This window comes from Trichomycterus rosablanca, chromosome 2 (genome assembly GCF_030014385.1).
Source record: "Trichomycterus rosablanca isolate fTriRos1 chromosome 2, fTriRos1.hap1, whole genome shotgun sequence".
Taxonomy (NCBI): Eukaryota; Metazoa; Chordata; class Actinopteri; order Siluriformes; family Trichomycteridae; genus Trichomycterus; species Trichomycterus rosablanca.
In genome coordinates, this window is record NC_085989.1 from 56096070 (window position 1) to 56168158 (window position 72089).

The 72089-nt window shown below is 42.2% G+C and overlaps 2 protein-coding genes across 2 annotated transcripts; both read right to left on the reverse strand.

Moving 5' to 3' along the window:
* Nucleotides 1-2853: 2853 nt before the first annotated feature.
* LOC134302531 (alpha-tectorin-like) lies at nucleotides 2854-45611 on the reverse strand. The gene is made up of 27 exons (XM_062987669.1): nucleotides 45570-45611; nucleotides 45310-45428; nucleotides 44116-44796; nucleotides 41510-41535; nucleotides 25048-25169; nucleotides 24600-24878; nucleotides 24396-24491; nucleotides 24146-24299; nucleotides 23816-24069; nucleotides 23577-23723; nucleotides 22919-23495; nucleotides 22246-22829; nucleotides 20009-20573; nucleotides 19317-19915; nucleotides 18687-19239; nucleotides 18372-18568; nucleotides 18077-18286; nucleotides 16405-16593; nucleotides 7204-7493; nucleotides 6850-7118; nucleotides 6645-6764; nucleotides 6364-6548; nucleotides 6106-6266; nucleotides 5317-5562; nucleotides 4651-4810; nucleotides 4019-4130; nucleotides 2854-2919 (listed from the first exon to the last, which is right to left on the reverse strand). The coding sequence occupies exons 1-26, from the start codon at nucleotides 45609-45611 to the stop codon at nucleotides 4026-4028; spliced, it is 6930 nt and encodes a 2309-aa protein (XP_062843739.1). The 3' UTR covers nucleotides 2854-2919; nucleotides 4019-4025.
* A 12788-nt stretch (nucleotides 45612-58399) lies between these two features.
* LOC134302541 (interferon-induced very large GTPase 1-like) lies at nucleotides 58400-63232 on the reverse strand. The gene is made up of 2 exons (XM_062987681.1): nucleotides 60025-63232; nucleotides 58400-59928 (listed from the first exon to the last, which is right to left on the reverse strand). The coding sequence occupies exons 1-2, from the start codon at nucleotides 63230-63232 to the stop codon at nucleotides 58400-58402; spliced, it is 4737 nt and encodes a 1578-aa protein (XP_062843751.1).
* Nucleotides 63233-72089: the final 8857 nt, after the last annotated feature.

Genomic DNA, 72089 nt, shown 5'->3' on the forward strand with positions numbered 1-72089 from the left:
CCAGCGCCCTCTCCTGTTTAAAGTGAATATCGATTAATTACACAAGTAAACCGATTTGAATCGATTTTTAACTGTTTTGTGGTGCATCAATGTATTCGAAACCCCAACTCTGGTGCGCTAGCTTACTTTACCGCTGCGCCACCTGAGCGGCTTACATACAGTGTATTTTTTAGCATTAATGATGCCTTCACAATTGCCATGAGCACTAATACATCCTCAAAACATGACAGACCCTTGACAGAACTCTACAATGGTAACAATCTGGTGATATGGATAGTCCTTCCTCTTCTTTGTCCGAGAGAACATGACGTTTTTTACATTTTCTATATACAATATGAAAGTCTCACTCAGGTTGTCAAAGGTACTGACAGCTCAGTGTTAAGTGCTCTAGGCTGTTAATTTAGAGATTAAGGGGTTTGAATCCTGGCCCCATCAAGCAGTCCTTTTTAGGCTCTTAAGCAAGGCTATACAATTATGTATGTACATGTGGCAAAATGGTTTTACAATCAAACCACACACACTTTACCAATCCTAACACTGCAACAGCTATAAAATGCAAAGAATGCAGAGGTGTTGGGAAATATCAGAACTGACAACACAGAAAGCATTACCAAAATCCTCACAGTAAAATACCTTAACAACAGTGATATTGTGCCAACAGAAGTGTGAAGTGAACACGCTATTGTCCTGGCCGCCACTGAACCAACAGGTTGAACAGTGAATGAAATGAAAGTAGCTACTGACTAGAACATTTTCAAAATTCTTGCCTAATTCCATCTTAGTGTTTAATAATAAGCGGTGCGTTACATTAAGTACTAGGTACTAGGTACTGGACTAGCAATCAGAAGGTCACTGGTTCTCGCCCCTTCACTGCCAGGTTGCTGCTGTTGGGCCCTTGAGCAAGGCCCTTAACCTTCAATTGCTCAAACTCTATACTGTCACTATAATGTAAGGATAAAGGCATGCGCTGAATGCCGTAAATGTAGACAATACACATTTAATTCTGCAATTATTGCATCGGTTTCAAGTGAGCTTGGGCCTAGAATTGTCCACCAATTTTTGTTGATGTTGTTGACGTATGGCTTCTGTGTTGTATAGTATCATTTTAACATGTATTTCTATAGGCAGCAACCAACAACGTTTATTGTTATGCAGATAGACTGCCTACATTTTTAAAGATATCATGCATCATGCACATCATTACATCAAGGGTGTAATGCCTAAATTTGTTGTAATCAACTTCAAGTTGATCTAAATTGCAGGTTTGTATTCATCTTCGGTTTACATAGGGTTCAGAACAGCGGCTTGAGATCTGTAGGACCGTTTGTAAAGAGCTTTGCTATGCTTTCCCCATATCTGAACATCATGCAGAAGGTAGATTGTCTGCTCTAAGGTCAATTGGTCTATTATGAGTGATTAAATGATTGATAAATGAATGATTCGCTCACTATTTAGCCAAAAGTATGTAGACATTCTCATTTATGACTACAACACCCGGCATCCCCGTTGGAGAGCCTTTTATGAGATTTCGGAGTGTGTCTGTGGAAACAGTCATGCCGAAAGAAGAAAGTTCCTTACCTAAATTGTTGGCACAAAGTTAAAAGCACTTAATTTGTTTGTAATCAATAAGCTTACGCATGTACTCAATAGTTAGGTATGGTGTCCACAAAGGAGAAATATCATATATTGCCAACATAGCCCCTTGTGGGGCTAATTTTGCGCTGACCCTGGCAACCGACTGACCCACAATGGTCACATGGTTCCTACTCAGGGCCGGCGCTAGGGGGGGGGGGGGGGGGGGCTGAGGGGGGCATTGCCCCCCCAAATTGTGTCTTTGCCCCCCCAAGCACAATGCAAGCAACGGCTATTTTTAAAATTATCTCTGAACCAATCACAAAAATGCATTTTGTTTTACAGTGTGAAGATATTTCCTTGCTTATTCCTGATTGGCTCTTTGAGTCATATAAAAATCGGCAGACAGTTCAGTTCGGCAGTATATGTTCTGTTAGTGTGAGCGAGAGGCAGGTATACTGGTAAACACTTTTTTTTTACAGAATTAGTATTCTTTTGTTTTCTTTATATTTTAATTTCCCAATAATATAAATATTCTCACTCATTCCTATTTCCACGTTTGAATATTCTCAGTCTGTGTGTAGGTACATTTGTCAGCTTTGACTTAAATTTGTATTAAAGCCTTTCAAGAAATAGAGTTGTTCTATTAGTAATGGCAATTTAATTAAGGGGGCGTATTAAAATGAAATACAATTAGATAATCTTTTTTCTCCATTTACATAATCAACATGTATTTTTTAATCATTGGGTTTTAAGTTTAAGTTCGAAAACATGCATTTTTATTTCTTTACCTCATACATCACTTTAAGCCAGTATCAATAGCTTGGGTGTCATCATTAATGCACAAATCAAGCCTTGAATATATTTCTGGCTTCAAAAACATGACTATCAACATGCCCCCTCATTAGGTTTTACTGCCCCCCCAAGCAAAGCAGTCCAGAACCCTGGCTGTTCCTACTCCAAACACTAGATTGAATTCAAACCACTGTTATAAACTAAATATTTCATAATGTACACCAGCGGTCACGTACCATCCAACTACCATCCAAACTAATCTTAAAAATAACACCAAGAAAAAAAAAAGCAACGTTATTTAGCTTGGGAAAGAGAGACGTTTATTAAATGTTCATAAAATTTAATGCAGATTTCATTCATTTTCATGAATAAACAAATTATTGCTTAAATTATTGTTTTTTAATATTTAAAATGAATGTTTTTTCATTGTATAGTTTATACTAATTGATTAAGTCTATAATAGAAATGAAAAAGAGATGAGATTTGTGTCAAATCTTCAGAGGAGCATCTAGATTATCAAATTCTCCTTTATTACCTTTAGAACCTGTTCACCTGTAACACAGAACAGGAACGTTAGTGGTCCTTTATATCAGCAACAATAATCTACAGAGTAAAAGTACACTAGTCTTGAGGTGTCCAGTGTTATTTCTAAATGATTATAAGATTATAAGGATTATGGTTTAAAAGTAAGTGAAACATTCTTAATATGGCATGAATGTTATGAATGTTAGTATCCCATCTCTGCCTCATGAAGGCTTATCTTAAAGCAGCTGTAATAAACAGGCCGTGTTTCAAAGTGGATGTGCCCTGCAGTGCCAATGTGTGCAGTTTGGAACACAGCAGGAAATCACTCAGGTGTCACATCATGTCCATCTGCCTCTCTCTTCTCTTTGAGACTGTGATGATTGGCTCTGTCTGGTGTGGTTTCTTCTTTGGGCAATTAAGTCGGAAATCTTCATCTTCTTTCTGGAGAGCTCAGAAGGTTTTGCTGTATTTTAATGGCTCTGGCCTACAAACCAACACCCTTACTGGCAGATCAGACACAGGAATCCATCTTGGATGCAAGAACCATCACTAGGTGAAGTGGCTGTTCCTTTCTCTTTCCTTTGTATTGTCAATGCAGAGTTTTCTTTCTTTCTCCCTTATTAGAGAACTTGGTTTGTCACTTGCTGGAGGGTCAAGCAGCTGGTATATAGATGGAAACCTGGATCTTATTTTGGCCCTATCCATATCCTATCCTCTCTCCTTATTGGGCTGCATATGTTTAATGTGATTTTCTAAAAACTTGCAGACCAGGGCTTCACCTGGGTTCTCTTTGGCGTTCCCCTGTAAGGGTGTATACTCACTGGTAAAAAAAAAAAATGGATTTAGAGGGACTCCTTGCAGGTGGACATGGCACTGTTATTCTCAGCCCCCTGCTGAGCTTTACGAGAGGAAAACCCTCTAAAGGTATGATGGGTACATAATATCCAACTGTCCTAACCCTGCATCAGCAGAGGATATATCTTTCCAAAGTGGTGTATAGACCAGCGCCCACCTGAGCTCTTGTCAAACCCTGTTTTGTTCACCTTTGTGGCATAAGCCTGGTTTGTTTTCAACCACCCTTTATAACTAAAGGAAGACAAGCATAAAATGTAAAACGTGTACTAACCTGTACTTCAGACAGCACGGATAAAAGGCCCCATGGAGATGGAGGCGATGTCATGGGCGTCCACTGATCTACCAGCTCTGTGGTGAGGGAGATGATGTCTGGAGTTGCATTGCTGCAGATATTAGATTTGTTAGTTCCAGGACCTCATTTGACACATCGACACAATACCTAAAACTAAGCAGAAACCCTCTATACTGGATCTCTAAATCACCATGAACAGATGAAGAATCTTGCTGTGATCATATACAATATATAAACTGTGTCATCACAATTCTTTTTAAACCAGACTAAATCAGGATTGCTGCTTGTGCTGGCTGGGATCCAAAACGGGGACTGTGACTTGTCTTAGTACTAATGTGATGACCGTCCAGCAAAAAGGCTTAAATCTAATAGCACTGCCTAGCTCAGAGTTGGGGAATAGCATTATCACTCCGACTACCACAACTAGGGCAGTTGGTAGAATCCCTATGTGAGTCCCGAAACTTAGCATAAAATTATGAACACTCTTGCATATTACTAAGCCTTATGTTGGAAACACTTGAAGATTAGCTTTGGATCAGAAGGTAATCTCCTACCGTTACCCCTACACAAAACTGTTTGATTAGATGTTGTGTGAAGTTGTGTGAACCTACCACTTTACAGTTGTCCCGCCTAAGACAAAGATGAACACGGCAGTGGAGGAAAACCTTGGCGTAGTTGCTGTAGAAGGCGAACATCCTGAAGGAGAAACGTCCAGTTTTGGAGACGCCGTTCTCAATCATTTCTACTGTGTTATCCTCTGGATTGGGACACCTGAAAATAAGTTAGACATTTAAGGTTTACAGTAACATTTAGGTTGTATGTGCAAGGTTCCTCTGGACATAAAGAGCAGGTATCAGAGTAAACTAAACTTGTTAAAGTGGAAAATCAAAGATTATTAGTAAACATCTCTGTCCAGCTCTGATATTTCTCCATCGTTTACTCATTTCTGGTGGGCAATATCATTTTTTGCTCTCAATGATTTGTACAAATTAAAAGAAAAAATGTTTGGACAGTAGCTTAAATACAAATAAAAATAGTGAAGTGTGATAACAAGCAAGAATATGAGCGCTTGGTGTCCATTCTTGACCATTATTAAACATTGTTCTGGTTGTTTTTGTATCCTTTATATATATATATATATATACTGTATACTGTATATATATATATTATATTCATATACAAATAATCCCAGTCTGTTGTGATTAACATTTAGAACTACTGTCCCAACATTTTTAAATGTGTGTTTGTATGTACATGGTTTAGGAACAGTTATTTACTTGTTAGTGATGAGATCCCAGCGGACGGTATCATTCACATCATTCGTAGGAGTGGCCCAGCATGAATCCATCACTGTGGCTATCTGCCTGCTGTCCACCCCCTGAACATAGACCTCAATGTAGATCCGCTGGTCCACCTCTATGTCCACACTACCGTTGTAGGGGTGGGAGAAAGCGGCGTCCTGGTAAGGTATCATCCTGACCTGGTACATGCCCTCTCCGGCTGGAAGAGTCTTCCGCACAATGCTTTGTAAATGGTAAACCACATACTCATTAGTCAATGATTAGTCAATATGCTGTAATAGTTGTACCATTAGCAATATTTTAACTTTTTATTAGCAATTTGTTTTCAACTGAGGGATGTTTATGAAGTGCAGTGTGGAAAATGTAGTGATGTAGGTGCTAGGTGGTGTTGGTGGTCCTTCTGTTCTAATTTATTTCAATCACTGACTTGACTTTCTTCTACCCCAGATCTCTGGACCTTCAGTGGTTTCATACTTCAAATGTGACCCCATAATGTTGAAAAATACTGTATGATGCTACTCACTGGAAACTATTAAGCTAGAAAAAAGGCAAGAACATTGCTTGACTGGAGCACCAGTTCACCAGGGCTGGTTCTACATATAGGACTTGTGTTATAAATGTACATTTATATACTGGCAGATCATCAATAATAAAAGCACCTGTAAGCAAGGGTGTGGCCGAACCCCCTGAGACCCATGATTAGAAAGGGTGTTTGGTTGATTTTCATTAGATTTCTAAATAAATGGAACTGTAGTTTATCTGTACCTCAGGATGGGATTTAACTCTGTGTCCATGGTGATTGTCTGACTGAGCTGGTAGATGCAGGCGAAGCGCAGCTCCAGTACTTTGTTTCTGATAACGGTGGTTGTTGTTGAGTTCATTTCCCCCTGGATAACGTTCTCATAGATGAAGTGGGTGCCATTGGCCTGGAGATATTGATCAGTGAAAAGGTTGACCCCACATATAGAGTAAAAACATATTCAGGTTCTTTAAATCCATGACTTGTGTAGGTTAAAATCATACCGTGAGATTCGTGCCACAGATGTGGTCGTCATTATCAAAATGGAACACCAGTCTGCCATCTTGGATCGTTCCCATGCAGCTGGGGTCACTCATGTGAAGGCTGTTTGCCATAAAACCAGCTTCGAATAGCTGACAGCGGGACAGAGACACGGTGCCGGTACTGCTCTCACAAATCTCTGAAGAGTCTGGAGAGAAAAAAAAGAGTAAATGGTTAAGGGGGGGAAATGGCAAATAATTGGAGTATGTTTTGTCTTAATCGATCAACGTGTCCCAAAATGTACCATAGGTCTCTGGGTTTGTTTTAGGACTGTTCTCATTACAGAAGCAGCCAAAGGCGCCATTTCTCTCCCCACACCATTCATTCTCAGTGCAGTGCAGCTCCTCACAGGGGTCCACCGTCGCTAAATTGAGTAGCCAAATGTTAAAATATACAAATATACTGTTAGACATAATTTGGAGCCATAAGAATAAATAGAGAGTACTCACGGCATGATAGCTCAGTGCGCCAGTCTGGTATCTGGAGTTCCATCATGGTGCAAGCGATCTCATAAGCCTCCACTGATGGACAGAGCATGTCTCTGCCCGAGTAAGCACACAGGTCATACACACATGAAGTGTAGTAGGTTTTAGGGTTGATGTACTGATGGCACTGCTGGAAGGGTCCACTGGTGTTGGTGATGATGCTACAGAGATCAGAATACTCTTGTCTGAAGGGGCAGTCTTCAGAATCCCTGGTCTGGTCATTGGCACCACATCTAGACAGAACACAGCATAAATATATAGATACACAGACAGACAGACAGATATCCCAGATATTTGTGATTTCTTTATTACAATCACCCTGGGCTGCTGGTGTCTGATCTCCAGCTGTTGCCAAAGTCGTTATCGTTGGGTGCAAATGTTCCATTGGGCATGGTCTTGTCATCTGCAGGATCCCGATTATTGTTGCCACACATTCCACAGACTGATCCACGGTAGCTGGGGCCCAGTTTTACCACAAGTGTCATACTGCCATCGAAGTAGACCATGAGCTCACTTGATGCATTCACGACCACAAAGTTCTGCTCTTGGTAGATCTCTGCAATTTGGCCAAGCTGAACAGGAAGTGAGTCCGTGTGATTCCCATCAACCTGCAAAAGAACCCCGCCAAAAAACTGTAGTAAAAGAATAGGAATCAAATATAAACTTCCTGAATCTTAGATTAGAGCAGTGGATCTCAAACTTTTTCAGTCTGCTCCTTCTTAGTGGGATGATTAGCGGGGGTTTGTGTAGTTTTAGTGTTTAATGATTATGAATTTCCTTAATGATCATGAACTGAGTAGATGAGTTTAACAGTGAATATCCTCGAACAAGTGCAATACGTAAAATAATCTATACTAATCTCTTTTATACCCACAGCTTTTATAATTGTATTAACTGTGCCTAATAGATCCCTTAGATAACCTTATCGGAAATAGATTATCAATCATGAAATGCTAGACTGTACAATGAAGTTTGTGTGCACTTAAAGTGTGTGACATGTTTCTTTTGCCGTGTTAAATTATGTGCTAATGAGTGATCTGAGAGTGTGTATTTTAATACGTGTGTCCTGAAATGAATTGTATGCTCACTGTGGTGTTAGCGTGTAGAGTCTAGTGTCGTATGGTTTACATTTTCATTTACATTTTCAGCATTTAGCAGACGCTTTTATCCAAAGCGACTTACACAATGAGCGGAACACGATGAGCAATTGAGGGTTAAGGGCCTTGCTCAGGGACCCAACAGTGGCAACTTGGTGGTGGCGGGGCTTGAACCGGCAACTTTCTGCTTACTAGTCCAGTACCTTAACCACTGAGCTATCACTGGCCCTATGGTTGTCCTCTTACTCCATTTTTATCTCTGGGTTAAGCCAGTATGCTGTTTTTATCGGCTTAATAAAGTTTTCTAATGTGTGAATAATTCCATATATTCACCTGGTTATTATCGTGATTTACCAGACCTTCCTGGGTTAACAAAGGTGGTGGCAGCGCTACGCTACGGTATTAGAAGGTTTGCCTAGAGACATTACACTGGTGGCAGCGGTGGGATTCTTTTTTTGGTAACCTTTGGGTCCAAAATGAGTGAGTCGGAAAGATCTGAGTCTGTGGCCCAAAATTCAGCTATACAAGCTGTACCACGCCCCGCATTTATGCCGGAAGCTTTCGATGGCCTTACTGGTAGTTGGCCCGACTGGCTTGGACAGTTTGAACTGGCAGCAGAGTTAAATGGTTGGGAGGACAACCTAAAGTTAAAGTTTATGATTCTGTTACTGAAGGGGAAAGCTAGGGAAGTGTTTTTGGGATTGCCCAGTGATGCTAAAGAGAATTATGTTCAACTAAAAACTTGCTTAGAGAAGTACTTGACCCCGGCTGCTAACGCAGAAGTGGATAGATTAAATTTTCATAGTTGTAAGCGTTCTCAGACTGAGTCAGCTTGTGAGTTTGGTAATAGAGTCAGGAGGATGGCCCGGCGGGCATTTCCAGGGGTTGATGGGAAAATTGTTGACATGTTGGCTAAGGATCATTTTGTTACTCATGCTGGAAAGGGAGATATACGGGTACAGCTTAGGTCAGCTAAACCTGAAAGTCTTGAAGATGCTATTACCCTGGCTACAGAGTTAGAGGTTTTAAGGGGTCTAGAGAAAGAGGATGTGTTGGCCGAAGCCAGGGTACGAGGTGTACAGGTGGCAGGTGAATCACAAGTACCAACTGGTGTGTTAAATAATGTCCTAAGTGCCATAGATGAGTTAGCTAAAGAGGTGCAAGAGTTGATAGAGGAGAGGGGTGCTCCATCTAATTTTGGCCCAGGTAATCGGCCCTCTAGGTTAAGGGCTCCGGATCTTCAGAATAGAAGGTGTTGGCAGTGTGGAGAAACGGGTCATTTAAGGAGAAACTGCCCTCATCAGACGGGAAACTAGAGCGAGTGGGTGCACCGGGCTGCTCACTCACCCTTCAGAACCCCGTTAGTCAGCCTTCATGTGATAATACGGATTTTGGGTTAGGATTTTATATAGATGGTTATGTTGGGGACAATAAGGTTAAGTGTCTTATTGACACTGGAGCACAAGTTTCCTTGATAAGCAGCTGTCTTTTTGAAGTATTAGGACTCCAGTGCAAGGATTTATTGCCATATTTAGGAAAAGTACGTACTGCCAATGGTGCCCTGTTAGATATCTTAGGGACATGGGAGGGATCGTGTTCTTTTGATCATTTACATCTGAATCATGGGTTTTTAGTTTGTAGAGACCTCAGCCAGTCTATTCTTTTGGGCACCGACTTTCTTTCTAGATTTGGGGCAGTAGTGGATTTGCAGGCCCATACTTGTGTTTTGTTGGGTAAGAAGTTACCGTTAATTGGAAGTTTGGGTAGAGGGGAAGTAGGAAAATTAGTAGTAAAAGATGATGCCCTGATACCTCCTCGTTCGGAAATGATGTTGACCGGTGTGGTGTTGGGACTTGGGTTTGATATTACATATGGTCTTATCGAACCAAGTGAAGTCCTATTGGAGCGACAGGATGTGATGATGGCTCGTTCCATAAGCCGGGCAGAGAAGGGAGAAGTCCTTGTTCGGGTGATGAATGTCTCTTTGGAGCCCATAGAGTTGAAAGCGAAAATGTCCCTTGGTTCGTTCTCTCCTGAGGTGGAGCTTTGCTGTCAGCGTGTTGAGGAGAATCCACAAATGGCGGCTTCCCGCCACCTGCTGGAGCAGTTATTGGAGAGTTTGCATATTTTTGATAGGGGTTTGGATGGGGACCAGCTGGAGGCGGTAAGGAAACTGGTACATGCTAACATGTCAGTTTTTAGTCTAGGACCTCATGATCTGGGACGTACCCAATTGAGTTTGCATCGTATAAATACTGGCAATGCCCCTCCTGTGAAGCAAGCTCCCAGGAGGGTTCCCATACACTTGCAAAAGGAGATGCAGCAAGAAGTTCCGAGTATGCTGAACCATGGGGTTATTCGTCCTTCGCATAGTCCGTGGGCGGCCCCCGTGGTACTTGTGAGGAAGAAAGATGGGACCCTTCGGTTTTGTGTTGATTACCGGAAGTTGAATGAGGTCACTGTAAAAAATGCTTTCCCTTTACCTAGGATAGATGATGCTCTGGACTCTCTTGTGGCAGCTGAGTGGTTTTCCACTTTGGATTTAGCCAGTGGTTACTGGCAAGTGGAGATTGATGCCGAGGATAGAGAGAAAACAGCTTTTGCCACCAGAACAGGTCTATTTGAGTTTAATGTTCTCCCCTTTGGACTTTGTAATGCGCCAAGTACCTTCCAGAGATTGATGGAATTAGTCCTGGCAGACTTACAGTGGACTACATGTCTTATTTATCTGGATGATATAATTGTTTTTGGGAGGACTTTTGAAGAACATCTGAGTCGGTTACAGGTTGTGTTGGGGAAGTTACAGGATGCTAATCTGAAGGTAAAACCAAGTAAGTGCCAACTTTTTGCAAAAGAGGTGCAGTACTTGGGGCATATTATTTCCCCTAATGGTGTTATGACTGATCCTGAAAAAGTCTCTGCTGTTAGGGAGTGGAAGGTCCCCCAAAATCAGTCGGAGGTGCGTAGCTTCCTAGGATTGGCTTCTTATTATAGGAGGTTTGTACAGGATTTTGCCACTATTGCAAGACCACTCCATAAGCTGACAGAGAAGGGGGCTAATATGGTGTGGAGTGAGCAGTGCCAAAATGCTTTTGATGAATTAAAAGCACGGCTAACTACAGCCCCCATGTTGGCTTTTCCAGATCCCGATAAACCATTTTTGCTGGATACGGATGCTAGTGATGTGGGCATCGGAGGAGTTTTGTCTCAAATGGTGGATGGGAAGGAGCGAGTGGTTATTTATGCAAGTAGGGCTCTGAGTAAGGCTGAGAAAAACTACGCTACGACTAAGAAGGAGTTATTGGCAGTAGTTAGATTTATGAAGCAGTTCCGGCATTACCTTTTGGGGAGGCGGTTTACATTAAGGACAGATCACAATTCGTTGAGATGGCTTCATAGTTTTGACCAGCCTGAAGGCCAGATTGCACGGTGGCTTGAGCAGCTGGCCTCCTTTAAGTACGATATAGTGCATCGTCCAGGGAAGAGCCATGGGAATGCAGATGCCCTGTCAAGAGCACCTCTCGAGCCAAGACCTGTGGTGGGGCAAGTATTTGAAGACCAAGAAAGTGACTATTTAGGGTGGGATTGGAGGTTGGAACAAGCTAAAGATGGCCATCTTCAAAAAGTCAAGGATTGGGTGGAGGTGGGTAGTCAGAGGCCTCCAGAGGAGGTGAAGCAGGATCCCCAGCTAAGAGGGTATTGGAACATGTGGAGTTCCCTGTTTGTGAGAGATGGGGTATTATGGAGCCAACAGGGGGGTGTTGGTACTGTTGATACCTGTGAGCGAGTGGTTGTCCCTAGAGAGATGGTACCGGAGCTACTACACATCTTGCATAACTCAAAGACAGGTGGTCATTTGGGAAAAGCCAAGTTAAGGGATAAAGTTAGAACACGTTTTTATTGGCCAGGTTGGAGTAAAGACGTGGCAGATTGGTGTGGAAAATGTCAATCGTGTGCGGTTTATAAGACTACTGGAGCAGAACCGTGTGCACCTTTACGACCTATGAGGGCTAGTTATCCTTTTGAAAAGCTGGGTATAGATATAGTGAGACCTCTGCCTGTCACTGTAGATGGCAATAAATACATCTTAGTTATTGCTGATTACTTTAGTAAGTGGTGTGAAGCATTCCCTATGAAGGCACAAGATGCTGAGACTGTGGCAAGGGTGGTGGTAGAGCAGTTCATTCTTAGGTGGGGCACCCCTCGAAGTATTCATACAGACCAAGGGAAAAATTTTGATTCTGCGTTATTTCGAGGAATTTGTGAGTTATTAGATATTCATAAAACTAGGACGACCCCATACCATCCCCAATCCGACTGATTAGTGGAACGTTTAAATCGGACGATCACAACTATGTTGTCCATGTTTGTAGAGGCTAATCAGAGGAACTGGGATGAGCTTTTGCCCTATATGATGATGGCCTATAGGAGCAGTGTTCAGACTAGTACTAAATTTTCTCCTTATTATGCAGTTTTTGGAAAGGAGATTGTGATGCCATCAGACCTCTTGTTTAACATGGAGGTTACAAAACCAATTCAGTTGGTGGTTATGTAGATGAATTAGAGGGGAGATTGCGATCAGTCCATGCTGCTATTCAGAAACATCAAGAGTCTGCGTCTCGGGGTCAGAAGCAGTTTTATGATTTGAAGGTGCGGGGTCCAAAGTATGAAGTGGGCGACCGAGTGTGGGTGCGAGATAAAGCTAGGAAGAAGGGGAGGTGTCCCAAATTCCAGCGACATTATAGTGGTCCGTATGTTATTAAAGAAGTTATTTCAGATGAACTTCTTAAGTGATCAGGACAGGGGAAGCCTTGGTTTGTTGTACATTATAACCGCCTCAAGCCTTGTACACAGTGGTCTTTTCCAGGCACAAGGAGAGGAAGAGAAGGAGCAGCAGAATCTTTGGGAAGCGGTGGAACTGGATCGGCCTCCAGGCACTGTTCTGACCAGAGAGGTTCTGATGTCCCTGTTACATGTTGGGTGGCGCAAAGGCAAAGAACTCAGAGAGGGATGCCGGTGAGTGCGGTACCTGAGGGTCCCGGTTCAGATCATCCAGCAAGTGGGCAAGGCTTCCCTTCCTCATCAGTGGCGGGACGAGCTAGTAGTCAAGAGTTGGATGGGGCTGGACTACGTGGATGCGAGCCAGGACGCGAGCCAGGACGCGAGCCAGGACGCGAGCCAGGACGCGAGGGTCCAAATGGGCCCCAACCAGTTGCAACAGAGCCGGCTGCCTTGGAAGGACCACCCTTATCCCGTGCTCGGGGACTTTTACGGACCACAAGAGCCCCTTTGTGGCAAAGGGACTATGTGATGAGGTAATGGTAGACCCGGGGACGGGTCTCATGATGAAGGGGGGGATAATGTAATGAACTGATTAAATTAAGAGACTGAGTAGAACGGTGGGGCGGAACCTGTGCTGATTGAAGGTGAGCAACACGGACACTATAAAAGGTCGGACTCTTTGGGGATGGAGGGACTTTGTTTGGAGCAGTATGTCGGCCGACTGAAAGACCGATTAACGTGCCGGAGCTGGATGAAGGGGGATTCGCAGAGTCGATGACGGGTCAGCGAGAACTGTTAAAAGAAAAGACTGTGAGACGCTGGTGAAGAACTCTTGCGAGTTGGTGGCACGGTGAGGTTTCCGGACCACGTGAGACGCTGTGTTGAGGCTGGTCGCGGTTATGGTGCCAAGGCTTCCAAACTTTTAAGAATCCAGATATCGGGTCAGTCTGCTCCTTTTTAGTGGGATGATTAGCGGGGGTTTGTGTAGTTTTAGTGTTTAATGATTATGAATTTCCTTAATGATCATGAACTGAGTAGATGAGTTTAACAGTGAATATCCTCGAACAAGTGCAATACGTAAAATAATCTATACTAATCTCTTTTATACCCACAGCTTTTATAATTGTATTCACTGTGCCTAATAGATCCCTTAGATAACCTTATCGGAAATAGATTATCAATCATGAAATGCTAGACTGTACAATGAAGTTTGTGTGCACTTAAAGTGTGTGACATGTTTCCTTTGCCGTGTTAAATTATGTGCTAATGAGTGATCTGAGAGTGTGTATTTTAATACGTGTGTCCTGAAATGAATTGTATGCTCACTGTGGTGTTAGCGTGTAGAGTCTAGTGTCGTATGGTTGTCCTCTTACTCCATTTTTATCTCTGGGTTAAGCCAGTATGCTGTTGAATAATTCCATATATTCGCCTGGTTATTATTGTGATTTACCAGACCTTCCTGGGTTAACAAAGGTGGTGGCAGCGCTACGCTACGGTATTAGAAGGTTTGCCTAGAGACATTACAAGCCTGTTTTGCATGGCACATCTTTTCAAAACGGGGTTGCAGGCTTGATACTGCCACTCTCAAATCATGCTCAATGTTGAGCTTAGATCTGTACTTTGTTTTCAGTGTGGCAACAGCAGACAAGCCAATTTCACAGAAATAGGATGTGGCAAAGGGAAGCAGAATGCCCATTTAGAAGGGCAGAAGCCCTATTAGTGGATGTTCCCTCTCCACACCAAGCCAAAATTCACTCAGTGTCTGAGCTGTAAACCTCAGTCTTAGGGTGGAGTCAGATGTAATCTCGATGAACTGTTCCTCTTCAGCAGAGCTGAAATCAGCAGGAGCTGCTGCATTAAATGGATCTCTCACCCAGTCATACTGAGTACTGTTGTTTGGGAAGTATTTTTGAAAGAATCTTCTCAGGGAAAAGATGTGCTCCTTATGACATGGAATCACTGTGGTAGCTTCAGAATCACAAGTTTCAGCAAATTCATCCAGATTCTGCCCCACATTTCGAGCTTTCGAGTGAATGTGCTGATCTTGTCTGCCAAATGAGGAAGGTGCTTGTCTCTACCTTGAAGCTGAAGATTTAATTCATTCAGCTTTCCAAATATATCACTGAGATAGGCCAGTTTCATCAGAAATTGTTCATTACTAAACTTGCTTGCAACTTCGTGCATACGTTCTTCTTCCAAAAACACCTGAATTTCTGCTCTAAGCTCAAAGACTCGTGACAACAATTTACCTCGAGAGAGCCACCTAGCCTCACTGTGAAACAACACAGCTGAATGTTCAGCTCCCATCTCCTCACAAAGTGCGGAGAACAGCCGTGCTTTCAGGGGCCTTGTTTTGATAAAATTCACCACGCTAATAACATCTGTCAAAACGTTGTTTAATTCGGGGCTAATGTGCCTGGATGCCAACGCTTCTCTGTGGATAACACAGTGCGTCCATTGCTTGATTAATGCCTGTAATCCCTTCCTGTTCCCTGCCATGGTCTGTGCACCATCCGTGCAAATGCCCATACAGTTCTCCCATTTCAGCCCATGTTCTGTCAGGTAACAGTCAAGAAGCTTAAAGAGCTCATCAGCTGTCGCTCTAGTTGGGACGCACTTGCAAAACATCAAATCCTCACACAGTGTCTCTGATGTGACAAATCGAACATAAGCAATAAACAAGCAGTCTTTATTGCTGTCAGTAGCCTCATCCACTTGTAAGGCGAAACGTTTGTCTTTTAGTTTTTCAGTGAGCTGTTCTTCAAGATCATTTGAAATGTCGCATATACGTCTAGCAATTGTGTCATTGGACAGAGGGACAGTCTTTAATTTAGCAGCGCTTGCATTATCAAGCATAGTTGACACCATATCTACAGCTGCGGGGAGTATGAGCTCCTCTGCTATTGTGTGTGGTTTTTTGCACTGGGCAATTCTATATGCGACTTTGTATGAAGCCATTAGTGCTTTGTTGTTTACTGATGCAGCTTTTACAAAGCGAAGTTCCTGCTGACGATATTCACTAAGTTTTTTCTGAAATAACTCAAGTGGCTTATTGATGTGACCGGGGTGTAATGTCTCTAAGTGTCTTCTTAATTTGCTGGGTCTCATACTATCAGCTGCCAGAGTTTTTAGACATAAAATACAAACTGGTCTCTCCTCCTCTCCCACTACATTCACTGGGAACCCAAGAGCAATATAAGCTTCATCATATTTTCTTGACTTAGTTTTTTGTTGATTTCTGTCACTAGTTCTGTATGTCTCAGAAGCATCATCTGTTTTTCTTTTCGTCCCTGTGAAATACCTCTCCATTTTGTAAATCTAATTCTGTAAATTCTGACTCTCGGTCGGAATGTCCACCGTGAAAAATATTCCGACGTTAATACATTGGTTCTGCGCTTCATTTACCTGACACGCCCCCCTGTCATGCATCTGTGTGTGTGTGTGTGTGTGTGTTTGGGGGTGGCGCCACACACTTTGAGAAACGCTGTGCTAACCTGAAAGTACGGTTTGTTTATTGTCCACCGTAAAAAAAGCTTCTGACGTTAAAACATTGGTTCCTCGCTTAATTTCTCCGCCAGTCAGATGCGCATCCTCTGTTATGCCCCACACTTTGAGAAACGCTGGATTAGAGTATCAGTACCTTCACGTTGTGGTTTAGTCCAAGGGTGATGTGTTTCTGCTCTCCTAGATAGTTCAGCCACACATCCACTGCAGATACGAAGGACACGACGGTGCTTCCACGGTGCATGTTGGTCGCCACCACACGGAATTGTAGGCCATTGGCAGCCACATACCCACAGGTCTGAGAAATCTCATATGAACACGTGCCCTGGAGAATCAGATTTGAAACATTTGAAACATTTCAAGGCAGGTAAATTAGTAAATAATTTAGCTAGTATGCATCTGTCACATCTGAGGTTGCTGGTTTCTCTCCTCGCCAGCAGAGGGCACCCTAGCCTGAGTAGAAGCTGGCTGGTGTCTCACCAGATCCCAATCAGCGGCCATCTTGGACTCTTTAAAAACCCTGGTCTTTTTTGGGACTGGTGAAGTATCATTGTGTACACCACATTTACAACCCCAATTCCAATGAAGTTGGGACGTTGTGTAAAACATCAATAAAAACAGAATACGATGATTTCCAAATCCTTTTCAACCCATATTCAATTGAATACACTACAAAGACAAGATATTTAATGTTCAAATGGATAATCTTTTTTTTTTTTTTTTTTTTTTTTTTGCAAATATTCATTCATTTTGAATTTGATGCCTGCAACACATTCCAAAGAAGTTGGGACGGGGGCAACAAAAGACTGGGAAAGTTGAGGAATGCTCAAAAAACACCTGTTTGGAACATTCCACAGGTGAACAGGTTCATTGGAAACAGGTAAATGTCATGATTGGGTATAAAGGAAGCGTCCCCGAAAGGCTTGGTCGTTCACAAGCAAGGTTCACCACTTTGTGAACAACTGCGTGAGCAAATAGTCCAACAGTTTAAGAACAACGTTTCTCAACGTGCAGTTGCAAGGAATTTGGGGATTTCATCATCTACAGTCCATAATATCATCAAAAGATTCAGAGAATCTGGAGAATTCTGTGCAAGTAAGCGGCAAGGCCGAAAACCAATATTGCTTGCCCGTGACCTTCGATCCCTCAGGCGGCACTGCATTAAAAACCAACATCATTCTGTAACGGATATTACCACATGGGCTCAGGAACCCTTCAGAAAACCATCGTCAGTGAACACAGTTCGTCGCTCCATCTACAAGTGCAAGTTAAAACTCTACCATGCAAAGCGAAAGCCATATAACAACAACACCCAGAAACGCCACCGGCTTCTCTGGGCCCGAGCTCATCTGAGATGGACTAACGCAAAGTGGAAAAGTGTCCTGTGGTCTGACGAGTCCACATTTCAAATTGTTTTTGGAAATCATGGACGTCGTGTCCTCCGGGCCAAAGAGGAAAAGGACTGTCCGGAATTCCATCTACAAAGCTTCAACAATTAGTGTCCTCAGTTCCCAAACGCTTATTGAGTGTTGTTAAAAGGAAAGGTGATGTAACACAGTGGTAAACATGCCCCTGTCCCAACTGTTTTGGAACGTGTTGCAGGCATCAAATTCAAAATGAGTGAATATTTGCAAAACACAATAAAGTTTATCTGTTTGAACATTAAATATCTTGTCTTTGTAGTGTATTCAATTGAATGTGGGTTGAAAAGGATTTGCAAATCATCGTATTCTGTTTTTATTCATGTTTTACACAACGTCCCAACTTCATTGGAATTGGGGTTGTACATTAAACTCTTCGTTTCTTACCTGAGAGTGTGCTACAGCTCCATCAAAGGTGTAGTAATGGGGATCACCCGTGACCATGCAGGAGGACATTTGGCTGTAGCAACCAAGTCTGCCATTCCGGATCGCACATTCCTGGGTGGGGCTGCAAGAGGTGGAGATGCAGCGCAGGTCATTGGAGGCAAAGCATTCACAATGCTGGGAGCATTCCTGAGTCCAGAACTTCTCACCGATCTGCAAGGCCAAATCATAATGGATTACTGAAAGTACACCATTGGACTTGGTTTGAAAAAATGTCCTAAATGCATTGAAAACTCACATAAAAATAGAATCCATCATACAAGCAACCACACTGCTCCACCGGCTCACAGAGGCCTCCACTTCTCACAAAGCCTTCATTACAGAAGCAACCCTCTGTACAGGTCCTATCACATATGGCATCTACACTGCTGGCACAGGTATGCCCACAGTCTGTACCACACAGTTCGTAGTGGCTGTTGTCGGGACAGTATAAAGCTAAGATTCGAACACACAAGTAAGGTAGAATATATTAGTTTGTCATGTACGCTTCACAGGGGGTACATGTTTCTTTATATGGTTGTAACTGTACTCAGTTTCATTCCAGGTTACTTACGACAGGTGGTGTTCACTCTCCAGGGCAAAATCACAACGTTGGCAGATTGGCAGGTACTAACGTAGGTTTCAATGGAACGACACAGTACGTCATTACTGAAGTCAGAGATGCAGACATCGAAGACACAATTATCAAAGTGGGCCTGAGGATCCACGTAGGCATGACAGAAGCTCAATGGACCCCCAGAGTCTCTAAGGATCCCACACAAAGCCTCTGCCCTAGCTTGGTCTGAACAAGATGTAGGATCTTCTCCTCCGTGGTGGCATGTTGTGTCGTTCTCAACATTCCAACTGGCTCCAAACTCTGTAGCTGAGGAAGCCAGCTCTCCAGAAGGAGTTAGGAAATCATCTTTTCGATCATTATTGAAGTTACCACACAGGCCACATGTTGCTCCACTGTAATTTCCTAGTACAGTGATGGTCGCCATGTAGGAACCATCATAACTCACAGTGAATCCAAAGTCAGTTGTAACATATGTGTACGGTCCACTGGAGTAAACAGACACCCTGCCAAAATCTAGCAGGACAGGGAGGTTCCTGGTGACACCGTCAATCTAGTGAAGGACAAAAAAATTTAGCAGACTTGTATATGTTATATTGTACGTTATGGGTCATATCATGTTTTACTTACGTTAGCTGTCCCGTACGCGTTCTGTGAGAGGAGAACCAGATGGCCTGAAACATTGACTGAAACCTCAACAGTGATTGACACTGGGAGGCCAAACCATGGTTCATTTCGTCCGATGACTTCAAAATACGGTAGCCCCTGATTATCATTACACACACTCGCCAGTGTGTATCTGCATGTGCCTTGGAAGTTGAACCTTAGTCCATCAAAAGAGGTGTAGTGGGGGTCCCCTGAAGCATAGCATGTGGCATAGGGTCGAGGATGGCAGCCATATTCTCCTTTAACGATGCTGCATGTTTCATACTTATTGCAAGACGATGGGCTACAGGTGACGTAACCTGTGGTACCACTACACTCACAGAAGGACTGGCACTGTTCTCCCGACCAGAAGCGCTCCCCACCCTGCCTGTAGCGACCCTCGTGAAGGCAGCCACAGCCCACTGGAGGAACACACTGGTCTCCACTAAGCAGTAGACCATCATCACACTGGCATCCTTCCTGGCAATGTTGGGTGCACAGAAAAGGGAAAGATAGACTGGGGCAAGCTGCAGGGCAGGATGTACCACACGCCTCATAGTGGCTATTTGCAGGGCAGGGGAATTCTTTAATAGAGGAATAAAAGGTCATTAGTGAACTATCTAAGCCAAAATAAAGTCATGAACAAATGTGTCTGAGCTAAAGCTTGTAGTACTCACCACAGTTAGTGATGCTTCTCCATTCTCCTACACTGATACCGCTTTGCTGGCAAAGTACAGCATAACCCCTCAAGGCTTCACACAGGGCCTCTCGAGCACCCCCTGTCTGTTCCAAATAATGGGTGCACTCCTCAATCCAGTCCTGTGTCTCCAGACTGCTGTGACACTGAGCAAAGGGTCCATCGGGTGAAGCCAAGATGCTGCAGTGCTGGTCGAACTGACTGCTATTCTGATAATACCCCTGCTCCCAGTTATTATCGGACTGCACACAGTGGGCAGAAAGTGACCCATCTCGCCAGCTATTCCCAAACTGTTGTGTATCATTCAGAAATTCTCCAACTGGGCTGTAGAACTCATCTTCAGGGTTTCCATTCAGATTCCCACAAAGACCACCAAGAATCCCAGTATAGGTGGTGGGTGCAGTGATTCGGATTAGGTGTGGCCAGTCAGCTCTCACGGTCACCCCAAATGACGTTTCGATAATGACGCCCTTCACACTGCTGTGGTAGATAAGGATTTGGCCTGAGCCAACACTGAATGGTAGTGCAATCTCCTGACCATCAACCTAAAGGTCACAATGAATATTATCAAGATATGGGTTACTTCTCAGTATGCCTAAATAAACATATACAGTGGGGCCAAAAAGTATTTAGTCAGCCACTGATTGTGCAGGTTCTCCTACTTAGAAAGATGAGAGAGGTCTGTAATTTTCATCATAGGTACACTTCAACTATGAGAGACAAAATGAGAAAAAAAATCCAGGAAATCACATTGTAGGATTTTTAAAGAATTTATTTGTAAATTATGGCGGAAAATAAGTATTTGGTCAATAACAAAAGTTCAACTCAATACTTTGTAACATAACCTTTGTTGGCAATGACAGAGGTGAAACGTTTCCTGTAAGTCTTCACCAGGTTTGCACACACTGTAGCTGGTATTTTGGCCCATTCCTCCATGCAGATCTCCTCTAGAGCAGTGATGTTTTGGGGCTGTCGCTGGGCAACACGGACTTTCAACTCCCTCCACAAATTTTCTATGGGGTTGAGGTCTGGAGACTGACTAGGCCACTCCAGGACCTTGAAATTATTTTTACGGAGCCACTCCTTCATTGCCCGAGCGATGTGTTTGGGATCATTGTCATGCTGGAAGACCCAGCCACGTTCCATCTTCAATGCTCTCACTGATGGAAGGAGGTTTTGGCTTAAAATCTCATGATACATGGCCCTGTTCATTCTTCCCTTAACACGGATCAGTCGTCCTGTCCCCTTTGCAGAAAAACAGCCCCAAAGCATGATGTTTCCACCCCCATGCTTCACAGTAGGTATGGTTCAACTCAGCATTCTTCTTCCTCCAAACACGACGAGTTGAGTTTTAACCCAAAAAGTTCCATTTTGGTTTCATCTGACCACATGATATTCTCCCAATCCTCTTCTGGATCATCCATATGCTCTCTGGCAAACTTCAGACGGGCCTGGACATGTACTGGCTTAAGCAGGGGGACACGCCTGGCACTGCAGGATTTGAGTCCCTCTCGGCGTAGTGTGTTACTGATGGTCCCTTTGTTACTTTGGTCCCAGCTCTCTGCAGGTCATTCATCAGGTCCCTCCGTGTAGTTCTGGGATTTTTGCTCACCGTTCTCATGATCATTTTGACCCCTCGGGATGAAATCTTGCCCCAGATCGAGGGAGATTATCAATGGTCTTGTATGTCTTCCATTTTCTTACAATTGCTCCCACAGTTGATTTATTCACACCAACCTGCTTGCCTATTGTAGATTCACTCTTCCCAGCCTGGTGCAGGTCTACAGTTTTCTTCCTGGTGTCCTTCGACAGCTCTTTGGTCTTGGCCATGGTTGACTGTTTGAGGCTGTGGACAGGTGTCTTTTATACAGATAACAATGTCAAACAGGTGCCATTAATAAAGGTAACGAGTGGAGGACAGAAGAGCTTCTTAAAGAAGAAGTTACAGGTCTGTGAGAGCCAGAAATCTTGCTTGTTTGTTATTGACCAAATACTTATTTTCCACCATAATTTACAAATAAATTCTTTAAAAATCCTACAATGTGATTTCATGGATTTTTTTTTCTCATTTTGTCTCTCATAGTTGAAGTGTACCTATGATGAAAATTACAGACCTCTCTCATCTTTCTAAGTAGGAGAACTTGCACAATCAGTGGCTGACTAAATACTTTTTGGCCCCACTGTAGTTTAATATAATTTAAACATGGACAAGCCTACCTGTGCCTTTCCTCCTTCTTTCATCTCTACAGAGACCTGAGATCCCTGTGCCTCAAACCTCAGCACCCTAGAAAAGTCCTGAGAGACTGTGGGCACCTTCTTTACTGTCACTACAAAATGAGGTTGTGACACTGGTCCCATTACTCTTGAAAGGACGAGTTCACAGGCTCCTGGATAACTGAACATTCGTCCATCAAAGGTGTGATATGTGCCTAGTCCTTCAACCAAACAGGTGGAATAACCGATGGGTCTGCAGCCTCTTACACCATTATGGAGACCACACATTTTCTGTGGACCACACTGGTAGGGTTGGCAGCTCATTACCATGTTGCTGCAAGTGCATTGTCTGCCACAGTCCTGGTCTAAAACCACTGACTGACCATCAGCATAGTAGAGACCTTCGAATGTGCAGCCACAGCTGCTTTGTGGAACACACTCTCCAGCACTGAGAACATATCCTGGATCACAGATGCAGCTCTCCCGATTTTGCAGGGGGCAGTTGGCAGGTGCAGAAGGGTCACTGCAGGTTGCTGGGCAGCTTGTTCCCTGGGACTCAAAGTGACTGTTTGCAGGGCATGGGATTTCTGGAGGGTAATGGTAGGTAAAAAGTTAAAAGCCTTATTGCTGGAAGAACGAATGCATGGTTGTAACAAAAAAGTGAAATACTGCTTACCACAGAATCCTTCTCTCCTCCAGTATCCAAGTTGTACGCCATGCTGCTGACATTGGGCTGCATACACATTGAGTGCCTGGCACAAGGTTGGCTGGTATCCACCAGTCACACACAGATCATAGACACAGTTCTCCATGAAGATCCCGGGTGACACCACTGAGTGGCAGTTGGCAAATGGACCACTAGCATCCATCAGGATGCCACAACTGTCTGCGTTACTATAAAGGTTTCTCTGATCTACGGTACAGACACAATCCAGACCCGAGCACTGTGGAGACTGACAGGTTTCATCTGTGTCCCCATTTACCTTCCAGGAGTTTGCAAACTCCACATCTGAGCTCAAGATCTCTCCTGAAGGTGTGCGGAAGTCATCTTCTGAGCGGTAGTTGAAGTTGCCACACAGGCCACATGTGCCATTTTGGTATTCATAAGGCACACTGATGGTCACATAGGAATAGGCATCATATGTAACAACCAGGCCGAAAGCTGTACTGATAACTACAGAGAAACCAGACTGGTAGACTTGAATGGCGCCGCTGTGGAGGCTGAATGGTGTTGTTGTGAAGGTTCCGTTCACCTGAAGAGATACAGTGAGATTTATAAATCAAATGAATACAAAAGCAGATAAAACTGACTAAGGAGGTTAAGGGATACTAACCATGGCCTCATATCGATGGTCTCGTACCAGTTCCAGTACTTCGTTGTACACAAATACCCTGACCAGGCGTGTCCATGACACATGTGTGCTACCCCGATGTTCGTTCTTTCCTTCAATGCGATAGTACGGCAGTCCAACACCACAAGCCTGAACAGACGGATATTTTAAATCATATTTTTTCATAAGTGGAAAATTTTAAACAATTATTAATGTATTTATGATGAAAACACTTTGGGAACCTCAGAGAGGACGTAGGTGCAGGTTCCTTGAAAGTGAAAGACTTGACCATCGAAGGTGTAGTAGTGAGGGTCACCAGCTATGGTGCAGGTTTGGCGTGGGATATTTTTGCAGCTATACTGAAGAGCATCAGGACGGCAGGCTTGAGAGAAGCTGCACGGCGCTGAGCTGCACTGGAGACCCGACCGGGTGCAGGTGCATCTTTCCTGGCAGGTGGCATCAGTCCAGAATGAGACGTTCCGAGGCACAGTGTCGTCTGATAAGATAAAGTAGTTCAGTTAGATCTCAGTGTGATACATGCTGATGTTTGATGGCTTCTGAAGTGACATTACTGTTAAATTGGCATCCTCTTGATCCTTGATCCACATGGAAGGCCCATCTGCCCGAGACATTCACATTGCTGCTGTATGTAAAAACGGTGTAGTTATATTGAAGTGACCCAGGGATTAAGAAGTAGAAGCTGGAGTCTTCTGTGTCATAACCAGCCTAGAAATGACCAAAAATAAAATAAAACAAATTAACATTGTAGATTTTTTCCTCCCTCCAGATTAAATTACAATAATATCACAGCATTATGTTTACCTGTACAGATCGGTTTGTTGGAGCAATCTCACCATAGTTCATCAATATGAATGATCGAGCTCCGTTAGAAATCAAAACTGCTTGGAAAGACGTTTCCTAAATATATCAAGGGACAAAGTGTCAGACACTAATTAAAGACCTGTTTTTCCACATTTTTAATAAACAGTTTAAAAATCACATTATAGGTTAGAAAAAAAGTCTTACAGTTCGACTGGTTGGGTAGTAAGCTACTTTATTCCATGTTGCAACAAAGACCCAAGTAGCGTTGAAGCTCAGCCCTGGAAAGTACTGATTGATGTCTCGGGTAGCTCGAGTGAGAACGTCGCCTGATGTGTACTGCTGATATGAGACGACGCCATTTTCACGATTGTCAAGGTCTGTCCAAAATGGAGCAATGAGGTCGATTCCACCATATCCAGGAAACTGGTACGGACTGTAGCTGGACCACGGCTGAATAAAGGTCAGGTGTCCATTGTTGTTTACCTACAGATTAAAGCCAAATTTCAGTTTATATGTTTTGGAAGCTTTCTTCTAATCAGAGTAGCTCACCGTCAAGAATAGTTCATGAGGTTCTAGAAGCATTAGATAAGTCTTCGCATCTTGGCCTACCTGATTTAAATATCTACCTGGATAAAAGGTAAAATGTACTTACATACATTATGTTGTGGGATTTTCCAAAGAATGTAAACGGTCGTTGAAGAGCAATAGCAAGTGAACTTCCATCATCCATTCGTGGATTGACTGTGTCTCCAGCTCCAAATGGATAAAAGTGCCCTAAAAGGAACCGGATAACATGAGCAGGCTAGAAGTAACTGCTAAGCATATGCTTTTATTTGATGTTTTTGTTTGATTTTAAGACACTCTGCCATCTCTGTTTTTTAAAATACATTTTAAGAGACAAGATCATCATTTAGAGATCGACTAAATGTGGCCAAGTTTAAAAAAAAAAAAAACGTCTCAAAGAAAATCCTGACTGTGTGTCCAGATTATTTTTATGGTTAACATCTCAGCACCTTAAACTACATTAATCCCGCACCAATAATGAGCTTCCAAACATACCAGTTATGATAAGTATGAGAACTCTTGATCTATACCCTCAAATGGTGCAAGAAACCCCGGATAACCAGCTGGCATTATTATTGTAAATGCACATCTGGCGGACTTGCATGTTTAGTGTGGTGTGTAAGTCGGTGAGTCCTGCAAATATTATCATGATAGGTGTCCAACCTGGTACAACCCTGCACCCGCTGTTTGTGGCTGGTAAAACTGGACCAAAGCATGTTTTTGGTAAAGCATATATGAGCCTGATGGTTTTATATATTACCCCAAACATTTGGACAAACACAGTGTGTTAAAGCAGGACACTGACCCAAAACCCAAAATCAAACTGGTTTAGGACGGGCTAAACTAGGCTAAACTTGAGAATTTAAAATGGACTTCACTTGGTCCTAACATCAACTATATCAAAAATATGTGGACTAACAAAAGTGGTTAAACTTACCAGTTCTGTCAGGTGGACTGGTCGAAGATCCAGCCACAATTGAACCAGAAGTGGCTGATTGAGGTAAAAACATATAAAAGTTCTATTTAAAATCTATAATAAACTTCAGGAAAGATGTTAAATTATTAAACTTTCTTTTAAACTAAGGAATCTGTGTTTTAATTATTCAATCACATGAAACACAATGTTATAACTACTAGTAATAATAATCCTTGAAATAATGATGAATTTATTTTCCCTTTTAGAGATTATTTATTACATTTAGCATTACTTCACTATTTTAAATTTTTTCTCAAAGGATTTGTAGTCTGTCAGGTTTAGGCAGCATCACTATATAACTTGGTGAGTAAAACCTCAGTTTTATAACTCAAATTTGTTCACGATTTACATGTTCTTCAGTTATCAAGGTTGTCAGCATATCACATTAAACTGCTTCCTACCAAGGCTGAGCTGCCACTTGACTCCAATTAAAACCTTTAAAGGTTTAAGGAGCCCTGGAGTAGATCTGGACAAGCAGCATTATGATTCTAATGCACTTCTGGTTGACTTTCATGTTCAGTGTGGTGTGCAAGTCGGTGATTAGACAAAATTACGAGTCCTGCAAATATTATGATGACAAACAAACTAAACTAAAATTCTGTAAATAAATACATTTGTTTGGTCACGACAACTAGAATTAAAGGTAACACATTCAAACCCAACAATGCTGTAGCTACTGTCATTATATACCGAGGCTGTTTTATTGCCAGTAAAACTGGAGCATAGCAAAAAATTACATCAAATATTTTTGGCATAATAGACAACACCTCTAATATAGACCTGCAGAAAGAGGTTGGGGTGTTTAATGTCTTTGATCAGTAAAGATTAGTGTTAATATAGGAATAATGAACTGTGTAGGTTTTTCAAAAAACTGATCTCAAGTTTCCAGAAGCACGACAAAAAAACTCGACTCCTCAGATTACCTGTGACTTGTGCTTCCACCCGTCCACCTATAAAATAAATAAAATTTCACTTTAATGATGAGGAAAGATTCAAAAGTGTATAGTTAAATCTACATGTAAAGTATTGATATGTATTTATTTTAGAGCTCACTGTTCATGATGAGCAGTAGTGTCACACACAGAGCGAGTAAACGTGGCATCGTGAATCACTGTCACAGCTACCTAATAATGAATAACATGGTGACGTTTTTACATTTACAGTATCTGTTATTTATAAAATATATTAAACGATATACAGTATATATACAGTACAGGGTGTGTATACTACAGTGCACGTTTAACAGCAAGTACAGGACACAACAGTGTAAATGACAGTAAATGTAACAGATAATATCAAATAGTGTTTATGTGTTTAAGTATCTAACAGTATACAGTATATATCAATAACATATAACAAATATATAAGTATATAACGGTGTGTACATAACAGTAACTATATGACTGTCTATATTTTAGCGTGTTTATATTATAGTGTATGTTTGTCTGTGTATATTTTATAGTATATAAAAGTGTCTATAGCAGTGTGTATACTGCAGTGCATGTATAACAGTAAGCACAGTACATATTATAGTGTATAGTACAATACATGTAACAGTATATTAGCAGTATTAACAGTTAACATTAGACGTTGGTGTATGCATAGCATGTGTGTTTATACATGGTGTATAACATATCAATACCAAATATATGAGTATATAACAGTGTGGACATAACAGTAAGTATATAACACTGTGTATAGTTAGGGTGTTTACAGACCAGTGTGTTCATCAATGTACAGTGTATATTAGAATATACTGTATATAACAATGTTTATAGCAGAGTGTTAATTACAGTATTAATAGCCATTTTATATACCAATTACAAATTACAGTGTGTAACCACTTATAAAAGTATACAGTATCAAATATATATATATATATATATATATATATATATATATATATATATACTAAAAGAAAGAAAAGAAAAAAATGCTAAAATCAGCTAAATCATTTAAATGTATATATAAATATATAAGCAGTTTTTGTGTATTATTAAGTTGATTTCTTTATAAAGATAAATATAAAAGCTGTATTTTTACCTGTGACGCCTCACAGTTCTTGGTCTGGTTCTGTATTTTAGTTCTAGCTGTAGGTGCTGATGATCTCTCACCTGTACACTCTGATACAGGCTCCCGGCTCTCACCGTTATTTATAGATGTATATTTACATATGTGTAATTGTATGGCAAAATGTGGGTGGATCACGAGTGTGTCTAACCAATTGCGCAAGGAATGTTCAAACAATAGCTGAAACCAGTTCTGTAGCTCTTTAGAAAACGTTGAGGTCAACTAATTATCTTAAATCAAAAACCCTGCAGTAAAACTGTGGTGATTCACATACAAACAGAAACCTGATTAATTAACTCACTTAAGCTTCACACATACAGCTGCTTTATAGAGACGCTGGAAAGAACAACGGCGCTTTATACTAAATATAATATAGAAAACATCTACACTCCTGGTAATGCTCTACATAAGCTTTTGGAGTGTCTGCGGGGATTTGTTCCCAACGAGATGAAAGAGCGACTGCAAGGTCAGGCTCACAATCTACAATTCAGTTTATTCCAGAGGTGTTTATTTATGAGAGCACGTCTTACTGGACCTCCCGCTGTGCCCAAGAGAACAGTCATACTAAAACCTGATAGTTCCTTCCTTCAACACTCTGCTCACGTCTTTATGATGGTACTACAGTGACGTTAATACTATATATGATATATTTACTCTATTTTATTATTTAAACATTTTAAATCGTTTTGTTAACAAATGTGTGTGATGTGGCACTAAGGGATCACCACTACCAACAAAATGTTGGTAACTTGTGGCGTTCTCCTGAACCTTGAATCAAACATGTGTTGTGGATTAAAACTTTGTGAAGGTACAGATCATGTGAAGGTTTAAACAGCGATTTTAGAGAGACACAGAGGACCTCCATCCTCCTTGGATGGTCTGGAGAATATTAGACTTCAAAGTAGACAAAACACACAAACATAAAATTAAATTGAACTAACAGCAAAAAATATCTAGCAAAAAAAATCTTCAGTTCTTCATTATTCAGTCCAGTCTGTAATAAAGTTCTGGACATTCTTGGTGCAAACACGCCCGTTCACATCTAGCAGGAGCAGCACTGTTGGCACTTCAGTCTCGACTTGCAGGATTCAACCTCGGGTGGGTAAACAGGTTTCCGTCAGACCACCTCAGGGTAAAAAAACAGCAAATGGCGTTAAAATGTACCTCCACCACCGTCATCAAACCTGAGTGATCAGACGAGATAAGCAGAACGACAGCAATCCGACGTCCCTGATCACCACAAGTTATTATAACCTAGAACCCCCAAACTATAGTCGGGGTGGGCAGTCAGCAGGCGCAGAAGCAAACATGTCATGTCAGCAAATCCGCCAAACATGAGAGCACCAGATTACCAAATTATTTGACATTTACATTTTCAGCATTTAGCAGACACTTTTATCCAAAGCGACTTACACAGTGAGCGGAACACGATGAGCAATTGAGGATTAAGGGCCTTGCTCAGGGACCCGACAGTGGCAACTTGGTGGTGGCGGGGCTTGAACCAGCAACCTTCTATTTACTAGTCCAGTACCTTAACCACTGAGCTATCACTGGCCCTATTTGACAGATAATGACGGGTAAGTTATTTCAGTGTTTAAAAATGGGGAAACGGGGCATTATTTGTTTTTCCTTTTAAGATCAAAAGTTAAATAACAAACAAGAAGAAAATGAAAAACTTTTTTAAAGTATTTTAATTTTCCGAAATCAACATTTTTTATCACTTCAACCGGAAATAAACACACAAGTGTGTACATGTGCTGACATGCGTGTATTTCATATATAAACAGTGTAAATCTAACACGAGTGTAAAAATAATTCGTATTTCTTTTTCTCGGTCAATAAACATCCAAACATGAAAAAAAAAACTGATTCTGCAGTAAACAAGGAGCAACAACAATTAAATATATTTTAAAAAGTTATTTGGTTCATTTTTAGTTAAAGCTGTTTCTTAAAAGTGCATGAAGCAGAACGCTGATTAAAATGTATTAAATGTTGTACTAGTTACACAGTGACGTGACCAGTTCTGCCTGTATTACAGAACTGAGTCCTACACAGTAAAAAAATTATTCATGTAAATGTTGTGATGACGATGAGACGTTTGTAAACAACATTGTTTTTTTTAGAATAACTTTTTTTTTTTTAAGGAAAATTGTTCTTGTGTGAATTATAAGGGCAGGAAAAAGTACGACAGACACAAATATTTTGACTTTTTGCTGTCTTCGCAACACTTGTGCTTGATTTACACTGTTTATATGAAGTAAATAGACGCCTATCAGCACATGAACACGCTTATGTGTTTATTTCCGGTTGAACTGATAAGAAAAATGATGATTTTGGAAAAATAAAATACGAGCAGTTTATCAATTTCTGCTTGTTTGTTATTTGATTTTTATCTTTCAAACGAAAGACTAACAACGCCCCGTTTTCTTGTTTTTCTACTTTGGAATTTGAAGTGAAAAATTTATGACCAAAGGTACTGCCTTTCCAAACTATGTCCAATCTATTCAAATTGCAGCTTGATGCACCTGACCACAATATTAAAGGCCAAAGGATCTGTGAACTTCATCAGTATTTATAAGAGACACATCAAACAGCTGTAGCTATAAAAAGAAATTAAAATGTACACGTTCTTTGTATATTTACACAAACACGCATCAGAAAAAAATCTGACTTTATCTTTCCATGACCTGATTATAAGCCACTTTTATATATAAAAAACACAACTTCACTCCTGACCTAAATACTATAACAACGGTGGTTTTGTTGGCTGGTACAGGAACAAGGAAAAGTGCATGGATTATATTAGGGTCACTCCTCACACAGTGACAGGTGTAAATTACATTTTCTTCTCAGGTTTTATTGACTTAGTAGCTAATCACATGATTTGCAGGAATCTGAAATGTTTTGTCCTTTGTTTGCATGACGTTGGTGCTATTGACAGGTTTTACATTTTCAATTTCAATTTTATAATATTTAGACATTAGAAAAGTTCCAGGGTGAACATACAGGAGTGTTACACACTGTGGGTTTAACTAAAGAAAGTGATCAAAAATATTATAGAAAAAACACAAAAAAGAAAGAAAAAAGATAATTTTAACTTTCAACCCAATAAAAAAAGCTGTTAAACGTTTCTACAAATTTTATTTTCAGAAATTATTGGACACTGGGTAAACTGTAGTATTTCTCCCAAACCTTGGAAAAGTGGAAAGAAAAAGTTGCAGAAAAATGTTTTCACTGATCAACTTTATTGTATTTTGTTCATATAAACATGTTTAGAATTTGATGCCAACAATGAAACGGACACTGTGCTCTAGACCAAAGATGAAAAGAGCCATCCAGACTGTTATCAGCAACAAGTCCAGGGTCTGTCATGGTATGGGGGTGTGTCAGTACCAGGGTGTGTAATGGTATGAGGTGTGTCAGTACCAGGGTCTGTCATGGTATGGGCTGTGTCAGTACCAGGGTGTGTAACGGTATGACGTGTGTCAGTACCAGGGTGTGTAATGGTATGGGGGTGTGTCAGTACCAGGGTGTGTAATGATATGAGGTGTGTCAGTACCAGGGTGTGTCATGGTATGGGGGTGTGTCAGTACCAGGGTGTGTAATGGTATGAGGTGTGTCAGTATCAGGGTGTATCATGGTATGGGGGTGTGTCAGTAACAGGGTGTGTCATGGTATGGTGGGGTGTCAGTACCAGGGTGTGTCATGGTATGGGGGTGTGTCAGTACCAGGGTGTGTCATGGTATGGGGGTGTGTCAGTACCAGGGTGTATCATGGTATGGTGGGGTGTCAGTACCAGGGTGTGTCATGGTATGGGGGTGTGTCAGTACCAGGGTGTGTCATGGTATGGGGGTGTATCAGTACCAGGGTGTGTCATGGTATGGGGGTGTGTCAGTACCAGGGTGTGTCATGGTATGGGGGTGTGTCAGTACCAGGGTGTGTCATGGTATGGTGGGGTGTCAGTACCAGGGTGTGTCATGGTATGGGGGTGTGTCAGTACCAGGGTGTGTCATGGTATGGGGGTGTATCAGTACCAGGGTGTGTCATGGTATGAGGTGTGTCAGTACCAGGGTGTGTAATGGTATGAGGTGTGTCAGTACCAGGGTGTGTAATGGTATGGGGGTGTATCAGTACCAGGGTGTGTCATGGTATGAGGTGTGTCAGTACCAGGGTGTGTCATGGTATGAGGTGTGTCAGTACCAGGGTGTGTAATGGTATGAGGTGTGTCAGTACCAGGGTGTGTAATGGTATGGGGGTGTATCAGTACCAGGGTGTGTCATGGTATGAGGTGTGTCAGTACCAGGGTGTGTAATGGTATGAGGTGTGTCAGTACCAGCGTGTGTAATGGTATGAGGTGTGTCAGTACCAGGGTGTGTAATGGTATGAGGTGTGTCAGTACCAGGGTGTGTAATGGTATGCGGTGTGTCAGTACCAGGGTGTGTAATGATATGAGGTGTGTCAGTACCAGGGTGTGTCATGGTATGGGGGTGTGTCAGTACCAGGGTCTGTCATGGTATGGGGGTGTGTCAGTACCAGGGTCTGTCATGGTATGGGGGTGTGTCAGTACCAGGGTCTGTCATGGTATGGGGGTGTGTCAGTACCAGGGTGTGTCATGGTATGGGGGTGTATCAGTACCAGGGTGTGTAATGGTATGAGGTGTGTCAGTACCAGGGTGTGTAATGGTATGGGGGTGTATCAGTACCAGGGTGTGTCATGGTATGAGGTGTGTCAGTACCAGGGTCTGTCATGGTATGGGGGTGTGTCAGTACCAGGGTCTGTCATGGTATGGGGGTGTGTCAGTACCAGGGTGTGTCATGGTATGGGGGTGTGTCAGTACTAGGGTCTGTCATGGTATGGGGGTGTGTCAGTACCAGGGTGTGTCATGGTATGGGGGTGTGTCAGTACCAGGGTCTGTCATGGTATGGGGGTGTGTCAGTACCAGGGTGTGTCATGGTATGGGGATGTGTCAGTACCAGGGTCTGTCATGGTATAGGGGTGTGTCAGTACCAGGGTGTTTCATGGTATGGGGGTGTGTCAGTACCAGGGTCTGTCATGGTATGGGGGTGTGTCAGTACCAGGGTCTGTCATGGTATAGGGGTGTGTCAGTACCAGGGTGTTTCATGGTATGGGGGTGTGTCAGTACCAGGGTCTGTCATGGTATAGGGGTGTGTCAGTACCAGGGTCTGTCATGGTATAGGGGTGTGTCAGTACCAGGGTCTGTCATGGTATGGGGGTGTGTCAGTACCAGGGTGTGTCATGGTATGGGGGTGTGTCAGTGCACATGGTAAAGATCATTTACACTCTGTGATGCAGCATTAATACAGTAAAGTACATTGAGATCTTAGAGCAACATGTGCTGCCTTCAAGACGTCGTCTTTTCCAGGGACGTCCAGCATTTTTCAACAAGACGATGCAAAACCACCTGCTGCACACATTAGAAAGGCATGACTGCAGAAGAAGAGGGTACGAGTACTGGACTGTTCCAACGGTTTTTGGAATGTGTTGCAGGCCGGAAATGCAGGAATGTTTGTTTATTAATGAATGAAATAAAGTTCACAAAACAAAACATTAAGTATCTTGGGTTCAAAATAAATGTGGGAAAGCTGGGTGTTTTTATTTGCATTTTCCATCCTGTCCCAACATTTTTCTGATTTAGGATTTTGATTCCTTGAGGATTTTTTTCCTGATACCTTGTTTTTGTGTTTTTTTACATGTTTTACCTGCTGTATCAGACAGTTCATTTATTAAAGCTTAGCAGGGTACTGTGTGCCAACCCCAGCAACGTTTTAGTGATCAGAAGGTTCCTGTACACCCATTTACTGACTGTTTGCTGGCTTTGCTGGTTTTGTCAGATGAACATGGCTATGACTGGTCAGTTGCCTTTGAAAACCTGAGCACCAGAGCTCTCCAACAGGTTTGTGTTGGCAGCAAGGATAATGTGTGAGTCCAGATGAGTTTAAGCTGATTGATTATTAGATTCTCACTTATCATGTCATCAGACACAGTAAAGATGAAACTCGGGGGGGAAATGGGTATAGAGGTTTTATATTTCAGCTTTAGCAGATCCACAGGTGTACTTACTAATCACCCACATTATTCATCCCCAATCTTGCTGTTCCTTTTTCCACTTCCTCCTTCTTTGTATGGGTGGTCTTCCTGAGAAGGAACCCCCAACACTAAAGCTGATCCTCTTAGTGTGCTTTATTAATGCTCCAGTAACTTGCAGTGAGCTTCCTGACAACATAATTCAAAATATTTTATGCATTCTTTATTTTGCTTATAATAGTTTAAATTCTATTCTCTTATAACCTTATTAAATAGTATTTTTTTTATAAAAGTTGGTCTTTTTCAGCACTTCAATATGAAGCAGATGTTTTTTCCATGATGTTTCCTGATGATCTGGTTTATGGTTCCTGCAGCATTCTTTTTGTGGTGTTGTGTTGCCTATCCATTGTTGTCACTGATCAACTTTCGTGCTTTTTGTTCATATGCACATGTTTAGAATTCTTCTGATGCTTTACACACACATTCAGGGCAATTTTAGTAGCTCCAGTTGGACTGGTTGCATATCTTTAAACTTTGAGAAAATAAAGAGGAGAAATGTGTCTTTCAATAAGGGTAGTATTAACTGGTCAGTTAGAGGACAGATCCCCCTATAATATAACTTCCCTTCTAGATTAGTGATTAGCTGCAGGGAGACCAAGAAAATTGTTTGAACTTTTAAACATGACCTCCCATTTTAAACACAGTAAAGCACAAAATTTTTTACACACATTTGAGTAAAATAACTCGTGAAGTATTATGAACCTCTTATGAATGTTTTTCAAACAGAGAAATCTTCCCACAGTTCACAATTGGCCCCGTGCTAGAATTAGGACACATGTCGATACCATTTTAGAATGTGGAATGTTGTGTTACACTGGTGTCATCTGAATACTCCTGAATTTTACTCTTATTTTGCCTCTGTTCCAACTTTTGAAGTGTGTTAAAGGAATCAACGGTAACACTTTACAATATGGGTACATAACGAAGCATATACTAACACTTAACTACCAGTATATTAACAATGAGTTAATACATCAACTAATAATTAGTGCATCATGAATTAATGATATGTATACATTAACAAATTAATGAGTGACATATGAATAGCCATTAATAAAGACAGTTGTTAACAACAAACATACTATTAAGTAATGCTGTTCACTAATTAATTACTTACTGTATTAATTAACATTCTTTCAGTAATGCACAATAAATTGTATATGCAGACTATTTAAATTAGACACTATTTATATGTATATCATCTTTATATATACAGTGTATCACAAAAGTGAGTACACCCCTCACATTTCTGCAGATATCTAAGTATATCTTTTCATGGGACAACACTGACAAAATGACACTTTGACACAATGAAAAGTAGTCTGTGTGCAGCTTATATAACAGTGTACATTTATTCTTCCCTCAAAATAACTCAATATACAGCCATTAATGTCTAAACCACCAGCAACAAAAGTGAGTACACCCCTAAGAGACTACACCCCTAAATGTCCAAATTGAGCACTGCTTGTCATTTTCCCTCCAAAATGTCATGTGACTCGTTAGTGTTACTAGGTCTCAGGTGTGCATAGGGAGCAGGTGTGTTCAATTTAGTAGTACAGCTCTCACACTCTCTCATACTGGTCACTGAAAGTTCCAACATGGCACCTCATGGCAAAGAACTCTCTGAGGATCTTAAAAGACGAATTGTTGCACTACATGAAGATGGCCAAGGCTACAAGAAGATTGCCAACACCCTGAAACTGAGCTGCAGCACAGTGGCCAAGATCATCCAGCGTTTTAAAAGAGCAGGGTCCACTCAGAACAGACCTCGCGTTGGTCGTCCAAAGAAGCTGAGTGCACGTGCTCAGCGTCACATCCAACTGCTGTCTTTGAAAGATAGGCGCAGGAGTGCTGTCAGCATTGCTGCAGAGATTGAAAAGGTGGGGGGTCAGCCTGTCAGTGCTCAGACCATATGCCGCACACTACATCAAATTGGTCTGCATGGATGTCACCCCAGAAGGAAGCCTCTTCTGAAGTCTCTACACAAGAAAGCCCGCAAACAGTTTGCTGAAGACATGTCAACAAAGGACATGGATTACTGGAACCATATCCTATGGTCTGATGAGACCAAGATTAATTTGTTTGGTTCAGATGGTCTCAAGCATGTGTGGCGGCAATCAGGTGAGGAGTACAAAGATAAGTGTGTCATGCCTACAGTCAAGCATGGTGGTGGGAATGCCATGGTCTGGGCTGCATGAGTGCAGCAGGTGTTGGGGAGTTACATTTCATTGAGGGACACATGAACTCCAATATGTACTGTGAAATACTGAAGCAGAGCATGATCCCCTCCCTCCGGAAACTGGGTCGCAGGGCAGTGTTCCAGCATGATAATGACCCCAAACACACCTCTAAGACGACCACTGCTTTATTGAAGAGGCTGAGGGTAAAGGTGATGGACTGGCCAAGCATGTCTCCAGACCTAAACCCAATAGAACATCTTTGGGGCATCCTCAAGCGGAAGGTGGAGGAGCGCAAAGTCTCGAATATCCGCCAGCTCTGTGATGTCGTCATGGAGGAGTGGAAAAGCATTCCAGTGGCAACCTGTGAAGCTCTGGTAAACTCCATGCCCAGGAGAGTTAAGGCAGTTCTGGGAAATAATGGTGGCCACACAAAATATTGACACTTCAGGAACTTTCACTAAGGGGTGTACTCACTTTTGTTGCCGGTGGTTTAGACATTAATGGCTGTATATTGAGTTATTTTGAGGGAAGAATAAATTTACACTGTTATATAAGCTGCACACAGACTACTTTTCATTGTGTCAAAGTGTCATTTTGTCAGTGTTGTCCCATGAAAAGATATACTTAAATATCTGCAGAAATGTGAGGGGTGTACTCACTTTTGTGATACACTGTACATGTATATAGGTCAAATTATATACCTGTAGTTATCAGGTCTTGAACAACAGTTGTAGTTGGTGTTTTTGAGAAGGTAAATGGAATCAGTATTCCACAGTTTTTTTGTCCTTTATGTTTCACACACAACACTGAATAAAGTATTGACATTTAATATATAAAAATATTGACATTTCTATTATACATAACCCATCACTGACCAACTATTTTTTGGATGGTAGACCATTCTGAACACACCTGTGGCCTATCCTGGTAGTGACATGTTAATTAAGCAATAGAACAGGAGAGGTTGTGTGAGCTGCTAACTGGGCTATTAAGCTAACTGTTACAAACACATTAATGTTCCCTACATAGTGCACTAGATTGTGTATCAGATTACAGATATATGTTCCCTACATAGTGCACTAGATAGTGAATTAGACAATTGATTTATGTTCCCTACACAGTGCGCTAGATTGTATATCAGATAACGGATTTAAAACGCGATCGGGGAATAAAGGCTGTGTCGCCTGCGTGCGCGTTTGTGTGCATGAAGCTTGTCGTTAATGGCAACACGTCAGCGGAGTAACACAGTTATGGTGTGAAAAGACCGTGCTGATATTCGTGATAACAGCACGGTCTTCTCACGGAACGTTTTGTATATACAGTATATATATATATACTCATTATTAGGAAGCCTGCAGTAGCTGGTGAATGCACCCCGAGTTCCCAGCGAAGCAGGTGTTACAGAGCTCAGAAAACAAAGGCCTTAAGTAGTAGGTCCTCTAATTAGGGCTGATCACCCGCAGCTGTGGACCGGCTTATTTAAGCCAGCTCCGTGCAGCAGCGGGTGTCGCACCTTTGGTTTTCTTTCCCTCACGTGGCAGCTCGTCCACGCTCCTTTCTTAGGACTAGGTGGTACCCCTGGTGGCACAAGGCCATTCGGGTGTGTAGACCGTAAGGTCGAGGTAGTTAGTCTTTTGCTTTTACCTCTGTTAGAGTTAGCGTGGTGCGACGCCGTGCAGCCCTCGCGCTGTTATTGTTTTCACTCTTAGCATTTAGCACTAGTGGTTTTCATCAGCGCTAGGCTATAGCGCTTGCCGTGATCCCCGCTATAGTGCATTTAACTCTTATTGCAATTGGGTTCTGGAACCGCTGGGTTGCGACGCCGTTAAGTGTTTGATTATACCGCCAGCAACCCCGGTTCGAATCCGCATCTATGAGCTTGACTGAATCTTTGTCTTTCTCTTTTTTCAGATAGGTGCGCTTCCACTGCTGCAACCCTAAGCGAAATGCTCGCCGATCGCTACCTACTCTAGCCAACCGCTTTGCTGGGGCTAGCGTTCAGTGGGAGGTTTTCATCCTCCCACGTCAGCTCTCTGTAGCGTCTTTAGTGCTTTTACACACACACACACACACACACACACACACACACACACACACACACACACACACACACACACACACACACACACACACACACACACACACACACACACACACACACACACACACACACACACACACACACACACACACACACACACACACACACACACACACACACACACACACACACACACACACACACACACACACACACACACACACACACACACACACACACACACACACACACACACACACACACACACACACACACACACACACACACTCACACACACACTCTCTCACTCGTGCTATAATAGCGCGGTGGTATCGCGCCCGGCTCTCGCCCAGACGACCGGGGTTCGCATCCAGCATTCTATTTCTTTTCCTTTTCAGTTTTCGTTGCCTGCAGCGCCAGCAGCTTCTGTCGGAGTTTCCGATTGGGTTTTGTTTGTCTCATTTTTTCTCTGTTTATATTTCATTTGTCTTTAAAAAATAAAATTATTTTTTAATTTGATCTCTGCATTTGAGTCCTCCTTTCTCCCACGTGACACTCGTGTAATTTAAGTAATGTAATAATTTCGTATGAAAAAGTTTTAAAACTAGAAATGTTTAAGTAAAGTAGTCTGAGTATACACGTTTCAGGCTGCACTTTTCAGTGCGCATGTGCAAAGAAGCAAAGTAGGAGAACTTTCCAGATGCAGGACTCACTCATTAGAAGCATAACTTTTTCTGAGTAGGTAAGTCATTTAACTTAGTAACATTTGTTAGTTGTTTCCTTAGTCGCAACTGCTTTTCATTTGACAATTTTATTTGTCTAAAGCAATAACTGCCAGTAATTAAAATTCGAACATTAAACAAATGCTTTAGTCTGACAGACTCGCTATACACAATAAGAGAACGGCTGGCTGTGCTTTGTGATTATGGTTATATTTACTGGTTGCAAGGTCGGCAACATTTTAAATCAGCTTTTAAATATACTTCAAATTTTACTCTTTGCACATACTGCAACATGTCTACAAACATCAGAGACACAATAAGGCGAATAAACAATTTCACTGTACTGTAAACATGCACATGTATAAATGACAAAATCATTTCATCTGCCCTAGATTATCCAGATCCTTTACAGTATTTTTGTCTGCAGGATTCAGAGGCTGTTACAGATTTCTTGCAGACTCCTGTTGGGATAATAACTGTTATACCTGAAGACAGCCAGCAACCAGGTCCAAATACCCTGCACCTTGAGCCATCCAGCACTGGTACAGTGGGGCCAAAAAGTATTTAGTCAGCCACTGATTGTGCAAGTTATCCTACTTAGAAAGATGAGAGAGGTCTGTAATTTTCATCATAGGTACACTTCAACTATGAGAGACAAAATGAGAAAAAAAATCCAGGAAATCACATTGTAGGATTTTTAAAGAATTTATTTGTAAATTATGGTGGAAAATAAGTATTTGGTCAATAACAAAAGTTCAACTCAATACTTTGTAACTTTATAACCTTTGTTGGCAATGACAGAGGTGAAACGTTTCCTGTAAGTCTTCACCAGGTTTGCACACACTGTAGCTGGTATTTTGGCCCATTCCTCCATGCAGATCTCTAGAGCAGTGATGTTTTGGGGCAACACGGAGCCACTCCTTCGTTGCCCGAGCGGTGTGTTTGGGATCATTGTCATGCTGGAAGACCCAGCCACGTTCCATCTTCAATGCTCTCACTGATGGAAGGAGGTTTTGGCTTAAAATCTCCCGATACATGGTCCCGTTCATTCTTCCCTTAACACGGATCAGTCGCCCTGTCCCCTTTGCAGAAAAACAGCCCCAAAGCATGATGTTTCCACCCCCATGCTTCACAGTAGGTATGGTGTTCTTGGGATGCAACTCAGCATTCTTCTTCCTCCAAACACGACGAGTTGAGTTTTTACCAAAAAGTTCCATTTTGGTTTCATCTGACCACATGATATTCTCCCAATCCTCTTCTGGATCATCCATATGCTCTCTGGCAAACTTCAGACGGGCCTGGACATGTACTGGCTTAAGCAGGGGGACACGCCTGGCACTGCAGGATTTGAGTCCCTCTCGGCGTAGTGTGTTACTGATGGTAGCCTTTGTTACTTTGGTCCCAGCTCTCAGCAGGTCATTCATCAGGTCCCTCCGTGTAGTTCTGGGATTTTTGCTCACTGTTCTCATGATCATTTTGACCCCATGGGATGAGCCCCAGATCGAGGGAGATTATCAATGGTCTTGTATGTCTTCCATTTTCTTACAATTGCTCCCACGGTTGATTTATTCACACCAACCTGCTTGCCTATTGTAGATTCACTCTTCCCAGCCTGGTGCAGGTCTACAATTTTCTTTGGTCTTGGCCATGGTTGAGTTTGGAGTCTGACTGTTTAAGGCTGTGGACAGGTGTCTTTTATACAGATAACGAGGTCAAACAGGTGCCATTAATACAGGTAACGAGTGGAGGAGAGAAGAGCTTCTTAAAGAAGAAGTTACAGGAGTGAGAGCCAGAAATCTTGCTTGTTTGTGGGTGACCAAATACTTATTTTCCACCATAATTTACAAATAAATTCTTTAAAAATCCTACAATGTGATTTCCTGGATTTTTTTCTCATTTTGTCTCTCATAGTTGAAGTGTACCTATGATGAAAATTACAGACCTCTCTCATCTTTCTAAGTAGGAGAACTTGCACAATCAGTGGCTGACTAAATACTTTTTGGCCCCACTGTATCATATGTAATTTCATTATGGATGGCATTGCAAGTCACACTCAAGCTATTTGCTTGACTTGTGGACAAATACATTAAACATGATTGAACATTTGTGCTTGTTAATGTAATGAGGGAGAAAGGAGGACTCACAGGCAGAGATAAACTACAACTAAAATTTTATTTATTAATAACAAACAGAAAAATAAACAGAGAAATAAAAAGAGAAACCAAAAAACCGATCGGAACCTCCGACGGAAAATCAAAAGATAGGACGCGAACATCCCGGTCTTTCAGGTGAGAACCGGGAGCGTTACTACCGCGCCAACACGGCACGGGTTAACAAAAGCGCGTAGACACTGAAGGCGCTACGGTAAGCAGGTGCGGGAGAAAACCTCTGCTGAATACCAGCCTCAGCACAGCAGTAGGCTAGCATAGATATCAATCGGCGCGCGACAAGCTTACGGTCGCAGTAGCTGAAGCACACCGATCTGAAACAAGAGATAAAGATGCAAGTTCAGTTTAGCAAGCTCACACATGCGGATTCGAACCGAGGTTGCCGGCAGACCAACCGAGCGCTTTACGGAGTCGCCACCCAGTGGTTGTGGGATCCAATGACTAAATTCAATAAGAGTACTATAGCGGTGAGAGAACCAGCGCCGTTTCACAGGGCTGAATGCAACCGCTAATGCTAAATGCTAAGCGAGTAAACAAACGGCAGTTTGAGGACTGCACGGCGTCGCACCACGCTACTTCTAAGAAAGGTAAAAGCAAAGCTAACTACCTCAACCTTGCGGTCTACACACCCTAATGGCCTTGTGCCACCAGGGGTACCACCTAAGGCTAAAAGAGCGTGGACGAGCTGCCACTGAGAGAGCGAAAACAAACAAAAGGTGCGACACCCGCTGCTGTGCGGAGCTGGCTTAAATAAGCCAGCCCACAGCTGCGGGTAATCAACCCTAATTAGTGGACCTACTACTTAAGGTATTTGTTTTCTGAGCTCTGTAACGCCTGCTTCGCTGGGAACCCGGGGCACGTTCACCAGCTACAACAGGCAACCTAATAGAACCCCCTCCTCTAGGGACAGCTCCTGAGGTCCCAAGACCCGCAGCTCGGTTCCGTCGGAACTCGCGGATCAGTTCAGGGTCCAGGATCTGACGAGCCGGTACCCATGAACGTTCCTCAGGGCCGTAACCTTCCCAATCCACCAGGTATTGGGTGCTACGCTGAACCTTCCTGCTATCCAGCAGCCAGCGGACAGTAAAGGCAGGGGCACCCTGGATGATACGAGGGGCGGGAGGTTTGGGAGGGGGTGAAACTCCCCCGCACATAAATGGTCGGATTTGGGAGACATGGAAGGTTGGATGCACTTTCATCCGGGGAGGAAGCTCCAACCTATAAGTCACCGGGTTGATCCGCTTTACCACCTTGAACGGACCAATGTACTTGGGTGCCAACTTGTGAGGAGCACCTCGAACGGGGAGATTCCTTGTCGAAACAAGCACACGTTGGCCTGGCCGGAAGGTGAGAGCCGGCTGCCGCCTGCGGTCAGCATTGCGCTTCATGGAGCGCTGGGTGGCCACAAGTGCCTGCCTTGCTTTATGCCAGGTGGCGCGGCAGCGGCGGACATGAAGCTGTACAGACGGGACCGCTACCTGCTGCTCCTGCTCAGGAAAGAGCGGCGGAGGGTACCCGAACTGAGCTTCAAACGGTGACATACCAATTGCCGAGTGATGCATGGTATTGTGAGCAAATTCTGCCCACAATAATTTATCCGACCACGTGGTCGGATTCCCTGCCGTCAGACATCTGAGCATCTTGCTCAGATCCTGGATCAGCCTCTCCGACTGCCCGTTCGACTCAGGGTGATACCCTGAGGATAAGCTGGCCTTAGCGCCAATAAGTTGGCAAAAGGCCCGCCAGCACTGGCTCACAAACTGCGGGCCCCGATCAGACACAATGTCTGATGGGACCCCATGTGCTCTCACCACATGTTGCAGTATGATCTGCGCAGTACCCATGGCGGATGGTAGCTTGGGCAGCGGAACAAACAGGCAAGACTTGGTAAACCGGTCGACAATTACCAATACCGCCGTGAACCCTCTGGACTTTGGCAAGCCTGTCACAAAGTCCAGGGCGATATGGGACCACGGTGTTGTAGGTATCGGCAACGGATGGAGAAGGCCCCTCGGGCGCTCTCTGGGGCTCTTATTCAGAGCGCACACAGAGCAGGCACGGACAAAGTCACGTACCTGGTTCTCCATCCCCAGCCACCAAAATCTTCGGCGCAGCAACTCCAGGGACTTAGTCACGCCTGGGTGCACCGCAAACGGGGAAGCATGAGCCCACTCAAAAACCTGACGGCGTACAGTGGAGGGTACATACAGCCAGTCAGGAGGTCCCCCACCGGGGTCGGGTTCGGCCCTTTGGGCGTCCCGAATGACCTTTGAGATGCTATCTGGGTCGAGGGGATCACGGGATCAGGTCCGGTCTCCGGCCTAGTCGGTTCCCACTGTCTAGACAGGGCATCCGGTTTAGTGTTTTTGGATCCCGGTCTATACGACAGTGTGAAGTGGAACCTACCAAAAAATAAGGACCACCGGGCCTGATGAGAATTCATCCTCTTAACTTGCTGGATAAATGACAAATTTTTGTGATCTGTCCAGACAAGAAAAGGATGTTTGGCCCCCTCGAGCCAGTGTCGCCACTCCTCTAAAGCCAACTTAATGGCTAGAAGTTCCCTGTCTCCGACCGGGTAATTCCGCTCAGCCGGAGTCAGGCGGTGCGAAAAGAAGGCACACGGATGCAGCTTCTTTCCTGGCCCCACTCTCTGGGACAAGATTGCCCCTACCCCAATCTCTGAGGCGTCCACTTCGACCACGAAGGGTTCCTCAGGGTCAGGCAACTGCAAAACTGGAGCAGTTGTCAAGAGAGCTTTTAGCTTGTCAAAAGCTTGTTGGGCCTGCACCGACCACTTGAAAGAACCCTTACCAGTAAGGGCCGTTAACGGTGCAGCGACAGAGCTAAAGTTCTGAATGAAACGCCGGAAAAAATTTGCAAAGCCCAAAAACCTTTGCATCTGGCGTACAGAACTTGGAGTTGGCCACTTCTCCACAGCAACAACTTTAGCCGGGTCCATGCGAAGGGTGCCCTCTGACACTACGAACCCCAGGAACGAAACCGTGGGGGAGTGAAAGACAGACTTCTCCAGCTTGACGAACAAATGGTGATCGAGCAAAAGCTGGAGAACCCGTCGGACATGCCCTATTTGCTCGTCGATGGACCGACTAAAGATAAGGATATCGTCTATATAAACGTAGACGAATTTATCAAGAGTCTCCCACAAGACCTCGTTGATAAACCTCTGGAAGACTGCGGGGGAATTCATTAACCCGAATGGCATCACCAGATACTCATAGTGGCCAGTGGGCGTAATGAACGCGGTCTTCAATTCATCCCCCTGCCGGATCCGGATCAAATTGTACGCGCTGCGTAAATCGAGCTTCGTAAAAATAGATGCTCGCTGAAGGGCTTCGAAAGCCGTGGCCATCAGCGGCAGCGGTCCTTGATCGTTATGGTATTCAGACCGCGGTAGTCGACACGGGCGCAAAGTGCCGTCCTTCTTGTTCACAAAAAAGAACCCTGACCCGGCTGGGGAGAACGAAGGACGGATGAACCCCTGTTTAAGGGCCTCGCGCACATACTCCTCCATAGCTACCTTTTCTGGGCCGGAGAGCGAGAAAAGGCGCCCTCTAGGGGGAGTAGTGCCGGGCAACAAATTAATGGCGCAGTCGAACGGTCTGTGGGGGGGCAAGTCCTGCGCCCGGGACTTGCTAAAAACCTCCCGTAAATCATGGTACACAGGAGGAACTGTGGCCAGATCCGGGGTCTCCATTTTGGGTACTGGCGGGTCGGGATTCGCGCCAGCCTGAAGCAAGCACGAACCTCGGCACCGTGTTCCCCAGATGAAGATTGACCCGGAGGCCCAGTCGATCTGGGGGTTGTGTCTTTGCAGCCACGAATGCCCCAAGACCACCTGGAGGTGAGGAACGTGAGTCACTAACAAGGTGATCCGTTCCTCGTGGTCATCTAGACGCAACGTTAAGGGTTGTAACGCCCATAAAGCTCTGTACCGCCCCCGAATCCACACAAACCCTAAGGTTTGTGTTTCCCGAACCCCAAGACAACCGGGCCGATAGGAACAGGCCCTGAGTAGGGATGTTAGTTAGGCCCTCTCTCGTCTCCCTGGCACGAGAGCGGCCTACCTGTTTAAAGGTTGTCTGGGTCGGGAGGATGAGCCTGATGCCGGAAGGGCATCAGGTCCCGTCGACCCAAGCTGCATGGGTTCGGGATCCGGTTCGGGTGGAGAGACTCTAGGAGGAGCCTGCGCGCGAACAAACGGAGGACAGGTACTCCGTTCTCGCGCACGCTGGCGAAGGCGAGTGTCGATGGACGTCGCCAGCGTGTAAAAGGCCTTAAGCGTAGTAGGGGGGGTCCCTAGTAGCCAGCTCGTCCTTAACCCTACCTGAGAGACCACGATGAAAAATGGCGGTAAGGGCTCCCTCATCCCAACCACACTCTGCTGCTAGCGTTCGAAACTCAATAACATAATCCGCTACTGATCGACTACCTTGGGTGAGCTCGAGTAGGCGTGGGCCACCTAAGGCTAAAAGAGCGTGGACGAGCTGCCACTGAGAGAGCGAAAACAAACAAAATGTGCGACACCCGCTGCTGTGCGGAGCTGGCTTAAATAAGCCAGCCTACAGCTGCGGGTGATCAACCCTAATTAGTGGACCTACTACACAGCAAAAACTGGAGTGTTGGAATTTCAGAGTTAAACATTTCAGAGTTGATTTTCACTCTCAAAGTGTCATTTTAACACATTCGGATTTAAATTGTGTTCAGTGTTGGAGTTATTTGGCAGAGTTGATTCGATCGGTGTTAACTTAACTCCACAGAAATTTAATTAAACTCCGCCCATGCATTTAGATTTAATTAAACTCCGCCCATGCATTTAGATTTAATTAAACTCCGCCCATGTATTTAGATTTAATTAAACTCCGCCCATGTATTTAGATTTCATTAAACTCCGCCCATGCATTTAGATTTAATTAAACTCCGCCCATGTATTTTACTTCTTCGGTTGGAGACAAGGAGACGACGGTGCCATTTTCCTCCTCTGAAGTTGACATGGTAAGTGTAATTAATTCAGTCTTAATGAAAGTATACATTGACGATGATATAGTCAGTGTAAAACACAGCTGTACTGAAGGATGTGTGTGTGAGAGTGAGAGAGAAAGTTTCTGGTGTAAGAACGCTGCACTAATTAACTACAGCTGATTGCTGCCACTTAAGTTACATCAGCTGCTTTTGGTCCTCTGAGATTTTTTTTTTTTGTTTGCCGTCTAGTCAGCTAGGTTAGCAAGCTAAATAATTTGTTTTCTCCCTGCCTGCTGGGGAACTGTGTACTGTAGTTGTTTTGTGTTCTTTTTTCAATGATTATTCTGGGCAAATGGTTAACATATTGGTGGCTCATATGATTGATAATCATGGGTATGTGTGTTCCACATTCTTTTTATTTGTGCCAAATAACTGCATGACAATTGCATACATTGAAATTAGATATTTAATCTCTTTTCAGATTAAATGAGAATCTGAGAAGATGATGAGGGAGATTTTTCAGCACCGCCAGAAACTTGTTAATGATCCAGGCAGAAGTGCTGAGATCCTTTCCACCTTCCCAGGATTTCTGGATACAAAAGGATTGGTAAGTTTGGAATGATGTTTATACTGGGTTGAAATTAAGCATTTAATGTAGTAGTACAACTAGTAGTTTAAAATTAATTCTTTATTAAAGGCTGATCAAGACGGAATGCGTTCTTCAAGCCAAATATCATTAAAGAGGCCAAGAGGCTCACTTCATCACCAGAGCTGGGTCACGTGTCAGCAGAAAGGTCACCAGGAAGTGATCTTGAGTTGACGTGTTTTGTGTGTTTTAATGCATTTGCTATCATTTTCACTTTTCATAACTTTGTAATTATAGACTAGTTTATACAGTTGTAGGGCAGTTGTAGCCTAGCTGATAAAGAACTGGATTAGTAAGGTGAAGGTCGCTGGTTCAAGCCCCACCACGGCCAGGTTGCAAGCTGTTGGGCCCTTGAGTAAGTCGCTTTGGATAAAAGCGTCTGCTAAATGCCGTAAATGTACACTGGACAATCATTGTCTGTTTACTGTTCTTAATATATGTCTCTTCATTGTTACTTATCTGGACACTACTGCACTTTAACTGTATAATATGTAAATCTCTATCTTCTGGTTAGATGCTACTGCATTTCGTTGGCTCTGTACTTGTACTCTGCACAATAACAAAGTTGAATCTCTTTTTCTGCATAAATTCATGCATTCATTATTGTAGAGTTTAAGGTTTAGTTTGTTTATTCTGTTTCTAAGTTGATCTGATTTGGGGGAAATATGACCAATAGATGGACATTTTAAAACTCAACACCTCTCTGTAAAAATATTAAATTTGATGAATTTTCCATTATTTGATTGTGACTTTGTCTTCAGCCTATGACCAACAAAACGGCCTGTTGTTGCTTTTGCATCTTCACCTGCCACCACCAGGAAAAATAAATGTATCATTTGGTGTATTGGAATTAAATCTTCTAATTTTTAGAAGAATAATTTAGGGAGTTAAATGAACACTACTGAAATAGTAAAATATAACTCAGAGCAGTGTAATTTTTAGATAGAACCCAACAGTGGTTGCATAGCAGAGCCTGGATCTGAACCACCAATCTTCCGGTTGATAGCCCAAAGCTCTACCCACTAGGCTACCACTGTCCAAGTTCAGCCAAAGTTTGTACTCCTTTAGTTACTTTTACTCTGTTTTATAAGTTAAAACAGGAACTCTGACAAGGTGTTAAACATTTAACTATTTTGAAAGTGTTGATTTAAGAGTGTGGAGCTATATAAACCCTGAAAAAGTGTTAAAATCAACTCTGTGGGAGTTCATTCAACACTGGACTTTTTGCTGTGTACTTAAGGTCTTTGTTTTCTGAGCTCTGTAATGCCTGCTTCGCTGGGAACCCGGGGCACGTTCACCAGCTACAACAGGCAACCTAATAGTTAAACTGTTCCAAATTAAGTAATATTTTGATTGTCTTAAATGTGGATGTTTTATTTGTGTAATTAATAATAACTCTTCAATGTTATTTAGATGTTACATGTATATTCTGTTTAAAGTAAGAACTACTGAATTAAATTGAGTAAATAAGACTGTCTTAAGCAGACTTTAATGGTAGACATTAAGTAACCATAACTTGAAAATAAGTGTTATATTTACTTAACTTTTTCAAGGCAACCGGTTTCCTGGATTTCTTTAAGTAAGATCAACTTAGCACATTTTTCAGTGTAGAGATTTTTTTATATAATTGTATATGTTCTAAAGACAATAAAGTAAAACATAGTCTGTCATGCTGGTTTGCTCAGTTTGTTTCTTATGATCTCATATTTTATGTGGCAAGAAACATTTGGAAGTTGTGCATTTTAGTAGATGGACTTCAAAAGATTTGCAGGCATTTTACAATTTTTTAAGTTACTCATACTTAATTAATGATTTATTAATATATACATATGACTAGTAAATGTATATGTATGTCATGACTTGGTGGGGCACATCATCATGAATTCATGCTGAATGTAGACACATTTCATGATGCATATAGATACACTACCTAATGATGTGTAAATATGTAGTTAATTAATAAATGGATAGTTTATTAAAAAAATTAAATTTGAATCATGAAACAGTGCACCAAACCAAAATATCCAGTCAACAATGGATGGGCTACAGTCTCTAACTATAGCCCACAGCAAGGTGGAGCTGCAGGGTAGATATGGCTAATAAAAGGGCAGGTAAGTGTACACTACAACATCTCAGCAATGCTGTTTTGCCAGAAACATTCATGTCGTTGCAACACACATTAACATGTCACTACCAGGATAGGCCACAGGTGTGTTCAGAATGGTCTACCATCCAAAAAATAGTTGGTCAGTGATGGGTTATGTATAATAGAAATGTCAATATTTTTTTCCATGCATTTCCCAGCTTTATTCAGTGTTGTGTGTGAAACATAAAGAACAAGAAAACTGTGGAATACTGATTCCATTTACCTTCTCAAAAACACCAACTACAACTGTTGTTCAAGACCTGATAACTACAGGTATATAATTTGACCTATATACATGTATATAAAAAGATAAATAACTTTTTATATACGTATATTTTAAACGCACAATTTAAACGTTAATCTTTCGCTTTTAGTTAATATAGAGTTTTATTTTATCTATCGTAAAAAAGCACTTGTGTTTTTCTAACGTAAATCACTGGTTGTTTTCGAAGTCTGTTGCTAGGAAACTTCTGCTACCGCGTTTGTGTTAGTTTGTTTGTTTTGTACTTCAGCGCATAAACACCTCATTCATGCAGAATTAAAACCGTTTTCTGTCCGCACAAAGCACGTTTGTGTTTGGTTGGTTTTGTACTTCAGCGCTTAAACACATTTGTTTTGTGGAGAGCTAAAACCGCTTTCTGTCCGTAGGAAGCGTGTTCTGTTTGTTTGTTTGTTTGTACACCAGCGCATAAACAACTTTTTCGTCCAGAATTACAGCCGGTTTTGTCCGAACGAAGCGCGTTTGTGTTTGCTTGTGTTTGTTTATTTTTATATTCCAGCTTATCAACGCCTGTTTCGTCTGGAATTAAAGCCGTTTTTCTGTGACTACCAGCAGAAGTGCCGGTGAATCCAACTTAAACAGCAACTTCAACTCATCTTCTAAAACTAAGTACATTTCTCTGTTATAATGGCCCCAGCAGGAGCTCTGGATCCTTGTGTCGAGTGCAACATGTTCAGTTATTCTTTCTCCATTGTTAGTGATAACTTTATATGTGATAAGTGTAGATTAGTTGTTAGTCTGATGGAGAAGATCTCAGTGTTAGAAGGGCGCATTCGGGCTTTAGAACAGACCACTACTAGTGAGTGCTTAGATTCAGCTGTAGCAGTCCCGAATGCCAGCAGTTCAGGTGTAGAACCCCAGACTCCGGCATTAGCGCCCTCACAGCGGGGCGACTGGGTGACGTCTCAGCGACATAGACGTAGGGCAAAGCACCGACCATCTCAGTTGCACGTGTCCAACAGGTTTTCCTCTCACCGCTTATGAGCTGAGCATGAAGTTCTGCACATTGTTTTGGTTAGTTTTGTTCTTGTTGATCAAAACTCTCCTCTCTAAAACTTTCTCATGTAGTTTAGCCATCACACACACACACACACACACACACACACACACTTGTGTATATAAAAACTTTGACTTGGTGTCTTGTCTGGGTGCTTTCCTCGTACGAGATTAAACGAATGATTATTGTCCTGGTTAAGTTCTTTCTATTACTTTAAGGGACAGGACTTTGGGTGACTGAGTAAAAACCTATCAGTTGGGTATAACAACAGTTCTGTCTTTTTCCTTAGTCCTGATCAGGTTGTAAACTTGTGCTCATATGTGGGATGAAGATAAAACTAGTTTATACAACCCCTGGCAAAAATTATGGAATCACCACTCTTGGAAGATGTTCTGTCAATTGTTTAATTTTGTAGAAAAAAAATAAATCACAGACATGCCACAAAACTATCATTTTTCAAAATGTCAACCTTCTGGCATTAAGAAACAATAAAAAAAAGAAACAAATATAATAGTTGTGGTCAGTCACAATTGCTTTTTTTAGATCAAGTAGAGGAAAAAAATATGGAATCACTCAAATCTGAGGAAAAAATTATGGAATCACTCTGTAATTTGCAGTTTAAAAACAAAACATCTGCAGCAGATTAGATTTGCTAATTATTCTTCAGTTTAAAAAGAGTGCTTACACCTCGGAGAGCTGTTGCACAAAGCAGATTGTCATGAATCATGGTTCCAACACAAGATATGTCAGTTGAAACAAATGAGAGGATTATAAAACTCCTTCAAGAAGATAAATCATTGTGGAATGTCGCAAAAGATGTTGGTTGTTCCCAGTAAGCTGTGTTTAAAATCTGGACCAAGTACAAACAAAATGGGAAGGTTGTAAAAGGGAAGCATACTGGTAGACCAAGTAAGACATCAAAGCATCAAGATAGAAAACTTAAAGCAATATGTCTTGAAAACAGAAAATGCACAACAAAACAGTGAAACAGAGAAACAAGTGGCCGGAAAGTGGAGTCAATGTCTGTGACTGAACTGTAAGAAATCACCGAAAAGAAATGGGATTTACATACAGAAAAGCCAAACAAAAGCCACCATTAACACCTAAAAAGAAAAGAACAAGGTTAAAGTAGGCTAAAGAAAAGCAATCGTGGACTGTGGGTGACTGGATAAAAGTGATCTTCAGTGATGAATCGCGAATCTGCATTGGGCAAGGTGATGATGCTGGAACTTTTGTTTGGTGTCTGTCCAATGAAATTTATGAAGATAACTGCCTAAAGAAAACATGTTAATTTCCACGGTTGTTGATGATATGGGCCTGCATGTCGGGTAAAGGCACAGGGGAGATGGTCTTCAATAAATGCCAAAGTCCACATTGAAATTTTGGACGCTTTTCTTATTCCATCAGTTGAAAGGATGTTTGGTGATGATGACTTCATTTTTCAAGATGATAATGCATCTTGCCATAGGGCAAAGGACGTGAAAACTTTCCTTCAAGAAAACATATAATGTCAATGGCATGGCCTGCAAATAGTCCGGATCTCAATCCATTTGAAAATCTCTGGTGGAAATTTAAGAAAATGGTCAATGACAAGGTTCCAACCTGCAAAGCTGATCTGGCAACAGCAATAAGAGACAGTTGAAGGCAGATTGATGAAGAATACTGTTTGTCATTAGTTAACTCCATGCCTCAGAGAGTTTAAACCATTATAAAAGCCAGAGGTGGTGCAACAAAGTAATAATGGTGCAGTGTTTTCTAATGATTCCATAATTTTTTCCTCAGATTTGAGTGATTCCATATTTTTTTCCTCTACTTGATCTAAAAAAAAGCAATTGTGACTGACCACAACTATTATATTTGTTTCTTTTTTTATTGTTTCTTAATGCCAGAGGGTTGACAGTTTGATAAATGATAGTTTTGTGGCATGTCTGTGATTTATTTTTTTTCTACAAAATTAAACAATTGAAAGAACATCTTCCAAGAGTGGTGATTCCATAATTTTTGCCAGGGGTTGTAGAATAGAATAATATACAGTGTATCACAAAAGTAAGTACACCCCTCACATTTCTGCAGATATTTAAGTATATCTTTTCATGGGACAACACTGACAAAATGACACTTTGACACAATGAAAAGTAGTCTGTGTGCAGCTTATATAACAGTGTAAATTTATTCTTCCCTCAAAATAACTCAATATACAGCCATTAATGTCTAAACCACCGGCAACAAAAGTGAGTACACCCCTAAGAGACTACACCCCTAAATGTCCAAATTGAGCACTGCTTGTCATTTTCCCTCCAAAATGTCATGTGATTTGTTAGTGTTACTAGGTCTCAGGTGTGCATAGGGAGCAGGTGTGTTCAATTTAGTAGTACAGCTCTCACACTCTCTCATACTGGTCACTGAAAGTTCCAACATGGCACCTCATGGCAAAGAACTCTCTGAGGATCTTAAAAGACGAATTGTTGCGCTACATAAAGATGGCCAAGGCTACAAGAAGATGCCAACATCCTGAAACTGAGCTGCAGCACAGTGGCCAAGATCATCCAGCGTTTTAAAAGAGCAGGGTCCACTCAGAACAGACCTCGCGTTGGTCGTCCAAAGAAGCTGAGTGCACGTGCTCAGCGTCACATCCAACTGCTGTCTTTGAAAGATAGGCGCAGGAGTGCTGTCAGCATTGCTGCAGAGATTAAAAAGGTGGGGGGTCAGCCTGTCAGTGCTCAGACCATACGCCGCACACTACATCAAATTGGTTTGCATGGCTGTCACCCCAGAAGGAAGCCTCTTCTGAAGTCTCTACACAAGAAAGCCCACAAACAGTTTGCTGAAGACATGTCAACAAAGGACATGGATTACTGGAACCATGTCCTATGGTCTGATGAGACCAAGATTAATTTGTTTGGTTCAGATGGTCTCAAGCATGTGTGGCGGCAATCAGGTGAGGAGTACAAAGATAAGTGTGTCATGCCTACAGTCAAGCATGGTGGTGGGAATGCCATGGTCTGGGGCTGCATGAGTGCAGCAGGTGTTGGGGAGTTACATTTCATTGAGGGACACATGAACTCCAATATGTACTGTGAAATACTGAAGCAGAGAGTGATCCCCTCCCTCCGGAAACTGGGTCGCAGGGCAGTGTTCCAGCATGATAATGACCCCAAACACACCTCTAAGACAACCACTGCTTTATTGAAGAGGCTGAGGGTAAAGGTGATGGACTGGCCAAGCATGTCTCCAGACCTAAACCCAATAGAACATCTTTGGGGCATCCTCAAGCGGAAGGTGGAGGAGCGCAAAGTCTCGAATATCCGCCAGCTCCGTGATGTCGTCATGGAGGAGTGGAAAAGCATTCCAGTGGCAACCTGTGAAGCTCTGGTAAACTCCATGCCCAGGAGAGTTAAGGCAGTTCTAAGAAATAATGGTGGCCACACAAAATATTGACACTTCAGGAACTTTCACTAAGGGGTGTACTCACTTTTGTTGCCGGTGGTTTAGACATTAATGGCTGTATATTGAGTTATCTTGAGGGAAGAATAAATTTACACTGTTATATAAGCTGCACACAGACTACTTTTCATTGTGTCAAAGTGTCATTTTGTCAGTGTTGTCCCATGAAAAGATATACTTAAATATCTGCAGAAATGTGAGGGGTGTACTCACTTTTGTGATACACTGTAGAATAGATTGTCATTGCACAACGAAATTTTCGAGCATCTCCTTGACACTGATACATCGATCAGCCATAACATTAAAACCACCTCCTTGTTTCTACACTCACTGTCTATTTTATCAGCTCCACTTACCATATGGAAGCACTTTGTAGTTCTACAATTATGGACTGTAGTCCATCTGTTTCTCTACGTACCTTTTTCAACCTGTTCTTCAATGGTCAGGACCACCACAGAGCAGGTATTATTTAGGTAGTGGATCATTCTCAGCACTGCAGTGACACTGACATGGTGGCACTGTTGGCTGGATATTTTTTGGTTGGTGGACAATTCTCAGTCCAGCCGTGACATTGAGGTATTTAAAAACTCCAGCAGCGCTGCTGTGTCTGATCCACTCATACCAGCACATTACACACTAACACACCACCACCATGTCAGTGTCACTGCAGTGCTGAGAATGATCCACCACCTAAATAATACCTGCTCTGTGGTGGTCCTGTGGGGGTCCTGACCATTGAAGAACAGGGTGAAAGGGGGTAACAAAGCATGCAGAGAAACAGATGGACTACAGTCAGTAATTGCAGAACTACAAAGTGCTTCTATATGGTAAGTGGAGCTGACAAATTGAACAGTGAGTGTTGAAGCAAAGAGGGGGTTTTAATGTTATGGCTGATGGGTGTATATACACACATGTATTTACAAATAAACTGTGAATGGAAATTTTATATTTTATTAATTATTTGCATTAAACTCATAAGTTTCTTCTTTCTTAGTTAATTAGCAAAGGTAAAAGAGACTATTGGAAGGTTTCTTAGGTCCAGAGATATGTTGACCTTGGCATGGGCTTTTTGCTTCCGTGGGAGTGCATGGGTGTCAGGATGGTGTGTGCGGGAGTGCACGCCCAGTTTTGATACAGGTGCATTCTTGTTAAAGTATGCCATGTTTCTAACAAACTGACTATTCTTGTAGGATGATAAACAAGTTTAGTGGGGAAGGTTGGCCTTGAGCTGGGTTGCTGAGCAGAGTTAGCCTAAAGGGGCAGTAAAGCGGGGTATAAATACTGTGACGGGGCAGACAGGAGTCGCCCTTTCTCTCTGTAAAGCTGTGTGAGCGGTTTGCATTGAGATGGACCCTCAGCTGAGTAATAAATTGATTATTTGCTTTTATCATTATCCCGGTTGTCTGTGTCAATCTTTAAGGGTTATTTTGAATTCCCATGACAAAACATATACACATCTAGATACAAAAATACCCGTTATTGTAATGAGGCAGAAAGGACCCAAGGTGCAGATTCTTTAAAAATAAATTTTATTTAATTTTATGAAATAAAAAACAAAGTAAAAGACAAAACCAGAACAAAAAGGCAGTCGGGAGAAGCCCGATTGCGCCGCAGGTTCCGCAGGCAACTGAAACGACAAAAGAAAAATGATAAATAAAAGTGAGGCACGAACCCCGGTCACTCCGATGCTGGGCGTTCGCGCTACAGTCTCGGCAACCAGAGGATGACAACAGCCCAGGCAAACGCGCTTAAGAGGCGCTGGGGGACTGAAAAAGAAAAATAATAAATGAAATCGAGGCGCGAACCCCGGTCGCTCCGATGCTGGGCGTTCGCGCTACAGTCTCTCCAACCGGAGGATGCCAACAGCCCAGGCACACGCGCTTAAGAGGCGCTGGGGGGGGGGCTGAAAAAGAAAAAGAAAAAATAATAAATGAAAGCGAGGCGCTAACCCCGATCGCTCCGATGCTGGGCGTTCGCGCTACAGTCTCGCCCACTAGAGGATAGAGAGTCACAAGGCACAAGCTACAGATAAGCGTCTGGACCAGGCGTGGCACCAGACGCTGAAATCCTGCTATTAGCAACAGGGGAGCTTAGCACAAAGCTATTAACAAACAGGCAGCGCGAGGGCTGAGCATAATCGCACCACTTTCCCTAAGATGAAAGAAATCAAAGGACTATACCTCAGCACAGCGCTTACAATCCCAAACGGCCTAAACCACCGTTCGGACTACCGTCTTTCCCTGTCAAATGGGAGCGAGAGGACGTTCTCGCCACCGGGCTACACAGGCCAACACAAACAAAGGTGCGACGCCCGCTGCTGCACACTGGCAGATTAAATAAGCCAGGTGCAGCTGCAGGCAATCGCCCTAATTAGCCGCTCTCCTACTAGAGGCCTTGCTGGGTTTGGGTCTGTAACGCCTCCTTCGCCGGGAACCCGGGGTAAGTTCACCAGCTACCACAGGCACCCTAACAGTTATTGCACAGTTCCTATAAATTGCACATTATTTACAAGAATGCAAAGTTTTGAGAGTTGGGTGTTTTTATGGTGGCGAGGTAAAAGCTTTGTAGGAGTCTGGAAGTGCAGGCCTTGATACTCAGTTACCACTTTATTCATCAACCCGGCTACATGTAGATTAAGAAGTTTTACCTCTAATAGCTCAGTGATGATGGAGCTAAAGACTGGCGTGTGTTGCTCAAGGATCTAGATGCTTCAATAAAGAATGTAATAATGTTAATTGCATTATCTATAAATCCCAGGTTGTGGACTTGACCAGCTTTTTTTCAAAGTTCTGCATGATTACGATGGTTCTTCACCTCTTGCTAAGTGACATTGAGAATTGGGGGTGACAGGTATGGGGGATGAACAGAGGACTGGCGTCTGATTGGCCATCTGTAGTATCTGTGGTAGTTGTTAAGTGGGTTTAAAAGATGGGGGATGTCTTTTGTAGTCTGTGATAGCCCTCACACCGTTTCAGACAGAAGAGATGTCGTTTGCTCCGGTTCTAAAAGCATCTTCCTGAACTCTGTGTTAAATAGAGGTTTATTATTGTAAGAACAGGTGAGATAGGATGTGACTGTTTCCATGTACAACCCCAATTCCAATGAAGTTGGGACGTTGTGTAAAACGTAAATAAAAACAGAATACGATAATTTGCAAATCCTTTTCAACCCATATTCTATTGAATACACTACAAAGACAAGATATTTAATGTTCAAACAGATAAACTTTATTGTGTTTTGCAAATTTTCACTCATTTTGAATTTGATGCCTGCAACACGTTCCAAAGAAGTTGGGACAGGGGCATGTTTACCACTGTGTTACATCACCTTTCCTTTTAACAACACTCAATAAGCGTTTGGGAACTGAGGACACTAATTGTTGAAGCTTTGTAGGTGGAATTCTTTCCCATTCTTGCTTGATGTACAACTTCAGTTGCTCAACAGTTCGGGGTCTCAGTTGTCGGATTTTGCACTTTATAATGCGCCACACATTTTCAATGGGAGACAGGTCTGGACTGCAGGCAGGCCAGTCTAGTACCGGCACTCTTTTACTACGAAGCCACGCTGTTGTAACACGTGCAGAAGGTGGCTTGGCATCATCTTGCTGAAATAAGCAGGGACGTCCCTGAAAAAGACGTTGCTTGGATGGCAGCATATGTTGCTCCAAAACCTGTATGTACCTTTCAGCATTAATGGTGCCTTCACAGATGTGCAAGTTACCCATGCCATGGGCACTAACACACCCCCATACCATCAGAGATGCTGGCTTTTGAACTTTGCACTGATAACAATCTGGACAGTCCTTTTCCTCTTTGACCCGGAGGACACGACGTCCATGATTTCCAAAAACAATTTGAAATGTGGACTCGTCAGACCACAGGACACTTTTCCACTTTGCGTCAGTCCATCTCAGATGAGCTCGGGCCCAGAGAAGCCGGCGGCGTTTCTGGGTGTTGTTGATATATGGCTTTCGCATTGCATGGTAGAGTTTTAACTTGCACTTGTAGATGGAGCGACGAACTGTGTTCACTGACGATGGTTTTCTGAAGTGTTCCTGAGTTCATGTGGTAATATCCGTTACAGAATGATGTGGGTTTTTTATGCAGTGCCGCCTGAGGGATCGAAGGTCACGGGCATTCAATGTTTGTTTTCGGCCTTGCCGCTTACTTGCACAGATTTCTCCAGATTCTCTGAATCTTTTGATGATATTATGGACTGTAGGTGATGAAATCCCTAAATTCCTTGCAATTGCACGTTGAGAAACGTTGTTCTTAAACTGTTGGACTATTTGCTCACGCAGTTGTTCACAAAGTGGTGAACCTTGCTTGTGAACGACTGAGCCTTTCGGGGATGCTCCCTTTACACCCAATCATGACACTCACCTGTTTCCAATTAACCTGTTCACCTGTGGAATGTTCCAAACAGGTGTTTTTAAACATTCCTCAACTTTCCTAGTCTTTTGTTGCACACCCACTGAATTGCCCTATAGGTGAATGTGTGTGTGTGTGTGTGTGTGTGTGTGTACTAATCTATAAATCCCATAACCCTGAAAACTTAAGATGATTATATGTGATTATATATTATAAATGATTATATATGTATCACGATTGATTGATTGACAATGATTATATATGTATATTTTTGTGTGTACACATATATCGGGTGTATGTGTCTCGTAATCTTCAGATGTATTTATTCAAACTCTCTATAGCTTGTTTTTTAGTGTATTTTCTCCATCCAGAAGGAATCTTTCCGTCTCCCTGGAATGTTTTTCCATAGTTATGCTCCAGGTCTGTTTGGAATCTGCATACAAACCACTTCCAGTATGTGAGCACTGATTTATCAGGGGTGATGCTCCACTTAGCATATTTTCCTCCTGCTCTTCTGTATTTTTTGTAATGTACCAAATCATCTGTATCATGACGGGGGTGGAACTGTTTATCACTTTGTACTAAAGTTGTACAAATATCAGCACAGAGATCTGTAGTATTTGTGTAGTGCGATCCTATGATTCCATCTACTCTGTGGAAGGGGACACTGTGATCTCCATCATGATTCTTTATTGTGTTGGTGCAGATGGCTTTACAGAATGGACACTGAACCCAGCAGCACTGACAGAGATGTTCAATCAGAATCTCATCTGGTTTCTTCCTGAACTTCTCTATGTTGATGTCTGTTACACTGTTGAAGCTTTTCTGTTGTTCTGACATCATCTTTGTGAGACCTTCACACACAACCTGCCGAAGAAAATCTAAATCTGTAATTTCCTCCAGACCAGTGCAGGTTATTTCTTTTAAGCTCAGCTCATATGTTAGTGAATTCTTCAAACTTCTCAGCCACATGTTTGCATCACCACTGCTCTTCTTCACTTCTTCAGTTGTGATGTTCACAGCGTTCATCACTTTCTGCTCTTTGTGTTTCAGATTTCCTTTGAGAAGATTCAGAACCTCGCTGTTATTATCAGTGATGTATTTATCAACCTTTTTTCTAATAAACCGTTCAAAGTGTTTCTTGGGATGGTGGATGTACTCCATGTACTTCTCAAAGTTCTCCTGCTCTGCCAGAGATTTCAGGATGTGTTTCTCAAGCTGTGACCTGTTACCATTAAATTCTGGCATGTTTGATCTCATCTGTGTTGACAGATCAATAGCAGTTTTATTGTAGGCTGCTTCCAGGATGGCTGGTACAAGATTGTTGTAGACAAGTTGACCAAATACTGTTGTGGTTGTTGCTCCTCTGCAGTAGTTTTGGAAGACGCTGTAATATTGTGGTTTCTGTTTTTCCAGGTAAAATTTTACATCATTTTCATCTCTAAACTGTTGGTGGATCTTGGTGAATTTGGGACTTGCAAGGTGACACACATGAAGACAGAGATCCAGAGTGAATTCCTTCTTCAGCTTTATTTTCTTGTTCTCACTGTGATATTGAACAACTTTGTGTTTGACCTGGGCAGTTATTTCCTGAATGTAGCTGTTTTTGTACCCCAGTCCTGTAATTTTGATGCAGATCTTCTTGATTAAGTTCTCAGATTCTTGGATGACATTGTTGATTAGGTTCCTCACTGACTCACGGTCTTCAAAATTCAAAAGATTTATCTCTGACTGGCTGACTGGCTGACTGTTGGATTGAAAAAAAGACCAATTTTTCCAGAATTTTACTTTTTCAAGAACTGAAATATTTTCATTTTGTACCTCATTTATTTTGGTGTTCTGTACTTCCAATACACCCAAATGTCTTCTCTGTTCTTCATGCTTGGTTAGAAGTATGTAGCATGAATAATCTCCCAGTCTGTGTATCTTTGTGTAATCTTCCTGAGATATTCGCACATACACAGCATCTTGTTCATTACCTTCAGATAGAATCTGTATCACATCCTCCCAAACATCAAAAGGTTTCTCTACAGGTGTGTCTTGCGTCAGATCAGAGACCCATTTGTTCCACACTTTATCAAATTCCTGTCTGAGGACTCGTTCATCAGTTTTTGTGCTTTTTTGTTTCAGAGCAAGCGCTTTACTCATATTGAAGAGCTTTTTATCATACTCTGTCTTTTTGTGATCAAAAGCTTCTCGAGCTTTTTGCTGTTGAAGAAAATCATTCAGGTTTGTTTTTGCATTTTTAACAAGGTCCTCAAGAAGTTGTTTAATTCTCTGTTCACATCTCACTTTCCACTGAATTAAAATGTCTTTGTCTCTGTCCTCTTCAAAGTAACACTTCATTGATTTCTCCACGTCTTCTCTGGTCTTTTTCATGTGTTCATAAAGGTCTTTGTCCTCAATCTTTTGCAGTTTTTTGTTTTTAATTGTGTTGTGCAGTTTTTCTTCATGTTCTAACATGGCACTTCTGAGGGACCAGGTCCATTTTCCAAACTCAGTTTCTAGTTTCCTGTAGACTGCAATCTCCAGTGTGTTTCTGAAGCTAAAAACAAAGTTCTCGTTCAGTAGAGCCTTCCACAGATCACTGATGCGTGATTTAAACTCTGAGAGTTTCATACTATGAGACTTGGTAGCATTTGTGAAAATAGCTCTCTTTAGCTTCTGAACATTTTCACTGTATGAGGGGTTTGGTGGAGCCATTGGTGGGCTGCCCTCCCAGAGCTGTGCAAAATACTGAACATCATCTTGTACATTGAAAGCAATAACATCACTGAAGCACTCGGCTTCACTGTCTTCCTCTTTAGCAGCTAATTCTGTCATTTCATCCAGTTTTTCCTGTAAACGTCTCCTGCCCTCCATGTTCTTCTCTCCAGCTGTGATGTCACCAACATTCTGATGGACAAACATACATCTGGGATTTAGTTTGACCTTCTTCATTCTCAGGAAGGCCTGAACAACAATCTGAAGAATCTCCTGCATCTCAGCAGGGTTCTCACCAAATATGTTGATCAAAGTCAGATTTCCAAGACCTACAACAAATGTTGCAACTTCATTATCATGATGGTGAGTGGATTTTCCTGCAAGTTCAAGTGCTCTAAGACCTTCAGTATCTACAATAAGAACATAGTCAAACTTCAGCTGCTTCTTCATCTCCTCTGATACTCTGACCAGCTGCATGAAGGCTCCTCGGGTGCACCGTCCAGCACTGACAGCAAACTGGAGTCCAAACATGGCATTTAGCATGGTGGATTTTCCTGAGCTCTGAATCCCTAGAACTGACAGCACAAAGACTCTCTGATCTCCCAGTTTCTTTATGAGTTCATCTAGAACTGCTGTGACCCAGATCAGAGGAACATGTGCAGCATCACCATCCATCAGCTCTATTGGAAGACCAGATTTTATGAGTTCTGCAGCAAGTTTGGGGAGATCTGAGATGCTTTTTTCTTTAGAGGTTTTCTTATTTGACTCATATATCTGACCCATCTCTCTGAAGATGTGTTCCAGACCAAATGTTGCTGCATTTAGTTTTTTAGATATCTCTCCAAGTTCTGTTTGCTCAGCCTTCTTATTTCCTGATTCATCATGTTTCTTTTTGAGGTCTAAAACCCTTGTCCATGTTTCATTGTACTTGTGATGAAGATCTGAAAGATCATCTGAGGTTTGTTTGTCCAGTAGAATCTCGAGCCATTTAATAAAGAATGATTTTTCATTTCCTGATAGAGAATTCAGAGAGGAAATAATGTTTTTCATAAATGCCGATTGTCCAATTTCTTGTTGGTGTTTACGGATTTGTTTCATTTGTGTTTGTTTTTCACTCTTTTGCATTTCTAAATTGTTTTCTTGAAGTCGATGTGAGTCTTTGTTTATCTGACACCACTCATGCCAGAGCTTCCCTTGACAGGGCAGGTGTGTTTCCTTTAATGTGGATATTTCCTTCCCCTCCAGCTGTTTTATTATCTCTAGTGCAGCTTCTTTTCCTTTCTTGCATTCAGGATCATCTTCATCTGTGCTGATCTCATTGTTTTTGTATAAATTCTCAAGTTTAAAAACTGAAGATGACTTGGACAGACAGTCAGTGATGGTTGTTCTGAGGTTTTTAGATACGTCTGACTGATTTCTGTCTTTTAGACCAATTCTGTATTTTCCATTTTTAATCTTACTGACACCTGATTTATCCTCAGAAAGGAGACAGATGATTGGTTTGGGGTCTTTCAGAAGCTTCTGTAGCATCTCCTTATTTCTGTCATTGTTAGGATCAGATAAAAGAACAACATTTACAGACGACATTTCAGTCAGAATATCCAGTTGTTCTTTACTGGTTTCTGCATCACCATGTAGATTACAGAAAGCAACACAGTCAGTAAAATGATCAGTTTCATTTCCAGATGGACAGTACCAAGCAATCTCCACAACTCCATCCATCAGTAGACGGTTTTTAATGCTGCCTGGACAGTGTCTGTGGAAGAACGTCTGATGCTTCTCATTGATCAAGCTGTTCATCAGTTGAGACTTGGAAAAGGACACGTCTCCTAACCTGAAGAACGCCACCATTGGAGTTTCTGCTTCATAAACATGCTGGGTTTTACTGATCTTGCTACCAGAAGTGTCAGTGGTTTTCCAACTTTTACTAATTTGGCGAAATGTCCACAGAGGAAACTCAATATTTCCAGTAAATGGATTTGGCACCAGTAGAGGCAGAGCGTACCGACACTGAGAGAGTTTAGTCACTATTAGCTGCTTCAGGAAACTGTCTGAGCAGTGGAACACCGCCATCTGAAGATCCATGGGATGGATAGGATTTGTCTCACCATCAAAAGATTCAGCCTTTTGGCAAACAAGCTCATCAAATGCATAAAGTTCTTCTTCATCTGTATCTGAGGAAAGAGGGTCTAAATCAGTGGCTTCTTTTTTGGTGGTGATGTATCTTGATCTGTAATCCATCATTAACAACCTTTGTAGGAAGGTTTGAACCAGATCTTTTTCTTCACAAGGTTCTTGGCAATTTAATGAAAGAGAAGTTAGTTGAAGAACATCTGAAGTCTTCAGTTTCTGTTTGTCCAGAAGATTAAGTGTAGTTAGAAGTTGCTCAGATTTGTTCTTTTGTTCAGGTTCTGATCCAGGTTCTTCTATTCCAAGCTCCATCTTTTTTTCCTGCAAAATAATTTTTGGAATTCATATTACAAAATATTTTTAGGGCCATGATTCATATTTAAGGCTTACTTTACACTGCACAGACTGTTAATCAGTTCCCATTTGCATTCACTCAAATTTTTATATATAAGATAAGATAAGATAATCCTTTATTAGTCACACAGTGGGGAAATTCACAGTGTTGCAGCAGCAAAGGGACAGTAAAGCACTCAGTACAAAAAATAGACAATAAAAAGTACAGTGTATAACAATAATAATAATAAAAAGTCAGAAAAAAAAAAAAACTCTGAAAAACAAAATATTAATATATACAAACAATTAACTGCTAATTAAACTGCAGTTCACAGCTTATAGCTCAATGTTGATCAGTAGATGATGGTAATCAATCCAGCATATTTAGTTTAGCCTGTTTTACATAAAATACCCCTGTAATGGGTGCTCAGGTATCACAGCAGTAAAATTTGCTTGGCGCCAAAGCTGAACTTGAATGTGAATTCGATTATCAGCTCTACTATTGGATAATGATTTGCTCATCCATCAGGGTTGCATGCCGATTCCTCATAACTCATGCAATCAAACCTCTAATGGCTGATTGATGGTGCCTGCATCAAAGCTCGCAAAGCTCTCAGCATTGTGGAAGACCCATCACATCAATCGCATGGACTTTTTACTCTCCTGCCATTCGGGAGAAGGTACCGCAGCATTAGCACAACTAGACTGTGTAACAGTTTCATACCACAAGCCATTTCTGAACTCTAATCTGAACTAAGGGACCACATGTATGTGTGTATATACAGTGGGAAAAATAAGTATTTGATCCCCTGCTGATTTTGTAAGTTTACCCCTTACAAAGACTTGAACAGTCTATAATTTTTATGGAAGGTTTATTTTAACAGAGAGACAGAATATCAACAAAAAATCCAGAAAAAAAACATTAAATAAAGGTTATAAATTAATTTGTATTTAATTAGTATTTGATCCCCTACCAACCAGCAAGAATTCTGACGCCCACAGACCGGTTATGTGCCCATGAGGCACACAAATTAGTCCTGTCCCTTTAAGAAAGTACTCTTAATCTCACCTCGTTATGTGTATAAAAGACACCTGTCACAGAATTAGTTTCTTCCATTCAAATCTCTCGACCACCATGGGCAAGACCAAAGAGCTATCAAAGGACGTCAGGGACAAGATTGTAGACCTGCACAAGGCTGGAATGTGCTACAAGACCATCAGCAAGAAGCTTGGTGAGAAAGAGACCACTGTTGGCGTGATAATTCGAAAATGGAAGAAATACAAGATCACAGTCAATCGCCCTTGCTCTGGAGCTCCATGCAAGATCTCACCTGGTGGGGTAAGAATGATTCTGAGAAAGGTGAGATCAGCCCAGAATTACACGGGAGGAGCTTGTCAATGATCTCAAGGGAGCTTTGAGCACAGTTACCAAGAAAACCATTAGTAACACACTTCGCCGTAATGGATTGAGATCCTGCAGTGCCCGCAAAGTCCCTTTGCTCAAGAAGGCTCATGTACAGGCCCATCTAAAGTCTGCCAATGAACACCTGAATGATTCAGAGAAAGCTTGGGAGAATGTGATATGGTCAGATGAGACCAAAATTGAGCTCTTTGGCATCAACTCCACTCGCCATGTTTGGAGGCAAAGAAATGCCCAGTGGGGATGGTGTTCTTGGGGTCATATCCAGCATTTCTCTGCTCCCAGCTCCCTTGAGATCACTGACAAGCTGGTTGTTGTTGATATATGGCTTTCACTTTGCATGGTAGAGTTTTAACTTGCACTTGTGGATGGAGCGACGAACTGTGTTCACTGACGATGGTTTTCTGAAGTGTTCCTGAGCCCATGTGGTAATATCCGTTACAGAATGATGTCGGTTTTTTATGCAGTGCCGCCTGAGGGATTGAAGGTCACGGGTATTCAATGTTGGTTTTCGGCCTTGCCGCTGACTTGCACAGATTTCTCCAGATTCTCTGTAGATGATGAAATCCCTAAATTCCTTGCAATTGCACATTGAGAAATGTTGTTCTTAAACTGTTTGCGAACAATCCATTCTATTGAACGCCTTTTTGAAATGAACGAAAGGAACCGAGTCGCTCCTGTAGCGTAAGGACAAATAATTAAGGAATAAACTACGTAGTAAAAAAAGTATGTTTTAAAGCAGAAACAAACACAGGTACAGGATTTTTCGAAATTTATTATTATTTTTTTTTTTGTAGATATGATTCCAGTATACAGTATTTGTGTGGGTTTTAGAATGTAAGGTGGAAGTAAAGTAATGAGGAACGAGATTACAATTTCCAGGAAGTAATCCCGTTACAATTTTAGTTAAGTAATAAGTAATGAGTAATGGATTACTTTTTTTGAGTAACTACTCCAACACTGGACGTGGGGGTCCCTGCTGAGTCTGGTTCCTCTCAAGGTTTTTTTCTGTAATTGTTAAGGGAGTTTTTCCTGCCACTGTCGCCCTCGGCTTGCTCAGCAGGGGTAAAGTTGATGTGAGACAATGTTCATTATAAGAAGCGTTATATAAATGAGTCTAACTTAACTTGACTAATACACATAACTTATCTATCTCACTATTATTTTCTCAGTACCATGTACTGACCAACAGTTGTCTCTAGTCTTGTCTTCCTTTATTTATTTTACATTCTTGTATTTATTGTAATGTTGTCTACCTGCACTGTACTGTCTTGCACTTTTTGTTCTGTGTTGCACCTTGAACCTGGAGGAACGTTGTTTCATTTCAATATGTACTCGTATATAGCTGAAATGACAACAAACCTCTCTTATCTCTGTTGACTCTCCAAGCCCCATATAATCTCATCTTGTGTTTTCAAAAGCAGAGAATGAAAAAAACAACAACAAAAAAACCTCTTTCTACATAAGCAAGGTAAACACACAACAACCGACTACCGTACTGACTGAGTGTAAACAATGACTTAGCATCGCACTGTACTCCAGGTTTCTCCTAAATAGCCCCAAAATCAGGTGCAGTGCATTAGCACTTCTTAGAGCTCAAGCTCTTGGAGTTTGTATGGATTTGGAACTATTATGGACCAATCTACATTATGGCTCTAGAATGTCCCAAAATGGCACCCAAGATTCCCTGGAAACTGCCAACCATTTGTGGTGGTGGAGGATTAGTCATTAAGGCGTTTTAAGGAGCTGCATACCAATGGCTTGAGTTTTGTAATGTGTAAGCTTGAGTTTATTCTCATGGACTGAGGTAGTGAGGGTATAAGCTATAAGGTTAACTGTTCTATTGATTTGAATGGTCCCACTTATATGGGGTTTAACTTGACTGCACACAGACTGCAGTGGAAAAGGAAGGTCTTTAGTAGACAGCAAAACTCTTGCCCTTGGCGAACAGAGGGGCCCAAGCACCTCTTTTGGTTTGTGCATCCCCCTGCTTTGTAAACATGGGAAGAGGATTCCTGAATTGGTTCTTGAACAGGGACATGCCAGTGAACAAATGACATACGGTATTGTGGGTGTATTCCGCCCAAAGCAGATGATTTGCCCAAGAGGTAGGGTTTGTTGAGACTGAGTTAAACATGTTAAACACTGACACAACATGTCCAGAAATTTTAGTTTCTCTAGGTAAGCAGGCCTGTAGTGGTAAAACATGCTTTGGTCCTAGTAGTATATTTGTGTCTTCAAAGTGAACAGCAGAGGTGTTTCCAAACAGTACAATAGTGACTGGAGAATTTACCACTACTTTCAGCTTGAAATATGGTACTTTCAGATGTATCATCATTCTCCTTAAACACAGACCAGGTGATTATTATTGTTGTGTCTGATTGTGTCACTGCTGCATATTAATGCAAATGTATTTATTTACTGATCTAATCTTAAGATATAATTAATAATAACTATACCCATAATGCACTGTGACAGTATTTTGTACGTACCTCATTATTTTCTGATGTTATTTGGATTTCCATACTGCTGGTTGTAAGAAAGCTTTCATGTCTACTGAGACCTTGATTAAAGAAAAGAAACAGTTGTTATTTTACTGCAGAATAATTATTTGTATGATAGTTACTTAATTAATTTAGAAATCAGATGACAAAACTGATAATCAACAGTCCCCTCTAAAAGTATTAACACCCCTGGAAAACATAAACAAAACAAGCTGGGGGAAAAAAAGTTCTTTAATGCTTATTAATTTGACTCTTCATTCAAAACATTAAGAAAACAATTCTACATTAAAAGTGCAATAATTGAAAGAAACAAAAATATTTTTTAATAATCATCTCAAACCCATTTACAGAAAAGTTGGGAATTTTGTAAATTGCTGAAGAATTTTATAAAAAGAAAAACTTATAATAATAATAATAATACATTTTATTTATAACGCACTTTACATTTGAAAACAAATCAAAGTGCTACAGAAAAACAGTAATATAAAAAAATCATGAAATATAAAATAAATATAAACATCATAGTATCATGAGACATACATCATAAAATCAGCAGTTATTTAAGAGTCATAACATCTGTTAAAAAGAACCGTTTTTAGACCCTTTTTAAAACTCTCAGTCGTCTGTGGTCGGGAAGGGCATTCCATAGACGAGGAGCAGAAGAAGAGAAAGCCTGATCACCCATGGTACTTAGTTTAGTTCTGGGAATGTGGAGAAGATTTGAGTTTGCAGAACGGACGGATCGCGATGAAATTTTAGGGGTAAGAGGTTCTTTTATGTAGGGCGGTGCATTTCCATAGATGCACTGATATGTAAGGAGACAAATTTTATATTCTATTCTTGAAGAGACAGGGAGCCAGTGGAGTGAAAGAAGGATAGGTGTAATGTGCTCGTGTTTCCGTACTCTCAGCAGGATCCGTGCAGCACTATTCTGGATATATTGTAATCTCTGGAGACTCTTGGTAGAAATCCCAATGAGAAGTGCATTGCAGTAATCCAGCCTGGAGGAAACAAAAGCGTGAACCAGCTTTTCAGCATCTGAGACGGTGATGGTAGGACGAAGTTTGGCAATGTTTCTGAGATGATGAAAGGAGGTCTTGCATAGATGTTTAATATTGGCTTCAAAAGTGAGTTGAGGGTCAAATTTTATGCCAAGATTGATAACCGTTGAAGAGGGGGAAATAGTATGACCAGCCAGTGTAATACTGGTTATAGGGGATGACTGAGTCTGAAGTGAGGTGCCAACCAACATTACTTCAGTTTTTGCACTATTTAGCTAAAAAAAGTTGTGTTTCATCCACAAACTTATCTCCTTCAGGCAGGCAGAGAGTATTAAAAGAGATGCTGATGAAGATGAGGGAGCAGCAGGAAGGAGGGAATTTGTGTCAATTTTGATGTAAAGTTGTATATCATCAGATATACCAGCAGTGAAATGAAACTCCATAGCGCTTTATAATTTGTCCAAGGGGAAGCATGTATAGGGTGAAAAGGACGGGGCCCAGGACTGACCCCTGGGGGACTCCGCATGTCACAGCATATGACTGGGACCTTGCATTTCCAATGGAGATGTACTCTGTTCTGTCGGTAAGATAGGACTGAAACCAAGCCAGAGCAGCGTCAGTGAGTCCAATGGTGTGGACCGGCTTAACCGGCTTAAGAGCATACCATGGTCAATGGTGTCAAATGCTGCCGATAAATTAAGGAGGACAAGCAGAGAAGGTGAGCCAGCGTCAGCCATCATCAGAAGGTCATTGGTAACTTTAACCAAGGCCGTTTCTGTGCTATGAGCAGAGCGAAAACCAGACTGAAATTTTTCAAAAAGGTTGTTGTGTTTAAGGTGATCCTGGAGATAAGTGTCAACTACTTTTTCCAATACCTTAGAGAGAAAAGGAAGATTGGAGATAGGCCTATAATTTGCCAAAACTTCAGGATCAAGTGCTGGTTTTTTTTAGAAGTGGTCTAATTATGGCAGTTTTTAGAGAAGGTGGAACATAGCCAGCTTGGAGGGAGTAATTTACTACAGTTGTAATCAGAGGACTTATAGTAACAGTGTGCACTTTTACTAAAGCACTAGGAAAGGGGTCCAGGGCACAGGTGGAGGATTTCATCTTCCTGATAATGTCTTCAATCTGTTGTTGTGAGACTTCTGGGAAAGAGTTAAGGGGCTGGGAAACCTCTGCCTTTGTATGAAAAAGAGTCTGCACTTGTAGAGAGTTGGTACTAGAGAGATCAGAGCGTATTGAGTCAATTTTTGTTTTGAAATAAGTCATAAAGTTATTACAGCGCTCTTCTGTAGCTGTAGTGATTGAGGGGACCTGTGGGTTGAGAAGATAATTGATAGTGGAGAATAACTGTTTAGAATTCCCTGGGCTGTTGTTAATGATGCTTGAATAAAATTGTGAGCGAGCCTCTCTAAGGGACCTAGAGTATGCCTTCTGATGTTCTCGATAGGTCAACTTGTGGACGGTGAGGCCGGAGGCTTTGTAGCAGCATTCGAGGGCACGCTTCATTTTCCGTAGTTCATTAGTGAACCAGGGGGCTGAGCAGGAAAAGATGACTCTCTTGGTTTTAACAGGGGCATGGAGATCCAAAATGCTGCTTAGTGTTCTACTGTAGAAATCCACTGCATCATCGACTGATGTAAAGCTTCCAGAAGGATTTGAATGAAGAAGATGCCGTAGATCAGCTGTCATGGTTTCTTGGTTAATATTTTTTTAAATTCCTAAAACAAATTTGGCGTATGGGCCTAAGGAGAGGCGCAAAAAATGGCAGATCCATAGAGATTATGATCGGACACACCCAGATCATAAACAGATAGTCTGCTGACAGTGGCGTAACCAGTAATAACTACATCAAGAGTGTGCCCTCTATTATGCATGGGGACATTAACAAGCTGCTTGTGTTACGTGGGTGGAGAAAGGACTCAAGCGCGGGGGTTAAATGAAATAATGATTTTATTTATTTAAACAAAACAATAAAATCAAAACACAAAACAGAAACAAAAACAAATAGAAACCCCAATGGACGGCGCTGGGCGCTGCCGGCAACAAAAAACCAAAAGGGAAAAAAAAAAAAAAGATGCTGGACGCGAACCCCGGTCGTTGAGCGAAGAACCGGGCGCGTTACCAGCGCGCCAATGCAGCGCGGATGAGGGGGTGAATGTAGACGCTGAAGGCGCTTCAGTGAGCTGACGCAAGGGTAGCAAATCTCCGCTAATAGCCTAGCCCCAGCACAGCGGTTGGCTAGGGTTGTTCACTATCGGCGGACACCTCGCTTAAGGAACCACGCCGATCTGAAAGAAGAGAGAAAATCATATTTGGTTAGTCAAGTTCACAAATGCGGATACGAACCGGGTGATGGCGTGATAGCCGAGCGCTTGACGGCATCACCATCAGGCAGTACGAAACCCACTCGAACCCAGTATAAACCAGTTGGATCCGAACCGGGTGATGGCGTTTTAGCCGAGCGCTTGACGGCATCGCCACCAGGCAGTTACAGAATCCAATGGGCCACTCGAAAGTGACCGCCCCGAAATCACCTATGGTGCGGTTCGGGGGGGAACAGAAGGCTCCTTCTTTAGCCGCAGCCGGAGTCAGTCTGTCCAAGAAAATAGATAAAGAAAACCGGTTAGTGATAAAGGTAATCAAGCTCCTAATGCGGATTCAAACCGGGGTTGCTGGCGGACCAACCGAGCGTTTTACGGAGTCGCCACCCAAGGGTTGCAGAATCCAATAGCTAGATTCAATGAGCGAACTATAGCGGTGAGAGATCCAGCGCCGTCTCACGGGGCTGGCTTCACCCGCTAAAGCTAAATGCTAAGCCAATAATATCGATTAAGCGAACTGGTTATTGACTAAGGTATTCAAGCTCCTAATGTGGATTCGAACCGAGGTTGCTGGCGGACTAACCGAACGTTTTACGGAGTCGCCACCCAACGGTTGCAGAATCCACTAGCTAGATTCAATAAGCGAACTATAGTGGTGAGAGATCCAGCACCGTAACACGGGGCTGGCTTCAACCGCTAATGCTAAATGCTAACGAGGAAATAAAAAGCAGTTCGAGAAAGAAAGGTACTTCTAAGAAAGGTAAAGCAAAGCTAATTACCTCAACCTTGCGGTCTACACACCCTAATGGCCTTATGCCACCAGGGGTACCTCTAAGGCTAAAAAGAAGCGTGGGGGAGCCGTCAGCAGTCCCCACGGACACCGCAGTGCCCAAAACAAAAAAGGAAATGAAGGCAGAAGGTGCGACGCCTGCAGCCTGGCGGCATGCCCTTAAATAAGGGAACCGCAGCTGCAGGTCATTCGCCCTAACGAGCGGGCCTATTACTTAAGGCCTAGCTCAGTACTGCTCTGTAAGGCTTGTGACGTCGGGGAAGAGTGGTAAGTCCCACAGACGCCACAGAACCTTACAGCTTGAGATTAAAACAGTCAATTGTTTGCAAAAATTCAACTGCTGAGCAACAGGAGGGGGTGTCAACATGAATGTTAAAATCCCCTAGTATTATAATATTGGCAGAAGAAGTACAAAATGATGAGAGAAGGTTGTACATCTCAGAGAAGAAAGAATGGTTATGTTTAGGAGGTCGATAAATGAGCAAAATTGTCACAGGGAAAGGGGGTTTACATCTGAATGCCAAGCATTCAAAAGAAGACAGCTCGGGTAGAGACAAAGTAAACAGATCCAAACCACTCCGGTAAATAACAGCCAGGCCACCACCACGACCAGTGCTACGGACTTTCTGAACATAACAATAACCAGGAGGACACGTCTCATTTAAAACAGAAAAAACCTCTGGTTGATGCCAGGTTTCTGTGAGACACATTAAATCCAGATATTTGTCCAGGATATGGTCGTGTATAAAATGAGATTTGTTTGTTAATGATTGTACATTAAACAGTTCAATTTTAAG

Excerpts from the sequence above, each read along its gene's own strand:
- LOC134302531 (XM_062987669.1), bottom strand. The coding sequence starts at position 45,611 with ATGAGGGAGCCCTTACCGCCATTTTTCATCGTGGTCTCTCAG. Across the intron at positions 19,240-19,316 it reads ACGCGTACGGGACAGCTAAC|ATTGACGGTGTCACCAGGAA; the intron begins GTAAGTAAAACA and ends GTCCTTCACTAG. Across the intron at positions 6,549-6,644 it reads AACAAACCCAGAGACCTATG|ACTCTTCAGAGATTTGTGAG; the intron begins GTACATTTTGGG and ends TTTTCTCTCCAG.
- LOC134302541 (XM_062987681.1), bottom strand. The coding sequence starts at position 63,232 with ATGGAGCTTGGAATAGAAGAACCTGGATCAGAACCTGAACAAAAGAAC. Across the intron at positions 59,929-60,024 it reads TGTGCGAATATCTCAGGAAG|AGAACACCAAAATAAATGAG; the intron begins ATTACACAAAGA and ends TATTGGAAGTAC.